Here is a 61,882-nt window from a genome sequence, read left to right as displayed (position 1 = left end):
GTGGTGGTCATGGTGGTGGTGGTAGCTGCCTCTCTGATAGATGGCTATCTCAAAATGCAATTCATTTTTTGAGTACAGAATGAGTTGCCTTGAGTGGGGTATTTAAACAGAGACAGAGTGAGACTACAATAGAAATTTAAGCCTCAGTTGGGGGGTTAGATTGGTTAAATGATATATTAAGGAATCTGGATTATATGATAGAATGAAAGGGAATTTTTATTTTTCTATGATGCATTGTTATTAAATTAATCATTTATATTAAGATATAAAAATCTAATGGCATTACTAGAACATTTAAACTAACCCAACAGAAGAATAACTCTAGTAGGAGTAAAAATTGGAAATACTGGTTTTTATTTTTAACATTTTTATTTTATTTTTATGTTTTTAAATTCATTTTTTATTTAAGTATAGTTGTTATACAATCTTATATTAGTTATATTAGTTTCAGGAATGCAATATAGTGATATTTTTATATCTTACAATGTGATCACCCCACTAATTCCAGCAATATCTGTCACTGTGTAAACCCATGTTAATATTATTGACTATCCTCACATTCCTTTTTTTCACCCATCCCCCAACCCTCCATTCTGGTAGCCATCCATTTGTTCTCTGTTTCTATGAGTCTGTTTTTATTTTGTTTCATTTGTTTGTTTTGTTTTGTCTTTAGATTCCACATATAAGTGAAATCATATGATATTTGTCTTTCTCTATTTGACTTATTTCACTTAGCTTAATACCCTCTAGGTCTATTCATGTTGTCTCAAATGGCAAGATTTCATTCTTTTTTATGGCTGAGTAATAGTCCACTGTATATATGTACCACATCTTTATCTGTTCACCTATTGGTGGACACATAGGTTGCTTCCATGTCTTAGCTATTGTAAATAATGCTGCAGTGAACATGGAGATGTATATGCCTTTTCAGGAGATAGTATTGTTGAATATAAAATGTACTGATAAAATAAGTGTAAATAAAAAATAATTAAAGTATCTTGGTTATATTGGGAATAAGAGTAATTGCTCTTACTAAAATATAAATAAGCAAAATTGAATTGGGAGTCAATTGTCCTTTGGCTGGGTAGCAGTGGTGTGTTGGGTAGAGAAAATGAAGAGATGATGGAAGAAAGAAGGTCAGAAAATAGGTGAGGATGGGCCTGACAGAGAATTTTCTCTTTTGTCCTTGACCTGTTGGTTTTTGTTGATTATGTTACCTCCTATTGTCAGAACAGGCAAATCAATGAGCTCTGGAACCATTTTTAGGCATTTTTTCCCTACTACTTCTTCTTTTTAATTTTTTAAAATTTTTTGTATTGAATATTTTCCTGAAGTGAGAACCAGGGAGGCAGAAAGACAGACTCCCGCATGTGCCCAACTGGGATCCACCCAGCATGCCCACTAGGGGGCGATGCTCTGCCCATCCGGGCAATCAGAGCCATTCTAGCACCTGAGGCAGAGGCCATGGAGCCATCCTCAGTGCCCAGGCCAATTTTGCTCCAGTGGAGCCTTGGCTGTGGGAGAAGAAGAGAGATAGAGAGAGAAAGGAGAGGGGGAAGGGTGGAAAAGCAGATGGGCACTTCTCCTGTGTGCCCTGACCAGGAATCAAACCCAGGGCATCCATACGCTGGGCTGATGCTCTACCACAGAGCCAACTATCCAGGGCTTCCTACTACTTTTTTGGCTTCTGTCTAGCTTGGAAGCCTATGGGAATCCATCTGGGTTCCTTCATTATGTACCAGTTAGAAAGATGTGCTCTGAGGTTGGAGTTAATGTCAGTAATTTATTTCTTTTTAAATGCTGATACATCTAATAACTTATGCTCAAAATATCATCTTTTGACCAGCAGCACCAGCAGCATGGACATTACCTGGGAGTTTGTTAGAGATACAGAATCTGCTCTACTGAATCATAATCTGCATTTTAACAAGATCTCCATGGGATTCACATAGACATTAACATTTGAGAAGTACTGATCTAACATATTTCTATAGGGTGTCATCTATCCCCTGGGTGTCAGTAGTCTCCTAGAATAAGTTTAATTGAGGTTGCTCTCTCTTAATTAATCCATTAATCCAATATCACATTTAATCCCAATAATAGACCTTGGAGGTACATTAATCCTTATATTGCAGATGAGGCAGTGAAATAATTTATCCAAGATCACACAACTAGTATATGGTGAAAAAGTTATACTTGAATCTGACTTATTTTTAAGTCTTTTTTCTTTCCCTACACTCTATTGCTTTTCCTTGAACTGAATCATGAGTGATGATTTATGCATGAGGATATTAATTACAAAATAAACATTGTAGAGGAGAGCCCTATTGAGTGTGTTAAAAGAAAGCAGTCTTTCATTTATTCAAAGATTATTTCAAATAGTGTTTCTCACGGTGGTAAAGCAAGTAAGACAGAATGAAGCATCACTGGTCCCTGGCTTTTGGAGTAGTAACTTGGGGAAATGAGAGGACTGCATCCTGTTATGCCCACACTTCATCCTGCTCATCAGCTGACTTGCATTTTGTTGCTGTTGCAGCAGGTCCCATCTGTTCAAGTCTGTGTCGAGCCAGGTGCTAAGAGCAGTACTGATTGTGTTATGTTGAGGCTGTCCATATGCCTCCCTGCAAACTGTAGCTCAAGAGATGTAAAACTCTTTGCATTTCCAATCTTTCAGATAGCTTTGAACAAAACCAGTGCTAATAAGGCTATGTGAATGCTTTATATTTTCCAAAAGAGTGTATAGCCACCAACCAAATTATTAAGAAATACTGTATTTTTAGACTTATCTATATTTTTTCCAGGAAGAAGGCAAGTGAAAAGACTCCATAAAACACTGCTAATGACCCTGATCATCTTCAGTTCTTATACTCCCTTCAACTGCAAAGATAGAGGATAAACTCAAAGCAACTGGCATCTACTTTGAGTCTGGAGGGTCCTTGTGCACTTTAGCTCTATGGTTGTAAGCCAGATGGACTTGTTTCAAGCTGGGTAGTATCTATTGTGAGCTGTTCACACTGCGAAAGCATTTCTTGGGGGGAATTAGTGCTTTAAAATGAGCAGTGGGTTAGAAGCATGAAATGAGTGTGAGGCATGTCCCACTATCTCAGAGTAGAACTGGGTGTATATATGGGGGGCACAGTTTTCAACTCAGTAAAGGCAGGGTAAGCAGTAATGTTTCTTAATGGGTTTCAGGGCTGTTCTCACACTTGAAAAGGACTCTTCTGGCTCATCCTTTAATCGAGTCTGTGAGTTTATCAGTGAAGGAGGCCAGCCTCACCGAAGTCTCGCATCTCCGCTCTGGGCCCTGCTTTCTCTAAAGTAATGACCTTGAGGGTTTCCAAGCTTAGGAGCTGTCTGACCCGGATTGGCTGCCTGGAAGAGGCCTCTGATAGCGGTTCCCTTCCCATGCTTCTGTAGTCACCCTGACCTTCCCTCCCGCTGTCTTTCTGACGTTAGCACAAGACTGGGGACTTGGGCGAGGGAGGAGTCCTGGACCCGGAGGACTGATTAACTTGGAAGTCCCACCCTTCTGTTCAGAACCAGCCCAACTCGGAGTACTCAGAGTCAGCCTCATGAGTAAAGCTTCTTGCTTTAAAAAGGGGGGCCAAACCCATTCTAAATGTCAGCTCAATATCCATGGGGACTAGCGACAGGAGGTAATTAGAAGCAATTAGCTGTCCCCCTGCCGGGAAGCAGGGCAATTACCTTTTTCTCTTTTCCTCTTCCGTCCTTCCTTTTCCCATGGAAGCGGTAGCAGTGCTTTGCTCTCTAAACAGCTATGTACGCTGAGCGGGCAGAGGCAAAAGGGATGAACTGAGCCGGGATTCCGTCTCCTCCTCCCGCCGCCGCGGTGGCCGCCGGCAGAGCAGTGCATTGTGGAGGCTGAGCGCGCCGCATTGGCTGGAGCTGCGGCGCCCGACTCCGCGCAGCGGGGAGCTGTCCGAGGTGCTGACCGCCCCGGCCCGAGGCCGGCCCGCGCCCTGCGCGCGTACCTGCACCGGACCCCTCCAAGTCCTGGCCTTACTCCCGCACTCCGTCTGTCTGTCTGTCTCTCTTTACCTAGGGGCGTAGCGGCTGGAGGAAATCATGGTATTCGCTCCAGGTACACCTGCACTTGTTTTCTCACCAGGTGTCCAAGCGGGGTAGCGGGAAAGAGAAGAGAGAGGGTGGGGAGGAAAGGCCTCCACCTTATGGTTCATCTACGCATTTTGGAGTACAGTCTGTAAGGCGCGGGAGAGTTACCCTGTGTGGAGTCTTCGCCCCTCTCCCCAGTCCTGCCCCATGTGTCCTCTAACAATCTCCAGCCACCGTCCCGCCGCTACTGCTCCTCGGCTTAGCTCCTCCACATCCCATCCGAGTTCAGGCACCTCGAAAACTGGCACCTTCCCCAGCCGCCTTCGTGGGCCAGGAGGGTGGGGAACACGGGGCAAAGAGTAGTGGGCTTTGGGCTACTTCGGTGAGAATCTCCTTCATTGCCCCTTCCTCCTCTACAGAAGTGACAAAGTGACCCGGTTCCTCCTGACCTCCAGAAGAGAGAAGTAAGTGAAACCCCAGGGGAGTGGGACGAAGGTCAGGCCAGCGATACTCCTTAAGGAATTAGACCTGAAACTGGCCGGCCGAAGGCTGCAGCACCGAGACTGCTCCTGCGGCGCTGCCTGAGGTTGCACAGTGTCTTTTTGGAGCTGGCGGTGAGAGACTTTGTTCTCTTTGCTGCTATCTGTGGCTACAAGTTGGGGAAGTCAGATTTGTCTGCGTTTGACTGCCTTACCAGCGTGTGCGTGTGTGTACGAAGACATGGATGTGTGTTTCAGGTGAGGTCAGGTGGAGTTAGGAAACAGCTGGGAAAACGTGGTCATTGTTAACACACGAAGTTGTATCTAGGGGTAGATACAAAGTCTTTCCACCCCCCCACCCCCCAATTCCAATCCCGGCTTTCATTAAAGATTGCTGAGGATAAAAGGGAGTAGGGGAAAGAGTAGAGGAACCTAGCACTCTTGGTTTGCATTTGATGTGGCTATGGACCTCCCATAGCTGGGGAGGAAAGGTATTTTTTAAAGGGAAGAATTGAGTCTGGGCTTCAAAAAATTCACTTAAGAAAACTTGAGCAGAGGAAGTTGCCCTCCGTCCTCCACAAATTAGGTTGCTAGCTGGGGAGGCAGGTATGATTTTCTGTCAGTTTTGACACTCAGCAGAGGGTGTGACTCTGAGGACTGAGTGCTCTGAGAAAGCCAGTACGTCCTTCTGCCCCCTGCTCCCATCCCAGGTAATTCAAGGGAAGAAATTGTTCTGCATAGTGAAGGACAGTCAATCAAAATAGGATCTGTGAAGTTGGGAACCAAAAGCTCTTTATTGTGGATATTAATTACTTAACACTTATAAAACATTTTCTTGCCCTTATTTATTCTTTAAATTACCCTCTGAGGTAAACAATATCATCCTTATTTTACTACCCCCAGGGAGGCTGATTCTAGATACTTCTGACAGCCTCAGCTGGAGTTTTCTGACCTCAGATTCTCTTTTTCCTGTACCTTAGAGCCTATTTCTGGGGGGTGGGGGAAAGCCTCATCAATTCCATGGAAAAAGCTGCTTTTTGGTTTAAAGTCAGAGGTAATCAAGGGGAAGTGTCCTTTCATTCCCAATGTGGGGGATGGCTGATGTTGTCCAGAGTTAGGGTTGTTGGGTGCTGTTAATACAGTATTTTCTAAAAGTATTATTGTGGGTGAAGGATTGTGTAAAGAGCAGTGGTGAATTTCTGGTGTTGACTGATTTGGCTTAAGAAGCCCACTATTTGGATAAGGCTTTGCTTATCTATTTTTCTTCTAAATCTTTTCTTAGCATCCCCCACCCCCTTGAGATGAAAGTAGAAGTTATTCATAATTGTCAGAGATGGCATAAATTAACCAGGGTAAGATATGTGAAACACATTTTGAGTCACTTTTTTTATTATTCAATTTCTTTTGAAAAAATTATAAGCATTCAGGGCCAATAGGAACAGGGTGCTAGAAATATGTCGGTTTATCTTCTTATCAACTAATCATATGTCTTCTAACTCATAGTGATCTTATTCTGAAAGAAAATGATAACAATGAATTGATTTTGAACTCTGCTAGCTTTTCCGAATTACAACCTCATTTCTAGAACTGTTGCTCTTCTAATTCTCCATAATCTGGGGATCCAGATGTTTTATACTAGTCAAGGGAAATACCCCTCACCTCTGCCTCCCAGCCAGCCAAATGTTCAGGAAGGGAGGGAACAGAGGAATGTTATGGTCACTCCAAAATTTAAAAAATGTGTTTGATAATCCAAGATGAATAAAAAAAATTAACAATGAGCTGATTGTAAAAATCAGGTCAGTGGGTACTGTGCCCTTTAAAACCCACTGTAGCTTTTTAAATTCTAGCATAGGGAAATAAGAGATCTAGTTCTGGCCTTGCCTTGGAAGATTGACCAACCTTTGAATGGTTCTGCTGTCTTTTTGCTTATATTAAAGGCAAAGGTGAAAAGTGACAGAGATTTATGGAGCAAGTTTCAGTCCAGATGTACAATGGAATGAGGGAGAGATGGAATGGGAGTTTATATTTAGCTAGGATTCGCTCTTATCATATGTTATAATATATTCTTACATTCTCTTATTTCATTAGTTTACAGATTGTAAGTGACAGTGCTGAAGTTGGGCAGGGTCTGTGAGTGGTTTCTCAGTTTACACAGGACAGACAATTCAATCCTATTCTTTATTCCTTTCTTATACCATTCATAAACTTTGTGATTTGTATTTTCATTTTGTGCACACAGATTTTTAAAACCCTTAATTATGAAGGGCCATGAATACTAATCATTTAAAAATTCAGTTACCGGAAACCTATCATTCATGTCTTCTTTCCTCTAAAGGAAAATTAACAAAATTAATAACCATTCACTGAGGAATAAAGTGTAAATATATTGAATTCTTTATAAGTATGATATATTCTAAAATACTGGTTAAATAAACTAAGCTGGGCCCATGGTTGAGGTAAAAAGACCAAAATAAGGCCCCTTGCTCACTTTTTCTTAGTCTTTTATCCACTCCTCCTCCTTCCTTCCTCTTCAAACTGAAGATGGAATATTTTTTTCTGGAGCAATGTGATAAGATTTAGAGACATATCACCACAGCCAAGTTAAAGCAGATGACACAGCCAATAGAGAAAAATAGTTTGGCTCCTGTGCATAGTACTAAACTGATGCAGGTTACTTAGTCTGTGGCTATACAAAAGCTTTCATTTGGGAGGAACAAAAAGTTCTAGGAGAAGATGTCTAGACTATCCATCCTGTGCAAAACCAACAGTTGGTTTTGTGGAGAATATCGAGACATTTTTAGCCATTTATGGAAAAGTCAAAGTGAAAAAAGGAGAATGACCACTGGACATTGGTTTTGGAAGTGAAGAGGTATACAAGAGCATGTTAGGGTATTTCTTGGCCTATGCAGGGATAGAAAGGATAGGCTAACGAATCAAAAGTCTTTTCAGTGCCATGTTCAACCCAAAGAATTCCAGACTGAGCAATCAGATTAGCAACTCTTCCTCCCCCGAGGAAGAGCTAATAAAAAAGAGTGTGTGATAGAGAGTGTGGACAGAAATTTCCTTATCCCGGGACCACTCCCCACTTTCCTCAGTGATTTGCATATACTTCAGGGGTTAATGCACTTCTCTGTGGATGAACCTAATGCATTTTGACTGGTTTGGATTGCCTTTAGGTATGATGTATTGTCAATAAAAAGGTTGTTAGTCTCTTGCAAAGGAATTAGGCAAGGTATTATAACAAGGATTTCATGGGGAACAAAAATGGTGTAATTGTAAGCAATTAGACAGCAGCACTTTGACTGCTAAGATTAAATTAAAAAAACACCTAGTAACCATAGTTTTAGAGAGCTCTATCAAAAATATTTAAGAAAATTTCATTTGTGACAAGGTAGTTATACCTTTTATTTTTTATATAAGCCAATTTCTGGCAAATCAATCAGTAAATTATAGCAGACATTTACCTCTAAGCTTTACAATCTTCCCACCCAATAAATTCTCTTCTGTTGATGTTTTTTAAAATTTTGTATTAATTTATTATTTAAAAAGTTTACATACACTTTTTGATGTATAATTCTATGGATATTAACATATGTATAGAGTTGTATAAAGAGTATAGAACAGTTACATTGCACCAAAAAAATCACCTCCAGCTACCTCTTTGTAGTCAAGCTGTTTTCTTCACTTCTAACTCCAAGTTACCACTGGTCTGTTTTCCATCCTATGTATTTGCCTTTTCCAGAATGTCATGTAAATGGAACCATGAAGTACATAACCTTTTGAGACTAGTTTATTTCACTCAATATAATGTCATTGAGATTCATCTATGTTGTTGTATGTATCAAAAATTCATTCCTTTTTATTGCTAAGTAGTATTTATTTTCAACTTCTGGTAATTATGAATAAAGCTGTGATAAATATTCCTGTATATGTATGTGTGAATGTAGGTTTTTATTAGTCTAGGTTAAATACCTAGACTTGGGAATACTGGACTTTGTTAGTGTCTGCCTCACTGTTCTTCAGAAGGACTATATCTTTTTGCATTACCATCAGCAATGTAGGAGAGTTCCAGGTGCTCTAAGTCCTTGTCCTTCTGATAAGTGTGTAATAGTATTCATTGTCATTTTAATTTGCATTTCTTTAATGACTAATTGTAATAATTTTATTTTAGGAGCTTATCTGCCATATGCACTTCTTATTTGGTAAAGTGCCTTTTCAAATTTTTTGCCCACTTCTTTTAGCAGGGGGAATGTTTATTTTCTTATTGTTGAGTTTTGAGAATTCTTTGTATATTCTGGATACAGATCTGTTATTGGATATGTGATTTTAAAATATTTTTCTACAGTTTGTGCCTTGATGTTTCATTCTTTTAATGATACCTTTTTCAGAGCAAAAGTTTTCATTTTAATGCAGTTAAATTTATTGTTTTTTTCTTATATAGACTTTGCTTTTGAAGTTATAACTAAGAACTCTTTGCACATCCCAAGGTCAGGGAGATTTTTCTCCTATGTTTTCTTCTAAAAGCTTTATAATTTTACTTTTGGATCTAGTTATGGGATTAGATACCAACTCTCAGGACTTCATATAAATGTTATTGTCTCCTTAATTCCCTACTTTCTAATACCCTTACATTGGAGGTTAGGGTTTCAACATAATAATTTTGGAGGGACATAAACATTCAGTGAATAATAAATGATTTTTGTGTATGGTGTGAATTATAGATCAAGTTTAACTTTTTTGTATGTCCAATTGTTCTAATACCATTTGTTGACAGATGTTATCCCAATTGAATATCCTTTGTGTTAAAAATCAATTGGCTATATTTGTGTGGTTCTATTGTGAAAATTTTGTTCTATTTTATTCACCTACATATCCATCCTTCCACTAATTCCAGATATTTTGTTTACTATATCTTTGTAACATCTTTTAAAATCAAGTAGTGGTAATCTCTCAACTTTGTTCTTCTCTTTCAAAATTCCTTCGCCTTTTCATATAAATTTCAGAATCAGCTTGCCTATTTCTACATAAAATTCTGCTGAAATTTTGATTGGAATTCCATGAAATCTATTGATTCGTTTGTGGGGAATTAATATCTTCTGTTGAATCTCCAGTTCATGAACATGCTATGTCTCTTTGTTTAGGTCTTCTTTGATTTCTTTCGTCAGTATTTTATAGTTGTTAACATATAGATCTTGCCTATGTTTGATAGATTTATGTCTTAATATTTTTCTGGGAGGAGCCACTACAAATGGCATTAAAATTATTCAATTTATAAGCATTTATTGCTATTATAGAAATATGATTGTTTTTTGAATATTGACTTTGTTTTTTATGAACTTGCTTAATTTTCACATTAGTTGTAGTAGTTATTTTATAGATTTCTTAGGAGTTTTAAATGTAGGCAAGCATGTTTTCTGAAAATACGGATCATTTTATTTCTTTTCAAGTTCATGCCTTTTTTTTTTTGTATTTTCTGAAGTTGGAAATGGGGAGGCAGTCAGACGGACTCCCACATGCGCCCGACCGGGATCACCCGCCATGCCTACTAGGGGGCAATGCTCTGCCCATCTGGGGTGTTACTCTGTTGCAACCAGAGCCATTCTAGCACCTGAGGCATGGAGCCATCCTAAGTGCCTGGGCCAACTTTTGCTTCAATGGAGCCTTGGCTGTGGAAGGGGAAGAGAAAGACAGAGAGGAAGGAGAGGGGGAGGGGTGGAGAAGCACATGGGTGCTTCTCCTGTGTGCCCTGGCCAGGAATCACAAGTTTATGCCTTTTTGCATTGACTAGAACTTCTAGTACAATATTAAACAGAAATAATGAGAGCAGGCAATCTTGTTTAGCTCTTAATCTTAGGGAAAAGTATGCAATCCTTCATCATTAGGTATAATGTTAGCTGTAAAATTTTTATAGCTAGATGATCTTTATAGGGCTGAGAAAGATTCTTTGTAGACCTAGTTTGCTACTAGTTTCTTTTTTTTTTTTATAAATCATCAGTAGATATTGAGTATTGTCAAATGTTTTTTCTTCCTGAAATAATATGATCATGTGGTTTTCTTCTTTAATGGTTGATGTGGTGAATTACATTTATTTATTTATTTATTTATTTATTTATTTATTTATTTATTTATTTATTTATATGACAGAGACAAGGGAGAGAGTCAGAGAGAGGTACAGATAGGGACAGACAGGAAGGGAGAGAAATGAGTAGCATCAATTCTTTGTTGCAGCACCTTAGTTGTTCATTGATTGCTTTCTCATATGCACCTTGACCAGCAGCTATAGCAGACTGTGTGTCCCCTTGCTGAAGCCAGCAACCTTGGGCTTCAAGCCAGCGGTGGCCTTAGGGCTTGAGCCAGTGACCATGGGGTCATGTCTATGATCCCACGCTCAAGCCAGTGATCTCGTGCTCAAGCTGGTGAGCCCACGCTCAAGCCAGTTATCTTGTGCTCAAGCTGGTGAGCCCACGCTCAAGCCAAATAAACCCGTGCTCAAGCTGGCAACCTCAGGTTTTAGAACTTGGGTCCTCCACATCCCAGTCCAATGCTCTATCCACTGTGCCACCACCTGGTCAGGCCATTGATTGATTTTTAAATATTAAATCAGATTTAAACTCTTGAGAAAACACTCACTTGGTCATGATATTCTTTTCATGTACTAAGCAGTGCTTTTCAAACTTTTTTTTGTTGTTTTTTTTTTCATTTTTCCAAAGCTGGAAACGGGGAGGCAGGCAGACAGACTCCCACATGCACCCGACCGGGATCCACCCAGCATGCCCACCAGGGGGCGATGTTCTGCCCCTCTGGGGCGTTGCTCTGTTGCATCCAGAGCCATTCTAGCGCCTGAGGCAGAGGCCACAGAGCCATCCCCAGCGCCCGGGCCATCTTTGCTCTAATGGAGCCTCGGCTGCGGGAGGGGAAGAGAGAGACAGAGAGGAACGAGAGGGGGAGGTGTGAAGAAGCAGATGGGCGCTTCTTCTGTGTGCCCTGGCCAGGAATCGAACCCGGGACTCCTGCATGCCAGGCCGACGCTCTACCACTGAGCCAACCGGCCAGGGCCCTTTTCAAACTTTTTACACTTGAGGACCAGTGACAATAAGATAATTATTTTTGGAACCCCTAAGACAAAAGTCACCCTAAGCATAAGTGAATTTAACTAAGTTCATTGGGTCTATAATCTTCATTCAACATGAAGGTGGTTAACTCTTTTGTGGACTGGCACAAAATTTCTGGTGGACCAGTCCGTAGACTGACAGTTGAAAAATGCTATACTAAGGATTTAATTAATTAAAAAAATTTTTAAATAATTTTATTTAGAAAATTAAATATACTGTGGTGACATTGGTCAATAAGAGTACATAGGTTTCAGGTAAACATTTTCATAGTATTTGAACTGTGGATTATATTGTGTACCCATCACCCAAAGTCAAACCATTTTCCCTTACCATATATCTGTCCCTCTTTACTCCCCTCCTGCCTACCTCAAAGCCTCTCCCACTGGTAACCACTTCATTTTTATCCATGTTCATAAGTCTCATTTTTATACCACCTATGTTTGAAATAATAAAATTTTTAGCTTTTATAAATTTACTTATTTCACTCAGTATAACATTCTCAAGGTCCATCCATGCTGTTGTAAATGGCAATATGTCATTTCTTATGGTTGAGTAGCATTCCATTGTATATATGTACCACATCTTCTTTATCCAATCCTCTATCAAGGGACACTCTGTTTCTATATCTTGGTCACCACAAATAATGCTACGATGAACATGGGGGTGCATGTGTCTTTGTGTACCAATGTTTTTGACTTTTTAAGGTAGATACCCAGTAGAGGCATTGCTGGGTCATATGGTAATTCTATTTACTTTTTTGAAGAACCACCATAATTTTTCCATAATGATTGTACCAGTTTACATTCCTATTAGCAGTTCCTTTTTCTCTACAGCCCTTTCAACATTTGTTGCCTGTCTTATTGATAACAGCCAATCTTGTAGGGCTGAGGTGGTATCTCATTGTAGTTTTGATGTGCATTTCTCTAATAGCTAGTGAAGATGAGCATCTTTTTATATATATGTTAGTCATTTGTATATCTTCTTGGGAGAAGTGTCTGTTGAGGTCCTCTTTTCATTTTTTTTTTTTTTTTCATTTTTCTGAAGCTGGAAACAGGGAGAGACAGTCAGACAGACTCCCGCATGCGCCCGACCGGGATCCACCCGGCACGCCCACCAGGGGCGATGCTCTGCCCACCAGGGGTCGATGCTTTGCCCATCCTGGGCGTCGCCATGTTGCGACCAGAGCCACTCCAGCGCCTGAGGCAGAGGCCACAGAGCCATCCCCAGCGCCCGGGCCATCTTTGCTCCAATGGAGCCTTGGCTGCGGGAGGGGAAGAGAGAGACAGAGAGGAAAGCGCGGCGGAGGGGTAGAGAAGCAAATGGGCGCCTCTCCCATGTGCCCTGGCCAGGAATCGAACCCAGGTCCTCCACACGCTAGGCCGACGCTCTACCGCTGAGCCAACCGGCCAGGGCCAGTTTCAGTCTTCTTAAGGAAGTACTCATTTTGTTCATTAATTTGTTTTTTGGATTCATTAAATTGCCTATCAGTGTTTCTTGCATCTTGTTGAGTATTTTCAGTACTTCAATTTTGAATTCTCTATCATTTAACAGCAAGGTTTTGATATGATTGAAATTGCTTTCTGGAGATATTTTACTTTCTTTCTGAGCTATGTCTCTTTCTTGTGTAGCCATGATATTCATTTCCTTCTTTCTTGATGGCATTTGAGAATGATATTTTTAAAAAATCAAACCAAAAAGTACTACAAAAAAATAAGAAAAAAAATAAATGAGAAATACTATAAAAATAATAGGAAAAATTTAAATAATAAATATTAAAAGAGTCCTGTCCTGTTGGTTCAGTGGTAGAGCATTGACCTGTTCTGTGGATGTCCTGGATTCAATTCCTAGTCAGGACACACAGGAGAAGTGATCATCTGCTTCTCCACTCCTCTCCCTTCCTCTTCTCTCTTTATCTCTCTCTCTTCCTTCTCCTCCCACAGCTATGGCTCCATTGGTTTGAGTGAGTTGACCTCGGGTGCTGAAGATAGCTCTGTGGCCTCTCTGTTAGGTGCTAAAAAATGGCTCAATTGCTGAGCAATGAAGCAATGGCCCCAAATGGACAGAGCATCACTCCCTAGTGGGCTTACTGGTGGGTCCTGCTTGGGGTGCATGTGGTAGTCTGTTTCTGTGATTTCCCTCCTCTCACGAAAAAAAAAATAGTAAAAGATAAAAACCACATAAAAGAACAAAAATGAAAAACCAATAATCAAAAACAAATTAAACACCCACAAAAAATTAAAAATTAGAGATTAAAGAAAAATAAAATTCAGAAGAAAAGTGGAAAACAATAAAAAAGAAATGTTTAGTTTTAAGAGGTTTTTTTTTCCAGTTGGTGGTGCTGGATGACAAGTTTTAGCTCAGTGAAATTCCTGATCTGACCTCTGCTGAAACGTTGCTGTTTTGATACTAGGTGGGGTATGGTGTGAGGTTTACGGTTTTAGCAATGGCAATCTTAGGCCTCCTGGTGCTCTTCCCACATCTCAACAGACCAGGGACTAGACGCAGACCACCTCTGTTCTTCAGGGGAGAGAGTGGCTCTGAAGAATTAGCTTTGGGGTCTTTCTCAGCCACTCTTCATACTCTGTGAGGTGAGGGAGGCAGGATCTGGGAGGCTGGGGGCTGCACTTTGGTTTTCTCTATCTCTGCACTGAATGTGGGCTGCTGGCAGCCCATGGGAACACTGGTGTTCTGCCATCACTTTAGTTTAGTACTCCCCCACTGCTCTTCAATCTCACCACTCTTTCTGGCAGAAGGTGACCCAGTCACTCTGTGTTCTCCTTTCTCCTGAGCCCTCACAGAGTAAAATCTGGACAGTCCAGGCTTCTCTTCTCTCTGAAGCCAACTGCAAGTGCATCTTATTTTCTGCCCTTCTTCTTAATCCTTCTCACCTTTAATCCATTTGGTGTGCAGATCCTTTAGGCACTCCTACGAGCCAAGGTGTGTTTCTTTCACTGCATTATAGCTGTTCAACTTGTTGAAATTTTGAGGGGAAAGATCAAGTGTATCTCTGATGTTGCCATTACTCTAATGTCATCTCAAATTATGAAGCATTTTAGAGGTAGTTTATGTTAGTTATTGAGCACCTAGATATCCTTCTTTTATAATTACTACATTTTCTATTTACCCATATTTATTTAAAATTAAATATTTCATCATTTGAAAATTTTTGTTGCTATAGTTTTAGAAATTTTAGTAAGCATAAATAATAAAAAGTAACAATATTATACAGCAGTAACTACTGTTAATATTTTATATATAACTTCTCAGACCTTGTCTTCATGAAATTTTTCCTACTTTTTTTACTATTAAAGGTTTTGTTTATTGATATTTTAGGGAGAGGAGAGAAAAAAGGGGAAAGGATTAGAAAGCATCAACTTGTAGTAGTTGCTTCTCATATGTGTCTTGACCAGGTAAGCTTGGGGTTTTGAACTGGTGACCTTAGCATTCTTTTTTTTTTTAAGAAATAAATTTTATTTTATTATTTTTATTTATTTATTTTTGAGAGGAGAGAGAGAGAGAGAGAGAAAGAGAGAAAGAGAGAGAAGGGGGAGGAGCAGGAAGCATCAACTCCCATATGTGCCTTGACTAGGCAAGCCCAGGGTTTTGAACCGGCGACCTCAGCATTCCAGGTTGACGCTTTATCCACTGCACCACCACAGGTCAGGCAGGTGACCTTAGCATTCTGGGTTGACACTTTATCTACTGTGGCACCACAGCCAAAAGATCCAACAAATTTACATCATTTATATGAACTAAATGCCATATATAAGAAATTTCTTGATTTGAGAACAAATGGCATTGCACTAAGTATAATTTCTCCTCTATAGAAGTGATGAAAACACTTCAGTTATTCCATAACAATTCAAATATTAGGCAAAGTTAGTTTCTTCAGGAGCATGGGTTTGGAGACAGATAGGCTTGGGTTCAAACAGCTCACCTCTGCCATGCCTATGCTTTGAGGAATTGAGTAGGTCATCTAGTATAGCTGATTTGCTCATGTGTAAAATAAAGATCATAATATCTATTTTCTAAAGTGATTATAAAGATAAAGATGGAGTACCTGGTCCATAGTACGCTCAATAGTAGCCATTACTGATGTTACTGTTTTAAAAAGGAATGACTAATGTGTTTTTAATATATATATATATATATATATATATATATATATATATATATATATATATATATATATGCATGTATATTATTTCAAGATTGGACCATCAGTTTTGGGAAATGTACAATTGATTCTTCCTGAGAAAGAAGACTGACTTACTGGTTCACTACAGTAAGTAATGAACTAGTTTTGGCAAAAGTAGGTTTACAGTTGTTTGTATGGAAAACAATACAATAATTAATAAATAATAATACAAGAAAAAACTCTTTTGAATACTCACAACTGTAAGCCTACTTTGGCCAACCTCTATATATTACCTGGGAAGAGATTATGGAACCTTAAAGCAAAACGCTGAATTTATGATAAAGCAGATGTCTGAGTGCATCCTGGGATGAATAAGTTATGAATCATGGAAAGTTGCTGTTTAAAGGCTAGCAGCTGCATGCTTGAAAGCAGATGGGCATCTTGCTGATTTGAATAATTCCGATCTTGTCTAAATTTAAAAGCTGAATGATTTTCTAGTGAGGGTATAATGCATTATGGTTTTAATATTTAATTATTTAATTAGGGAAAATTTGTATTTGGGGATTTGAGATATTGTTTCACAATCTCTATGTCTTTTTTTTTCTTTTCTTGGAGACATAAGTTCCAATTTTGTGACCTTATGTCATAGCCACACATACATTCTTAGACACTATTGTTGGACCATCATCTTTGGTCCTACATGAACCTTCTTAGGAAGAAAGCTTTTTTTTCTTCTTCTTATAAAGAAATTTGCCAGTGAAGCACCATACGGTCACTAACTGGAGATTGGGAGAGGGGCTGCAGGCTTTCTTCAAAAGTTTTTCTGACTCGCTATGTGGTATTGAGTTAATTGGCTTGTGTGCCTCTTTCCCAATCATTTTCTAGTCATCCTCATCTTCTTAGAGGTTTATTATCTTAGTTCTCAAGTTACAGACATTTTTTTGGAAAGAGGAGATAAATGTAAGAAAGGTCAAGGGAACTACCATTGTAGAAGACCTACTATATGCTAGGTATGTCACATGGATTTTTTTTTTGTATTTTTATTTATTAAAATTTTTTTAAATTTATTGGGGTGGTATTGGTTAATAAAATTATATTGGCTTCAGGGGTACAGTTATATAATACATGGTCTGTATATTGTATTGTGTGATCACTATCCCAAGTCAAGTCTCCTTCCATTACCCTCTTCTGCCTTCGCCTAACTTTTTCCCCGCCCCCCACCCCCTTTCCCTCTAACAATCTCCATACTGTTGTCCGTGTCTATGAGTTTTGTTTTTCTTTGCTTAACATATTTTTTTTTAGGGCATGGGACCACTTTATAAAAGTTAATTTAAAAAAAACCCTGTTTTTCTTTGACTTGTGGCTAAAATGCTGTTTCATGTTCCAAATAGTCACAAACGATCTATTTGCTGAAAGAAGTAGACAAAAATGAAACGCCTTCTCCCATTCCTTTAAAAAATTTTATTTTTATTTTTTAAGATGAGATAAACAGTGCTATGGTACTCAAAAAATATACTCAAATTATGAACGTAACATCTCTGCTCTGAACATCTCTCATAAACCACATATGATGGGTCTGTTTGGTATTTAGACAGGAGGCCCCATGGAATCTATATCTTGTGTTGTCTCACAGAAGTTGCTAGTTTTTTTATCTCCACAGAATTTATTTCTAACATTCTTGGGTACTTATTCTTGCCTTTCCATGTGAAGTTTATATTTTTGTGGCAATAAAGAATGAAATAATATGTTTATTGCAGAGCTGTAGATGAGATTTTGATCACCCCTAACCAGGGAATTTAAACTGAAGTTTCCCATAGCTTTAATTGCAATCTGACTCATGCTTCAGAATCGATTATTTTTACCACATCATATAGCCTGCAGTATAAGTAAAAAAAAATAATAGTTTTTTAATTCTAAAAATAGTTCATGTCAAGAAGGACAATCTTTAAAGCTTCATTTATCTTGTCATTCTTCCTTGTGCTTACAGGACAATGCTAACTGGGTGGAGCTGTTAACCATTAGACTGAAACTCTAAAATGAATGTGTATGACCACTCCTCCACCCAACACCCTTAGATAAGAGCAGACCTCTTATGAAGGTTTTACGCAGCCTGGCCTGGGGAAAGAGATGGTAGTAACCTTGGAGGGAATGGAGCTAGAGATATCAGAGAAGACTATAAGTAGGCGAGTAGAGATGAGATATAAACACTTTCGATATTTTCATCCTTTATACATATATGTACTCAGCTCATTTATTGCCTATCTTTTCTGAGCCAGATGCTCTGCTAGGTGGTGGGCACTAATAAAGTACACTAACAATTAGAAGTATGTTAGTAAAGGGGGATGAAGAGGATGGATGGGTATACGTTCAGGTGTGGAGGAAATGACTGTCTTGCCTGGGTCCAATTCCTACCCTGGGAATGGGTAAACCTCACTCCAGTAGAGAAACTCTATTTTAATGACCAAGACGCCATGCAAAAGGGCCTTGTTTGTGTGTGCTGGAATGTGGGACAGGGCGGCAGGCACTACTAAGGGAGAAATAAAGAGTCTCTTTTGTCTGTCCTTTTAGTTGCACTCAATGAAGAAGTGATCTTTAACAGGTGTAAGGTGATATCTCCTTGTGGTTTTGACTTGCATTTCCTAGTAGCTAGTGAACTTTTCCACTTTTCACAAGCCCGCAGCTGCCACTGAGCTAACTGAGGTCCCAAGTCCAATGGAGCCGGCCTTTGGGAATTGCTGCTTTTTGCTGCCTCCCTATGACCAACGCACCCCGAAGCCACAGTTGGTCTGTGGAGCTAGCTGTATGTTGAAAGTCCATGAAGACTTTCCAAGGGGTATGTAGATACAGGGAAACTTTTTAAGAAAATTGGTTTTTGTGTTGTTATTTTAAATACAGTTGAATCTTGAGCAACATGGGTTTAAACTGTACACAGATTTTTTTTTCAATAATTATATTGGAAAACATTTTGGAGATTTCCTTACTACCATGAAACAATCCCATCGATTGCACTAGGAGCAACCATAAAGCAATCATATCGCTGCTTCCTTATTATCAATGCATGAATCATTATAACTGTAAGTAAATGTGAATTTCTTGCCTGACCTGTGGTGGCGCAGTGGATAAAACATCGACCTGGAAATGCTGAGGTCGAAACCCTGGGCTTGCCTGGTCAAGGCACATATGGGAGTTGATGCTTCCAGCTCCTCCCTCCCTTCTTTCTCTCTGTCTCTCTCTCCTCTCTCTCTCTCCTCTCTAAAATGAATAAATAAAATAAAATTTAAATGTGAATTTCTTTTTTATATTATCCTCTCATTTTTGATGTCTAGTGTTAGTAATATGTATGAAATGCAGTGTTTGCATTATATAAGACCATATTTATGTAGGTACTGACAAGTGATTCATCACGTAAGCAGACAACAGAAACTTAGAATGTTGATAAAAACAGTATAGCACAGGAAGTGTATTTTCTTTTCCTTATGATTTTCTTAATAACATTTTCTTTTGTCTAGCTTACTTTATTGTAAGAATACAGTATATGATGCATATAACAGACAAAATAGGTGTTCGTCAGCTGTTTATGTTATCTGTAGGGCTTCCAGTCAGCAAGAAGCTGTTAGTAGTTAAGTTTTGGAGTCACAAGTTCTGCGTGGATTTTCAACTAGGGGGGCGGGGTTGGTGCCACCAGCCCCCACTTGTTCAAGGTCAACTCAATACTTGTTCTTTGAGTTGATTTGCTTGAGAAACCATGTGTGGTCTGCAGTTTCCACCGTCTAGCCTCCACTTTCCTACTTGCCCTTTTCCCTCTATACAGAAGAAAGAGCTATTACACCTCCCCCTTCCCTAATCTCAGTGTTCTAAAGGGGCGGTGCCAGACATTTAGGAAAGAGTCTGGAGTTTTAGCATCTTATCACAGCATCGGACCTTGCAGTCTACAGAATTGAAAGCCCCAGGCTCTCACAACACAGCCAGTCCTACTAACCACACACTGTCTATGGCCCTCATTCTCTGCCAGGGCGGATTTTGTCCCCCTCCCCCCTCTCCAGAGAAACATTTGCACTTGTGACTGAGGGAGGCTCCCGGTAGAGCCAGTTGCATAATTTGCAGGGCACAGTGCAAATGAAAATGTGGGACCCCTAGTTTTAAAAAGCAAAACAAAATGTCATGAAAAGTATTAAAATATAAAGCTTTTTCCTTTCTTCTTTGCTTTCTCTCCCTTTCTTTCTTTCTTCTTCTCCTGCTCTCTATACCCCTCCTCTCTCCTCAACTTGTTTTTGTTTTTTGTTTTTTTTACAGAGAGAGAGAGAGAGAGAGGATAGATAGGGACAGACAGACAGGAACAGAGAGAGATGAGAAGCATCAATCATTAGTTTTTCATTGTGACACCTTAGTTGTTCATTGATTGCTTTCTCATATGTGCCTTGACCGTGGGGCTACAGCAGAGTGAGTGACCCCTTTGCTCAAGTGAGCGACCTTGGGAACAAACTGGTGAGCTTTGCTCAAACCAGATGAGCCCGTGCTCAAGCTGGCGACCTTGAGGTCTCGAACCTGGGACCTCCATGTCCCAGTCTGATGCTCCATCCACTGCACCACCACCTGGTCAGGCTGTTGTAGTGGTTTTAATTTGCTATTTAATATTTACCTAAGTCAAGAAAAAATAAAAATTAATTATTAGTATAACTTTTACTATTTATCTTAATACCACACTAGTTTTAAATGCAAATATAACTGGTGTGCTGAATCAACAAAATACACAATTCAAATTTTGTACCTTGTACATGCATATGTGTTTCTTACTAGGAGCTAGGAAATGCTGCACACAACTCACTGAGCTGTTTTTATTTCACTCCTTGATATGCACATGTTCTACCAGCCTGCTCCATCTTTTGTTTATGGATGAGGCAGGAAGGACTGAAAGTGGAAGAACTAGGGATCATTTTATCTTTCCCTTTCCTTCTGTGTCATTGTTTTCAGCATAAGTAATGCAAAGAAGTAACCAGAACAAGAAAGAGTATAATAGCGTCCCTTGGTATTTTATATTTCTTAGAATACTGTTGCCTTCTTTATATATTCTGAGCAAGTTATGATTTTAATAGAAAACATGGCCTCCCCCAAACCTTCACTTAGTTGTAGACCTAACACACTTATCTTGTACTCGCTTTGAAGCTTTGAGCCTCAAACACACACACACATCATGAGTCCACTCTGTGCTCATGGGACATCATTAAAATTACATGCATATGCAAATGCAGTGCAACGAATGACAGGCATCTATCTCCCTTACACCGTGTATGTTCCACAGTCCCATTGAACTTCACTTACAAAACTCAAGTGGAAAGATACAATTATTAAGAATTACAAGATGGCAGAAGCAGAGCAAAACAAAAACAAACAAAACACCGAGCACAGGTACTTCTGGATGTGAGGTCACATGTGACTGCCCTGGCCCTGGCCACTGACATCGAGTCCCTAGGAGCTGGGGGGGGGGGTGTCTCTGAACATCCCAGGCACCAGCGCAGACCACTGTGTCAAAGGCACTGCTGGGAAGGTTGGTGTTCTGTCTCTGAAGAGCATCTGAGACCTGTACACAAGACAAGTTCTGTCCTTTTTTGAAGAGATGTTTCCATGGTGGGGCCTGCTCTGTGTTCCACAATCCCACGGTCACTCCACTTGAGACAAAAGCTTCTTGCAATTTGAGGCGCTGTTGACGCTACAATGGTCAGGCCCCTCACAGCTTCACCTGAGTGGGCAGTTTGGCTTACTGCTTTGTGCTGTCAATTTGCTGATGAGCCAGACAAAGTTTCCAAGGTGGATCTTGACCTCACTTGGATGTGTTACATAGACCTTAGGGTCTCTGTAGGCAGTGTCCCCTTGAAAGGTAATCCTCATGAGCACTGCCTCTCCCAAAGGGCAGGACATTAGGACAGACAGCCCCAAAGAGCTTGGACCTCCTTATGCGGTCGGTCGTTCCCAGGCTTGTCCTAGCCCGGCTGCGTTATCTCCAACGCCCAAGTCGCCAGCACTACTGCAACTGTCCTATGAGTCTGAGAGTCAAAAAAAAAAAAAAAAAAGGTTTGTGGGAGAAAACCTGGCTCGGTAGCCAGGAAGCCTAGAACAGAGAGTGAAGAGCAGGCGCGAATGACCGCGGCGGGGGGCGGGGGTGGGGGGTGGGGAGCTGCGCAAGTGCTCAGAGCGTCTTTCTTGTATTTTGGTCTGCACGTGCCGGAAACAGTGCTGGGGTGGGTGAGCAGAGATCCCAGGCAGTGCGGAATGAATCCCTCAGCCCCCTTTTCTGGCTGGAATTCCATTTCTGGGTCTCTAACCACTCACAGGAGATGGTGGTGGGGGTGGAGATCCTACCAAAAAAGGACCAGGCAGGACAGGTGCTCCCTGTAGCACTTGCTGTTGCTGCTTTCCGCCATCAATGTGCCCAATGACCCCACTACGATTCCGTACTCCTCGAGTTCAAGGGGATCCTTGGAAACTTATCCCTGAATTCCCAGGACCTATAACAGAGCTTGGTTCATATGGATTAAACATTCATTAGGCAAATGTTATGCGCCAGACCTGGACTAGTGCTAAACTGGCATGACCCCTGTCCTTAGGTTTAACGTGATTAGGTACAGAGGCTAGAAAAACAACACCTGCCATTTTCCTTTCTTTTTTAAAAAATTTTATTTATTCACATTAGAGAGGAAAGAGAAAGGGAGAGAGACAGAGAGGGAGAGAGAGAGAGGAGAGAGAGACAGAGAGAGAAAGTGGGGAGGAGCTGGAAGCATCAACTCCCATATGTGCCTTGACCAGGCAAGCCCAGGGTTTCGAACTGGCGACCTCAGCATTTCCAGGTTAACACTTTATCCACTGCGCCACCACAGGTCAGTCCATTTTTCTTGACTGTTTTTTTCTCCTCCATAAGAAAACATATTATTTTATTCCAACTAGAATATAATAAAAATCACCCCACGTTTTTTATTGGTTCATGGGCGCCAGTTGCCTTTGGTGAGCTTTCCCATCACTGATGTCTGTTTCTCTTTTTGGACCTGGGGGAAATGTCGGTAACTTGAATCAGTGATTTTGAAAACAAAATACATAAAGACATTGGGAAAGCTACAAAATATAACACAATGGACACAAATAAAAACCACCTACGCTGTCCCAAATTTGATATTTAATTTTTTTTTTTTGTTTAGTTCTGCAAAAGGCTTTCAGCAACTGTGTTTATTTAGAGTCCCCAGGAAATTCACATGCATTATTCATTAGTGTTACGGTCAGTAAAGGCAAGTTCTCTCCTGGGAAAGGGTCTGAGCACTGTCAGGATTAGTAATAATTAGAATGGTTTATTAAGCTCTTTATCTTGCATATAATAATATCAATTTGTAGGATTTTAATGATTAAACAATTTCTATCCAGTTATGAATTGAAACATTTCTCCGGCATTATAACTGAATGTTTAAATAAGACTTCCACCAAATCATTTATCTTGTTTTAAAATAGCTACTTAGGCTGTAAACTTTAAAACAGAAATTTTAAATGCCACCCCCATTGTCTTCCATTATAACTTTTTTCTTTCACTGGTAGGACTCTGATCTTTATAGTTTTACTATGTTCCTCAGAGGGAGTTTTATAGATATAGTAATAAATAAATTGATTTAGGCTCCTTAGAAATTGCTTCTCCCAGCAGTAAAAATTCAATTTCTTTATTCTTGGTAAGGAATAATAGAAGAGGCTAAGAAAAACTCTTTTCTGATGTGCAGTTTGCTTTTCCTAAAATGTTATTACCAATCATCTTAGACTTTGGTAACATGATTTCGTGGAGGAGAATACATATAATTATATATAAATTATATGAAATATCACAAAGAATAAGTAGGGCTATGAATCTAGGACTAATTATTCTTTCAATGATTACTTATTAAATGGAAATATGGTTTGGTGTCTAAGGAATAAGCCTCTGGAGTTAGACTGCTTGGGTTCCAATTCTGCTTATAAGCTGTGTGACCTTGGACAATTTACATAGTCTCTCTTTCCCTCAGTTTCCTCATGTGTAAAACGAGGATAAAATGCTACTTACCTTGTTCTAGTTATCTGTGATTACATAACACACCACCACAGAAGTTAGTGGCTTAACAACCGGATGCCATATATTTTGGGATGAGTTTGGGCTAGAACTGCCTGGCAGGGATGGCTTGTCTCTGTCCCCCTTGGCATCAGGGGGAATTACTTAAATGCAGGGGGCTAAAATCACCTGAAGGCGCATCTCTTTCATAAATGATGGTGAATTCTGGCTGTTAGACCAGGTCTTCACTGGGTGTGGTTGGTTGGAACACCGTTCAGAGCCTCTTTGTAGATGCCCTTACAGTATGCTGGCTGGGTTTGAGGATTGCAAAGGAGAAAGAGCCAGGTGGAATCTGTATGCCTATTCTTGGAAGTCATGTCATGTCTCTTCTACCATATTCTATTGATGTAGGCACTCACAAACGCTCACACAAATCAAGGGAAGAGAAAGAGACTCCATCTCTAGATGAGTGATGCAAGGTTCTGAAGACATGGGGGACAGGAGATACTGCTGTGACCATTTTTGAAAAATACAAGCTTCTACTTGACATGGTTTTCGTGAGGATTCAATGAGTCAATTTATACCTAAAATGTCTAAATATGAGTGTGCCATTGTTATTATTAAACATATAAAATGTGCTAGGGGATGGTATGGAATTTTTGATTAGCAGACTCAGAATTCTAGAGTTGCCGGCCCAACCTCTCATTTAAACATAAGGAAATTGAAGCTCAGAGGTTAACCTGCTCAGCCACCCAGTGAAAGAACTGGGGCCATGAAGCCAAACTTGTGAGTGCTTGTTACCTAAGGTCAGACTATGGAGTATGGAAACTTACAGAACTGGCAATCATGGAATAGACCTCTAAATTGTTAATTAAGTCAAGTAATGAATGCTCTGTCTCCAGAGATCCTTGGACTCTTATTCAAATATAGACCTGATTATAAAAGGAACAGGCCTTTTCTCTAACTTGTGGTGTATTTGTGTGCAGTTGTAAAGGTTGTTTTTTCCCCCACTGTAATTAATAGGATCAGATTAAATTCTGCTCAAATTGCTAATTCCACATGTGTGCCAACTAATACATAATAAGCACTATTTTTGTTAAAAATTATAATAGTTTTTAATATCCCAAATGCGTGAATTAGTGATACAGAAGGAGTACCAGTCTTATGTGCAAATGTAAATTGTACTCAATGTAAAATTTCAAATGGTGACAGTTAATAGAATAGTAGGTCAGTACAGGACTGAGAAGCAACAGGTGAAGAGTAGTTCTAATTGCTGGACATTGGCTATAATGGCATATGGTCAATTCAACAGATTTTAATGAGAGTGTATTCATTTCTTTCCTAGAGAATTATGTATGTAGATTATCATAAAGCTTTATATTTTGGTTGTCCCTGCTGTGAATTTTACCCAACCATCCTGTGATGGTTAAATTCTCTGTAATAACTTTCTCTAGGCAACAGTGACCAGATTTTGGTCAAACACCAGTCTACTATATGTTGCTGGAAAAGTATTTTTTAGATGTGATTAGCATTTAAAACAATATTCTTTGAATATAGCAAATAACCCTCTATAATGTAAGTGGGCCTCATCTAATCAGTAGAAGGCCTTAAAAGAAAAGACTGAGCTTCCCTGAGGAAGAAGGATTCCACATTCTTCTGTTATATGAGGATGTGATGCCTGGAGTTGTTGCAGCCATTTTGTAGACAAGAAGGAGAAAATAGCCATTTATTATTATTATTATTTTATTATTGTTGTTGGCTTAATTGTGCCTGTGGAGAAGGGTATACTATCATTAAAATTCTGGATGGGAATAGTTTTTATTCTGAAAAAGGAAGATCAATGCATATTACTGTTGCCTTTAAACATTGATTTGCCTGTGTTGAATCCTGCTTCTTACTTCTGCCTCTACAATATGTCAGATTCTGATCCCAGAGTCTTCCTGTTCCCTGACTGAGACCCCCTTTCCTGGAAGTTCTCTGATAGTATAGTCCAGGCTGTGGCTTTTTCTGACTATTTCCTATGTTTACTCAATCCTTTGTACTATCTTTTTTATAGACATTTGTAGAGCTCTCTCTTCACTGCTGTCCTGTGTTCCATTTTTTTTTTCTCACAATTCTGGCTTTCTTTATTCCTTTTTGTATTTTCTTTTACATTGAAATGTGCACAGGCTAATGCTTGTGTTCAGTTGATCATTACAACTATTTCTTTTGGAAATTGTTCATTATTATTAATTCATATTTACATTGGAGTTATTATCAAGTTGAAAGACCTATCTAGGCCCTGGCCAGTTGGCTTAGTGAATAGAGCATTGGCCTGGCTTATGGACATCCTGGGTTCAATTCTCAGTCAGGGCACACAGGAGAAGTGACCGTCTGCTTCCCCTGCCTCCCTCTCCCCCTTCTTTCCCTCTTCTCCTTCTGGAGCTAGTGGTTCGATTGGTTCAAGTGTGGCCCTGGGTGCTGAGAACAGCTCTGTTGGAACACATCAAGCTGAGGCACTAAAAATAGCTTGGTAGTTAAATATTGGCCTCAGATGGGATTAATAGGTGGATTCTGGTTGGGTACATGTGAGAGTCTGCCTCACTTAAAAAAAAAGGCCTATTTACATATTAAGATAACCCCTTTTCACATATATAGCAGATAGTTTCTCTAGGTTATTACCTTTTTATTATTTTATTTTTTTATTGTTTTATTTTTTTGTGTATTTTTCCAAAGTGAGAAGCGGGGGGGGGGGCATACAGACAGACTTCTGCATGCACCCGACTGGGATCCACCTGGCATGCCCACCAGGGGGCGATGCTCGGCCCCTCTGGGGCTTTGCTCCACTGCAATCGAAACCATTCTATGGTCTGAGGTGGAGGCCATGAAGCCATCCTCAGCACCCGGGCCAATTCTGCTTCAATGGAGCCTCAGCTGTGAGAGGGGAAGAGATAGAGACAAAGGAGAGGGGGAAGGGTGGAGAAGCAAATGGGCACTTCTCCTGTGTGCCCTGGCCAGAAATTGAACATGGGACTTCCACATGCTGGGCTAATGCTCTACTGCTGAGCCTGCTGGGCTAATGCTCTACCGCTGAGCCAACCAGCCAAGGCGGTTATTAACTTTTAAAAATTATTTGTGTTTGGCCCTGGCTGGTTGGCTCAGTGGTAGAGCGTCGGGCTGGTGTGCAGAAGTCCCGGGTTTGATTCCCAGCCAGGGCACACAGGAGAAGCGCCCATCTGCTTCTCCACCCCTCCCCCTCTCCTTCCTCTCTGTCTCTCTCTTCTCCTCCCGCAGCTGAGGCTCCATTGGAGCAAAGATGGCCCGGGCGCTGGGGGTGGCTCCTTGGCCTCTGTCCCAGGCGCTAGAGTGGCTCTGGTCGCAACAGAGCGATGCCCCGGAGGGGCAGAGAATCGTCCCCTGGTGGGCAGAGTGTTGCCCCTGGTGGGCGTGCCGGGTGGATCCCGGTCAGGCGCATGCGGGTGTCTGTCTGACTGTCTCTCCCCGTTTCCAGCTTCGGAAAAATACAAAAAAAATTAATTAATTAATTAATTAATTTAAAAAAACCACACTTGATAAAAATTATTTGTGTTTTACTTGATATGCTGAAGATTTTATTGCAGTGTAGTAAATTTTATCAATCTTCCTTGTGGACTTTTCTTATAATTGGTGCTATGTGATGGGCTTTTTTCTCCCTAAGATCATGTGCTGAATTTAACTAATAACATTCTTCAGTTCATGGCATGCCATCATCACTGGTCTGTGAAGAACCTCCGTTTGTTACTTTATTATTATTATTTTTTTAAATTCTTTAACCCTCTAGCTTCAGTGTCATTTCTCTCTCAGCCATTTACGTTTATTCTAGTGTATCTAGTGCATATTCTTTATTTAAAAAAAAAACATTTACCATTTTATTTCTCCATCTGGATTTAGAGATTTAAAAATTAAAAAATATCTAAATTTCTCAGTACCTTTCTCTGCTCATTTGAACTATCAGCTTTACCGAATGCAAGGTACCAGACTTTCTAACCTGTTCCACTTCTCCATCTGTTCTGTTTTTGTGCTAGGATCACATTGCCTTAATTATTATATAATTTAAAAAAGATTTTAGTATGCAGGAATAAAAATCACATATAATGTCCTTTCTGTGTCATTTAATTCTTTTCCTTTTTAAATACGATAGGCAAGGGGGGGCATTCTTTAATAATGAGCACATCTATGTATGTTAGCATAACAAATTGCTAGTCCCTATCCCCCAACTCAATCATGTGCTCTGCTTTTGCAGATGGTGAAAAACATTAGGGAAGATGTGACTTTGGGAACAGAAGCATAGTTAAAAGAAGTGCCTATAACTGATTCAAGGGAAACAGATGCTCATATGTTTTTGTAAACTCTGGTTTAGAATGATACAAGATGCCTACTGTCATTAACATTCTTGCAACTTTAAATTGTGCTTTGTCAACCTGTGAGAAAACAGTTTCAAGTGTCATTTTGAGCATTGCTGAAATAGAAACCAAGAACGGGATCAGGTTCTGACCCCCTTTCTCTTCATGTTGAGCAGACTCTTCTGTCTGGAACTGATTTCTATCAACAGCTTTTGTCTTTTTTACATGTGTATCTTGGGATGTAGTTGGAATATGATTCTGTTCCATGAAGTATGTGGAAATATTGTGCTGGTCCTGAGAATCGGGTTTTCTGTTTGGAACACAAAATGGTGCCTTGTTGTATGAACCAGCCCTGAACAGTGGTTCTGCGTGCTGGATGTGAGGGGAAAAAGAAAGTGAGAAAGAACATAGTAAAGACATTTTTCATGCCTCCTCTGGCAAAATGAAAGAGAAAAAAGAGTAAGTGGGCAACTCACTAGTGCCTGAAGAATCATATTTAGTAATTCAGAAAAATAAAAACTCTAATGTTGCATGTGGTGAAAAAGCAAAACCCAAATGTTTTGCTATAAGATGTGAGCATTTTAATTCCTATCAATAATAGCTAATACAATAATGAATTAAACGGGCACTTACACATAGATGACCCCATGCCATTTATGTAATGTTACTTAGTTCAGGCAACCTTCTCATTAGTGGATGCTTATTATACTTCTGGGTACTTTGTATGTTTTTTGTGTTTTTTTTTTTGTTTTTTGTTTTTTTTGTATTTTTCCGAAGCTGGAAATGGAGAGAGACAGTCAGACAGACTCCTGCATGCGCCCGACCGGGATCCACCCGGCACGCCCACCAGGGGCGACGCTCTGCCCACCAGGGGGCGATGCTCTGCCCCTCCAGGGCGTCGCTCTGCCGCAACCAGAGCCACTCTAGCGCCTGGGGCAGAGGCCAAGGAGCCATCCCCAGCGCCCGGGCCATCTTTGCTCCAATGGAGCCTTGGCTGTGGGAGGGGAAGAGAGAGACAGAGAGGAAGGAGGGGAGGGGTGGAGAAGCAAATGGGCGCTTCTCCTATGTGCCCTGGCTGGGAATCGAACCCGGGTCTCCCGCACGCCAGGCCGACGCTCTACCGCTGAGCCAACCGGCCAGGGCCTGTATGTTTTAATTAACATGCTAAAGTCAGATAGTTTAAAAGCTATGAAAACAACAGCTTATTACAATAATTATAAGCTCATTTCAGAATGTTGGATATTAGAGGAATTCTTCTTTTTAGAAAAGGTAGCTTAAGGCTGGACAGGTCAAGTGAATTGTCAAAGTTACTTAGAAGGTTAGGGTGCCGCTGGCTGCATATCCAGACCTTTCTCTAAAACCATGGTTCTGCCACCTAGGAACTGCAAACTGCCTTCTCAAGGACCCACTGGCAAAGGCCATGTGGAGCACGGAGTGGAGAATGTTTGCAGGGTTAGCCAAGTGCCATGGGAGGTAGACAGTGCTTGCCTCGGAAAGAAGAGTGGTGAGACATGAGGCCTGTATCTGCTCTTCCTGCCACCTAGGAACTGCAAACCGCCTTCTCAAGGACCCACTGGCAAAGGCCATGTGGAGCACGGAGTGGAGAAGGTTTGCAGGGTTAGCCAAGTGCCATGGGAGGTAGACAGTGCTTGCCTCGGAAAGAAGAGTGCTGAGACATGAGGCCTGTATCTGCTCTTCCTGCCACCTAGGAACTGCAAACTGCCTTCTCAAGGACCCACTGGCAAAGGCCATGTGGAGCACGGAGTGGAGAAGGTTTGCAGGGTTAGCCAAGTGCCATGGGAGGTAGACAGTGCTTGCCTCGGAAAGAAGAGTGGTGAGACATGAGGCCTGTATCTGCTCTTCCTGTGTCATAGCTTCCTTCTACTTAGACCAGTTTGTATATATTCTTTTTATTTTATATATTTTTAAAATTTTATATATAGAGATAAAGGGAGAAAGAGAGAGAGAGAAAGAGAGAGAGAAACATTGATTTGTTGTTTCATTTAGTTAAGCATTCCTTGGTTGATTTTTGTATGTGCCCTGACCAGGGATTGAACTTGCAAACTTGGCATATCAGGACGACACTCTAAACCTAGTTTGTATATATTCTGAACTTATCTTTGAAGGATTCCACTTAGGCCGTATTGTACATGTGGGTAAATCTTCCTTTCACCTGATTTAAGGACCGCATGAAGGTGTCACAAGTGCTCAGATCAGAACACTTAGCATTCTTCTGAGTGTCTTCAAACAGCTCACTTCCACTTTATTTGAAAACTGGGTGTGACCCAGAGAGTTGTTATTCTCAGACTGATTTTAGGGGTTTCAGTTCACACTACAATTACAGAGAGGAGACAGAGCACAGAGAGTGATGTGCTTTGTCGTGGCTGCTGTTATTTCTTGTACCTTCCTCATCATTCCTGCTGCCCTTCTGGTGTTGACAGGTGTCTGCCAAGCAGGCCTTGGCGCTTTCCACTTATGAGCTAAGCGTGGGATGGAAGCAGTAGCTGATGGCCGTTCTATTTGCTTTTACTAGGCTAGGCACCCGTTCAAGCCTTGGATGATAGCTGCCTTGGTAAGCAGGACACACATGTTGAAACATTTCAATAGAACGTTTTAATGTTTTGATGGGTTCATCATTCTTTTCCTAATGGGCATGTGTACTAATTCATATTTCCTCAGTTTTCATGTTCTACAACCTATTTGGCTGGCAGACTGGAGAAAACATAAGAAAGATACCAGCTGGGGCCTGATCTGTGGTGGCACAGCAGATAAAGAAAGTATTGACCTGGAATGCTGAGGTCGTGGTTCAAATCCCGACCTTGCTCGATCAAGGCACATATGGGAGTTGATGCTTCCTGCTCCTCTCTTGTTCTCTCTCTCTCTCTCTAAAAATCAATAAATAAAATCTAAAAAAGAAATTGAAAATATTCTTAGAAAAAGAAAGATATCTGTGTATACAGCCAGAAATGAAAATTATTCAACTAATAGGCTAGAAAAGTGAAATAGATTCAAATCATTTTATCTTTGGACATAATGGAATAAAAATTAGTGGTTTTACTCCAGCTCTTTAATATCCACCCAGAAGGACCAGTGGTGTGGCACTGGGGATGCGTATTATACTGAGTTATATGTTATATATGTGTGACATCAATGTTATGAGCTGTCCTTTATATAGAGGATGACACTAATGAACTATGTATTACTTGTAACGCAGGTACTGAAAAATATTTTCAAATGTTGTGATGAAATTTTGTTATGCTACTTACCTTCAGCTGCCCCTTTCCCTGTGACCACTGGGGGGAGACACTGAAGAACGCTTACATGACTGACAGATGTTATCTTCTCTATTCTTGGCAGGGAATGGAGCCTTCTACCTCCTCCCAGATTGTGTGACCTTGACCTTCTTAACTCTGTGCAAAACAGTTGAGTTTATTGTATTAGGAATAATGAAGTTGAAGTTAGATACATATTTTTTACTTGCTTTTTTTTCAGTGAATGTAAAATTCATTTGATAAAATAAATACAAAATTGTCATCTATCTGCAATCCACTGGTAACTCTAAATTGAGTTAGTGCTACCTCAGTTACAAGCAGTGAATGCTTAAAGCAAGTGAACTTTGTAATAATAGTGGGCACTAGTAAAGTATATTTTTCATCCTTTATCATCTTGCTATGAATTAATTTATTGCTCCCCTTAGGGTAACATGAGTTAATATCAAATTATTTCCATGTGCATTTAAAATTAAAATATAAATTGGGTTTTATTTTTACTGTCCTTATTTTCACCTTGCTCTAGGTTTTTTGCACACAGAGAATATTTTCCAAAAACAGGTACAGTATTTGCCTATGATATATTTTCACATGCATAACGATATATTCTGTTCATCAGATAGAATTACAACCCCTCAGTTTTCTAAAAAGGGACAGTTGTTGTACTATTGAAGTTTTAAAATCAGTTGTCCAGTACATTATGTGACTAACAAAAGTATAGCAGATGGATCCAAAACCATCCACTCATATTGTTCAGTCTTCTGAACAATTGAAAACATTGTCTGCAAACATTTCTTTTTCATCTTTGCAAATGTCCTACCTGTTAATGCTTCATGAGATTTCGAAGTGTAGCTCCTAATTTTACTTCCTGGAATCCACTTTAATTCATACTTACTAACTGCAATCAAGTATTGAAATAAATAGTTGAAGGCTGCCAAGAAGACAACATGACTTTAACAAAAAATCAAAGGCATATCTATGAGAGAAAAATTTTCCACAGATAAGAACTTCTAATTTGAGGATATTTCTGGCCATTAACACCTTTGGCTTAACAACAAAGTAGAATTTGAACATTTTCCACTTGATTTATTTCCATCTTCCCATGTTCTTTAATTTTTATTTATTTATTCATTTTTAGAGATGAGAGAGAGAGGGAGAGAAAGAGACAGAGAGAGAGAGAGAGAAGGGAGAGACAGAGAGAAAGAAGGAGGGAGGAGCTGGAAGCATCAACTCCCATATGTGCCTTGACCAGGCAAGCCCAGGGTTTTGAACCAGCGACCTCAGCATTTCCAGGTCGACGCTTTATCCACTGCGCCACCACAGGTCAGGCCATCTTCCTATGTTCTAAAACTTATAAGAAGCAGTTCCATTTCTCCTCAACACAAGTTTGTTTCTTACGTTGTCCATGAACCTGAGTCTTTGGACAGATTTAATTATCATGAAAGAGGAAAGCTCTGGAAATGATGCTAGTCTCCATAACCCTGGTTTGAGGTGTGGGGAGGGGTAGATGAAGTAACAATCAGAATTTTAAAATTAGTGGTTAAAACCTTGCTGAAGATTAATGGCTGATTAGGGATTCCCAAAGTACCATGCAGATTTGGCAATTAGCTAATTCAGTAAATGGAGAAGGCACGCCTTGCACTTTGAGCTCGAATCATTTGCTAATTTTCCCATTAATTCAATAAACTGTAAAATGGTCACTTAGCCACTGAATTTCCTAATACAGTACTCTATGGCTATAGACTGCAAATAAGTCTTAAATAACAGGCGCCTGCTCTGAAACTGCATCAGAACTACCTACAGTCATGGCTAAATGTGTCAATTCCCGAGACGCGTCCTGTACAGTCTTTATTATAACTATCGATCCTGGGTGGTTCTTATGATGCCGGATTTTGAGAACTACAAACCAACCAGATGCTCAATGACCTGCCTGAAGTCCTTCACTAAGATCTGACCTTTCCTGTAACAGACCATTCTCTTTGTCACTTTGCCCTTTGTCCTCTGCTTTCTACCACCTGTGCCATGATGGGGAGAGCCCGTTCCTCCTTATACTCCCAGTTAGGGATTTCTAAAGAGAAAGGTGTGTTCAAATTTCTAAGGAGAATTTTGAACTCATGGAATTATACAAAATCACATTGTATATACTACATATATCGCATTCAACTCTTCACAGCATATGACTATTTCTTATAAATTCTTTAAAATTATGAATTGTTATCCTCAGTATTTATCCGATGAAATATACTTCAGAAGGGCTTACTATTATGATTTGAAAAAGATGACTTAAAGTAGACTAGGGGGTTAAGAGGCTTGCCCATAGAACCAGATTATATTCTGTATTTTCGTGAACATGTTGAAGACTAGGAAATATGAACTATCTCCGTATCCCTGATGCCTAGCACTTTGCTGGGCATAGTAGATGCTCAGTCAATGTTTGAATGACTCCATGTATCACTTATCTTCTCTCGCAGGCCCAACCCTCCCGGCAAGGCCAGAGAGAGCACTCAGAGCTAGGGAGTTCCCTAGGTCGCTGCGAATCCTTACCCAGGGAATCAGGAGGGGACATCCACCTGTCACTTTAAAGAGTATATGATGGAAACTTTTGTATCTTAAACTGGTTATAACATATCTTGTAAAATTAAATTATATTTATTATAGTTTGCTTGCTAGAATTTTTTTAAGGCATTATCTACACTGTTAATTAGATGTATGTAATTAAATTTTAACTTGCATCCTCAGAGATACTGTTTCTTTTCCTCCCTGCATCCATTTCTCCTTCCCTCCCTTACTTCTTTTTCCATATCTGATTCTTAAAGCAAATGCTTGTACATTTGCTGAGCTCTGACTTGGAGCTTTGGTGCTGGCAGCCATGCTCCCTGAGACACAGAAATCACCCCGCCCCTCAACTCTAACGAAGTCTGGGTTTATTTTCCTTCGGCTCCTTTTTCTTTCTGAAATATCACTGGAAAAAAAAACCCCATAGAACATCTGACCTTGTTCTTTACTTCCTTTTCTATTTCCAGCCACCTGTTCTCTCTTTCTAATTAACCCCAACACGGTAAAGGGAGCCAAGATGCTCGTGGCCACATAAAAAAGGTGTCATAAAAGAAAAGCCATATATGCTAGAATTTTGCCCAAGGAAAGTCATGATTGAAGATGGAGTTTGGTATTTTTTTTCTCTAATTTGTAGGTGAAGCAATAGGACTTTTCTCATTCCGCTGCTTGAAAAAACTAGTCAGACGCTTTGCATGCGTGTGTGCGTGCGTGCGTGCGTGCGTGCGTGTGTGTGTGTGTGTGTGTGTCATGTGAGCTTGAGCAGGTGACCTCCCAAAGGCCGGGAGAGTCAAACGCGGGGCCCTCAGCACGGGGTCTCTCTCAGCCCAGGCGGTGGCATCTGACCGTCAGCGGGACTGATTATCGTTGCCGCGTGTACCGGGTTCAGCGAGTTTAGAAACCGTGGAGAGTGTTTTCGTGGCAAACGTTGGCCAATGGAACGAAACCGCCTGGGGCCTCAATAAAGGGGCTTGTTTTTATAGCACCTCGTTCTGAAGCTTTTTTTTTTTTTTTTTTTTGTATTTTTCTGAAGTTGGAAACAGGGAGGCAGTCAGACAGACTCCCGCAAGCGCCGGACCGGGATCCACCCGGCATGCCCACCAGGGGGCATTGCTCTGCCACAATCAGAGCCATTCTAGAGCCTGAGGCAGAGGCCACAGAGCCATCCCCAGCGCCCGGGCCATCTTTGCTCCAATGGAGCCTCCGCTGCAGGAGAGGAAGAGAGAGACAGAGAGGAAGGAGAGGGGGAGTGGTGGAGAAGCAGATGGTCGCTTCTCCTGTGTGCCCTGGCCAGATATTTGAACCTGAATGGAGAGAGCTAAGAACTGACCATCTCAGGGGCTGATAGGGATACAAAAAGAATGGAGACAACCAGGAAGATAGAAAATGAGAGATACAAACTTAGTGTAGCATTTCAAAAATGGTAATTGGCCTAGTTATATGTGGCCTAGATTTTGGAGCAGCCTTTCTAATATTCCGGCTCCAGGGTATTTTCTGGGCCGGTTTCCACACACACACAGTCTGAGCTAGTGCGGGAGAACCCCGCCTTGGCTGTTTCCTCCTGTGCTTGAACTCGGATTGCAGCGCGCGAAGCAGCAAAACGGCAAAGGAGGCGACAGGAAATTAATGGGAGCGGAGAGACGGGGAGACCGAGAGAGAATGCACGGAAAAATGGAGACTGGACCACCAGCAACAATTTGTCGAATAAATACTCAGTGTCCACTGGGAGCCAGTGCTGTGCTAGGTCCTGGGGACAGAGTGGTGACCAAAGCAGATAGGGGTCATGCCTCGGGAGCTGATGCTCTAAGGAAAGACGGACAATAAGCACAGGTCCCGCTGGGATGAGCGGATGGGATGTGTGAAATTCATTTCTGACAGCTGCACATTCATTCCCTCTGGATGAAACACTTTCAAAGAGGTGTTACGTTCTCAGCACTGAGTGCAGTGTGGCTACAAGTGGTGGAATGCCTCACAGAAAGGTTCTGAATTTTAGACAAAGATAGGTTTGGAATCCATGCAGACTCAAACTCTTTTATTCTTTATTTAATAGACATTGAGGTACTGCTTATTTCAAGTCACAGTTCTAAGCGCTTTACAAATATTCACATATTTAATCTTTATAACAATATTATGAGGGAGACACTATTATAGTGCCCACTCTATAGGTGCGAAAACTGGCTTGCCCAGGGTCCTATAGTGCTATGGTCTGAAAGTTTTTGTCCTTTCCAAATTCATACACTGAAATCCTAACCCCAAAGTGATGGTATGATGAGGTGGGGCTTTTGGAAGGTGAGTAGTTCATGAGGATGGAGCCTTCATAAATGAGGTTAGTACCCTTATGAAAGGACCCCAGTGAGATCTCTCAATGCGTCTACCATGTGTGAGACACAGTGAGAAGACAGTCATCTATGAATCAGAATTAAGGCCCTCACCAGACACCGAAACTGTCAGCACCTTGATAGTGGATTTCCAACTTCCAGAAGAATGAGAAATAAATATTTGATGCATAAGCCACTCAGCCTATATAGTAGCCCAAACAGACTGAGACATATAGTGAGTAGTACCATCAGGGTATCCATACGCTTAAAACTAGATCTTATCTGTGGTGAACTGAATACAAAGCAAGGTGAGAGAAGGAGAGAGGACATGAGATGAGGTCGGGCAAGAGACAAGCGCCTGGTCAGCACGGCCCTGAAGGCCATGGTGAGAGGCTCAGCTTTTGTTCCAAATGCAATAAGAGGCCAAGGAAGGGTTTGAGCCATTGAGTGACATATTGGATTTTCATTTAGAAAGGTTACTCTGGCTACTGTCAGGGGAACAAATGGAAGGGAGAATATAAGATGTAATAACCAGACAGTGATTTGATATGAAAAAACAATTAGGAAGCAAGTGAGGGCAAACATATACATGTTTTTCACCTTATGCAGAGAAGGAAATCATCTTTGGGCTCTATTGTGAGCTGCCAACTCCTTGCTGAAGACGAGGCAGCAGCAAGAGGGACTCCAGAGCATACAGCTCTGATCCCTGCTCGGGGCCTTGCAGAGTAGGACCCCCAAGTGAGTGACTCTGTGCAATATTTGGGCCTCCGCTTTTCCAGTTGAAAAATTAAGAGAACTGATTATCTCTGCTAATTGTTTAAAGCCTTAAATTACTTTTTTGGTACTTAAAATTATGAGAGCTCTTAGGCATCATATATTTCCTAAAGGTGAAAACTTGGCCTATCTTGTGCAAACTTAGTACATTTAAGCATTGAGTAAATGGTCCATGAGTGACTAGGAGTAGAGGGTAGAATTTGAAAATAGTTGGTGGGAGCCCTGGCCGGTTGGCTCAGTGGTAGAGCGTCAGCCTGGCGTGTGGGGGACCTGGGTTCGATTCCCGGCCAGGGCACATAGGAGAAGCGCCCATTTGCTTCTCCACCCCCCCTTCCTCTCTGTCTCTCTCTTCCCCTCCTGCAGCCAAGGCTCCATTGGAGCAAAGATGGCCCGGACGCTGGGGATGGCTCCTTGGCCTCTGCCCCAGGCGCTAGAGTGGCTCTGGTCGCGGCAGAGTGATGCCCTGGAGGGGCAGAGCATCGCCCCCTGGTGGGCAGAGCTTCGCCCCTGGTGGGCATGCCGGGTGGATCCCAGTCGGGCGCATGCGGGAGTCTGTCTGACTGTCTCTCCCCGTTTCCAGCTTCAGAAAAATACAAAAAAAATAAATTAAAAAAAAAAGAAAAAAAAAAGAGAATAGTTGGTGGGAAGCTTCTTGTTCCCTGTGTTCTATCATTAGGAATTAGTTTAAAACATCTGCCTGATTTTTACTGCTTCTGTATCTCCAGCCCGGTGTGGGAGCCATGGAGCTGTTTCAAGGGACAGGGATGCTACATTTCACCTCGCTCTGTGGTTGGAATGTACACTCTTCCCTAACTCCTGCAGTTTTCAAATGTATATGGAGGTTGTCATGATTAATACCATTCAAAGTTATCTAAGAGCATTACTGAATTCATAGCTTCTTTTTGTCATTTTGTCATGAGGGGTTAGGTGAAATATTTTGACATTACAAAGGAGTCATCTTCAAAAAGTGGGGAGATGCTCCTTCAAGGAGAGCAGGAAAGATTTTACTTTATGTCAGAGCATAATCTCCTGGGATTCTTGTGACATACATCCCTGGGAATGAAGACTTACATTTGAGACATTATTTAGTTAAATTCTAGACGTGTATTCTCTGATGACTTGTCACAGGTGGGATCTGATTTCTTCTTTAGCAGAAAAATGATGGCTGTGAAGATTATGATGTTCACTTTAGGGAGGGCATTGTGAAAGTGTTTTTGTTTTTTAAGCATTCCTTTAAAATCACTCAATAAGCTAATAGCAATTCCTTTCTCCCTCTTTCCCTTTCCAGGGTCAGTAGGAAAGGAGAGCATGAGGCTAGGTTTGCCTACGGACTCAGACTCTTTTGCTAAATATTTAAGAGAGCTTAAATATTTCTGTTAAGTAATTTTCATCTGAACCAAGACAGGAAACCTCTGGATTGTATTTCCGGCTGCTCCAGAACTCTTGGGAGGACATATCTATAAATGGCCTTGCATGAGTTTTTGTGGTCAGAACGTACCACGATGTGCTAGTTGTTCTAAGTGTGTTTGACATGATTAATCCATGTCCTTGTCTCAGGAGGATTCCAGGATTTCCCCTATACTAACACACCCATTCACACACACACACACACACACACACACACACACACGCCACCCTCCACCCACAGGAACCTGGGCAGCCGGCTTTCTGCCAAAGGATATCCTGTCCCTGAGTCTACGGCAACCCTAGGAGTGGCCACGAAGGGGCAGCAGAGGCTGGAGAATCAGTCAGTGGCACAGCTGGGGCGGTGGTGGACTGGCAAGGGGCCTCTGCGGGTGGAGGTTGTGTCTGGGGGTATAGACCTGGCTCTGATTGTGCGAAGACTGTACGTGATCCCCAGGGTTCCAAAATTCATTCTGAGCTCTATTCAGGTCACTTTCTTTAATACAGGCTCACACAGTGCTTACATACGTCTTCCGGATTTCCAGACTCTCCCTTTCTGGTATATCCCTGGGGCCAGAACCCAGAAGCCCGCAGTTTGGGCCAGCCAGGTTTGTTTGGTGGCTCCGGGAAGGTGGGTGGGCACTGGGTGACACAGCCACTCTGAAGAAGTGAGCTGGTTAGGGAAGTTGAGAAGATGTGTAATGGCTGTCACAGAGAGTGGCCAAGCCTCATTTCCATCACACATCTCTGTTGTTTGATAGGGGAAATGGGTATTTTATCAGTCCTGTGAAAAGTGTCACCACACCCTTGTTTCATGACAAACTCTTGGCTTTCCTTTTATTTTTTTTTGGATTGCCATTCCTAAACCCTTCCTTCATGGAAATTCTGGCGCTGCTACTGAGAGCAAGAAATGAGGAGCAGCTTGATTTATGGAGAGTCTAGGGAAAAAAGAAAAATCTAGCTGAATTTTGCAGAAATCTGTGTGATTGTCAAAACAGCCTTTTGGGTCTCTGAAGTCATAAGTCAGTCTTGACTGAGTTATTTGTTATGTAAGTGTTTGGAAAATTAAATACTTAAAGCATTTCCAAGATAGCATTTATCCCACCTCAATTTCCTTAAATGAAAAGCCTTGTTCCATGTGTACATGTGTGCGCATGAGCGTGTGTGTGTGTGGTGTTTTCATGACAAAATCCACTTAGTATAGCCTGATTTATCAAATTTTTTTTCTTGAGCTTTGTTGCTTTTTGTGTCCTGTTTAAGAAATCTTTGCTTACTCCAAGGTCATTAAGGTATTCTTTTATATTTTCTCCTTGATAGTCTTTTAAATAATATTTTCTTTTAGAGCAGTTTTAAGTTCACAGCAAATTGCGGGGAAGATACAGAGATTCCTCACATACCCCTTCCTCCACACATGAACGCCCTCCCCCTTTATCAGCACCCCCCCCCCCCAGAGTGGTGCATTTGTTACACACATTATCACCCAAAGTCCATAGTTTACACTAGGGCTCAGTCTTTTTTTTTTTGTATTTTTCCGAAGCTGGAAACGGGGAGAGACAGTCAGACAGACTCCCGCATGCGCCCAACCGGGATCCACCCGGCACGCCCACCAGGGGCGATGCTCTGCCCACCAGGGGGCGGTGCTCTGCCCCTCCGGGGTGTCGCTCTGTCGCGACCAGAGCCACTCTAGCGCCTGGGGCAGAGGCCAAGGAGCCAGCCCCAGCGCCTGGGCCATCTTTGCTCCAATGGAGCCTCGCTGCGGGAGGGGAAGAGAGAGACAGAGAGGAAGGAGAGGGGGAGAGGTGGAGAAGCAGATGGGCGCCTCTCCTGTGTGCCCTGGCCAGGAATCGATCCCGGGACCCCTGCACGCCAGGCCGATGCTCTACCACTGAGCCAACCGGCCAGGGCCTAGGGCTCAGTCTTGGTGGCGTACATTCTATGGGTTTGGGCAAATGTATAATGAGTTGTGTTCACCATTATATCAATAGTATCAGACAGTATTTGCACTGCCCTAAAAGTCCCCCATGATCCAGATTGTTCTACTTTTCAAATATAGATGTGCAATGCACCTGGACCTGATTTTTTTTTTATGTATAGTGTGAGTTAGTCAAAGTTTTTCTTATTTTTGTATGAAATACTACTTGGCCCACCTCCATTGCTTGAAAGTACTGTCCTTTCCCCACTGCATTACACTGTTCTGCTTTTCATAAACTAGGTGACCACATATGTCTAAGGCTGTTTGTGGACTCTTGATTTTATTTTATTGGTCAATTATCCTCTGTCAGTATTACACTTTATTAACTACAGTCATGTGCCACATAATGCTGTTACAAGCAATGATGGACCACATACAACGGTGGTCCTATAGGATTATAATGGATTGGAAAATTCCTATTACCTAATGACATCATCGTCAATATAACATAGTGTGCAACCCATTATTCATGTGTTTGTGGTGAGGCTGGTGTGAATAAACCTACTGCGCTGATAGTTGCATAAAAGTGTAGCACCTACAATTGTGTAAAGTGCATACATTGGTAATAAGTGACTATGTTACTGGTTTATGTATTTACTATCCTATCTTATTTTAGAGTGCGCATTTTCTACTTATTAAAAACAAAGCTTGCTGCCACACACCGCGCTGAGTGGCTGGCAGCAGTCTCATCCATCTCGTGTTTACTGCGTCTCTCAGCGGCAGCATTGTCTCTAACACTGAGTCAGTCTCCTGTGGTCTGCACAGGACACGCTGTGCAGGCTGAGGCAGGAGGCTGTGACAGTGAGGGAGGTGTGTAGTAGGCAATGTCATCTAGGCTTGTGTGAGTCACTCTACAGTGTTGGCACAGTGACAAAGTTACCTAATGCTGCTTTTCTCAAGTCATATACCATCATTAAGCAGCGCAAGGCGCGCTCACGGCGTTATACCTGGTATTGAAAGCTGCTAAATTAGACTCTCCCTCCCAGTTATACAGAATAAGTTAAATTCTTAAGTAATGTGATGGCTCCACTAGGTGAAAGTTTTCTAGGACATTGTGAATCAGGGTGTTACATGTCTGTCCTGCATCCCGAGGACAGGGATAGCACTTCCTTTCCTTTCCCACTGGCCTTTCCAAATTTCACCTCTCCTCAGACATGTCCAGTGACCCCGTGTGGCACCGATTTGCTGAGACTGCAGAAATGCTCTCGGGAACAAGACCCAGTGCCTCCCGGTCCCCTGCCCCCAGCCCTGCACCAGCTGGGCCGGCCGCTTTCCACAGCAGCTTCTCTGGCCTCCCCGTCTCCATCAGGCCCAGCCAGGCAGGCTGCCTCCACTCCCCACGGGTCCTGCTGCCAACTCACCTCAGGGCACGGGGTCTGATCTCCCTGCCTCACATGGCTGGGCTCTGAGGCCCTGACCCTCGTACGAGGTCAGCTCTTCTTTTTTTTTTCTTCTGAAGCTGGAAATGGGGAGAGACAGTCAGACAGACTCCCGCATGCTTCCGACCGGGATCCACCCGGCACGCCCACCAGGGGGCGATGCTCTGCCCCTCCGGGCATTGCTCTGTTGCGACCAGAGCCACTCTAGCGCCTGGGGCAGAGGCCAAGGAGCCATCCCCAGCGCCTGGGCCATCTTTGCTCCAATGGAGCCTTGGCTGCGGGAGGGGAAGAGAGAGACAGAGAGGAAGGAGAGGGGGAGGGGTGGAGAAGCAGATGGGCGCCTCCCCATGTGCCCTGGCCGGGAATTGAACCCGGGACTTCTGCACGCCAGGCCGACGCTCTACCACTGAGCCAACCGGCCAGGGCCGAGGTCAGCTCTTCTTGAAGAGTGCTCCCTGTACCCCCTTCATAGTATGTGTCACAGCTCAAAGTTATAAACTTGTTTGCTTATTTGATTAACACCTGACTCTTCCATTAGATTGTAAACTCTAGTAAAGCAGGTTCCATGATGGTTTTGCTCAATATTTTCATCTCTAACACCCAGCCTCGTGTTTGTTATATAGCAAGTGCTCTGTAAATCCTTTATGAGTGAATGCATGAATGAATGAAGCATTTTTGTCTGGTGGTCTATGTAACTCTCCACTGTATCCTACTTATGGATTCTTAGTGAATATCTTTCTGGTTTATCTTAACTTATTCTATAAGACATTTTAATGAAGACCCTGTAGAGGTTATGAGAGGGTCTGGGTGCTTTCCTCCTTCTAAGTAGCTGTGTTCTTACCTCTCGATCCAACCACTCAGGCCACAGCTGACTGGGCCAGAATGAACCACAGGCATTCAATGCATGGCTGGTCCGAGAGATGGCCGGGCATGACAATGCTGTTTTCCAGGGATAATGGTGGTGCGCTGAGTCTTCCAAGTTTGCTTTTAGGAATTTCAACTGAAGTGATGGGCCTGGTGGTTCTTAATGCCCTGCACCTGACCTGGTAGGGTGGTTGTGGTCACAGCGGGGCATCACTGAAGTATAAGTTAGAAGTGTCTGACTCGTCTTCTGGGTCTCAAGTCTACCTTTTGGAAACCCTAACATGCTGCTCTGCTTTGGTTATGGCACAGGGGAATGCAGCGTGGCTTGGTGGGTGTAGCAGCAAGCTGGAAACTCAAAGGCTGTGGCCTTCTGTCACTGGGAAGTCACATAACTGTCGCTTGCTCAGTGGCAGAGCAGGACAGCCGGGATGGCTTCGTTTGCTATTGGTATAGATGAATGAGATCTAACGTTTGGTCCTTCATGAAAAATTCCTGTAGTTGCAGAGCTAGAAAAGAGACTATCATTTCCTAATTAAGGAACCAGAATTAGTTCTTGTCCTCTGTGTTCCACTGGCTAGTCATTGATGAATAACAGTACTGCCTGCATAGTCCCAGGCAATCAGCGGGGAAGATAAAATATACGCTCATGGTCACTGTCAGCAGTGCTGTGTGTTGGAGAGTGTGGGCAGGCAGTGGGGGAGAACTCACCCTGCCCTGATAGGGGCTTCTGTAATTTGCATATTTAGTGACCCAGTGCTGAGAGACAAGTGGTAGAGACAGTGTTTATGACAAAACCTCTGCCACATTCTCTGCGTGACTGAGAGAAAAGCACTGACTGGACTCGGCCTCACAGTGGGAACACTGACCTTTCCTAAAACCCACCTCACTGGAATCTAATAGGGTGGTTGTAATAGCGCCACAACGATGCTTAGGTTCTTAGGGGAACAAACAGTGTAACATTTTATCGGGAGGATCTTCCTATGGTAGATAGAAGCACGAGGTTAATGGATCTAAATAAGGAATTAAGGCCAATTATCAACCACATTGCAACTGAGTTCCTCGGGCACCTTCCATGGGGGCAGGTGGGAAGGACATGTGGAACAGCAGGCTGAGGGGGGCGAAGAGAGCACAGAGCTCAGGGAGTGTGTGGATGGCCGGCCCCCGGCTGAGCTGGGTGTCACCGGGCAGCCAGCGTGGCCACTGGGAGGCCTGAACGTGTGTGGTGTCGGGAGGGGGAAGGAGGGTAATCAGTCAAGGTGGAAAGGCACTGAATGCAAATGTAGTTACATCATGTTCTTGACTTCAGTGTATTTATATTGGGCATTTAGAGTTTAAAGCTAATTAAATCAATTCATCATCTTTGTGAAATACCAAAATGATTTTACAAATGCTAATTAGGCTGGGGGACATTTGCATCATTTAAAACTAGGCAATTGGCCACCTACAGCATGCCAATGATTTATAAATTTAAAATAAATGTAGTGCATGTAAGTCAATGGCAAAACTCAGAGTTTCTGTGGCTGGCTCTGTGTTGGGCTGTAATGCACTTTCGTGCCCTGCACTCGTATTAAGGGTCTCCACCAGGGTGTTCTCAAATACCCTTTCCTTTCAAGGGGATGCCAAAGGAGCACCTGTCGGTTTCACAGTGGATGAAGGCATCCTGTGAATGCCTGGTCTGTCCACAGTGCCTTGCCAACGCAGGGCCTGGGTGCTGGTGTTTTCTTCCTCCTAAATAGCTGTGTTCTTACCTCTTGATCCAACCTCTCAGGCCACAGCTGACTGACCCAGAATGAGCCACAGGCATTTAATCCGTGGCTGGCCCAAGAGGTAGCCTGGCATGACAATGCTGTTTTTCAGGGATAATGGTGGTATGCTGAATTTTCCGGGTTCTCTCTCAGGAATTTTAAATATGGCAAGAGTCTGGCAGTGGCAAGCAGAACCTTAGCTGAGATGGCCCTCAGAGAGAAGGCAGTAGATAAATGAAGCCATACAGGTCATGAGTAACAAGAGTAAATGTGTGCCATGAAGTCGGGAGACTCCGGAAGAAAGGGAGCGGTTAGATGGTAGCGGCTGTTGGCAGAGAAGAGTCCCGATAATCTAATCACTAGAGTTATATTGGATTATTCCAATTACTGAACTGTAATGCAAGACCCAGCCAGGTATTTCTATACCTGTATTCCCATAGTAGCTGCCCCACTTAACAAGAGTATCTTTTTTTGCATGCCAAACAGCCTAACATACAGTAGGTGTCTGTGGTTTACATAACATTTTTCTTTCAGTTTTATTGAGATTTAATTGGCATACATCACTGTAAAAGTTCAAGGTATACAGCATAATGATACATACGTTGTGACACGATTACCACAAGTTTAGTTAATATCCATCATCTCATATAGATACAAGAAAAACAAATTTTTTTATACAGCAGTGTTAGCTATAGTCATCATGTTGTATTTTAAGTCCCCTACTACTTATTTATCTTACAACTGGAAGTTTGTATCTTTTGATCACCTCCATCCACCCTGTTCTGTATCACCCACGGAACACTGGTAACCACAGATCTTCTCGCTTTTTCTAGGGGGGTTTGTTTACATTTCACATTTAAGTAAGATCATACTGTATTTGTGTCTTTTCTGTCTGACTTATTTCATTTAGCATAATGTCCTTAAAGTATATCCATTTGTCAAAAATGGCAGGATCCCTTTCTTTTAATGGCTGGACAGTATTTCTATGTATATTATGTACCACATTTTTTTATCCATTCACCTATTGATGGGCATTTAGGTTTTCCCATGTCTTGGCTGTTATAAATAATGCTTCAATGAACATGGGGAGTGGGGTATAGGTACCTGTTCAAGATATTTTGTTTCTTTCAGAGAAACACCCAGAATGCAATTGCCAAATCATATGGTATTTCTAATTTTAATATTTGGAGGAACCTCCACACTATTTTCCATAGTGGCAAGACCAATTTGTAATTCCACCAATAGTGTACAGGGTTCCCTTTTCTGTACATCCTTGCCAGCATTTATCTCTGATCTTTCTGGTGATCTCAATTCTAACAGGCGTGAGGGGGTATCTCACCGTGGTATTATTAATTTTCTTAATGATTAATGATGCTGAGCACCTTTTCATGTATCTATTGGCCATTTATATGCCCTCTAAAAAATGTCTACTCACGGCCTTTGCCCAATTTTATTTAGATTATTTATTTTCCTGTTATTGAGTTTTATAAGTTCTTTATATATTTTGGATATTATTTTCACTCATTCTATAGGTTTTATTTTGCTGATAATTCCTTTTGCTGTGCAGAAGTGTTTCTGTTTTATGTAGTCCCACTTGTTTAGCTTTGATTTTGTTGTTTGTACTTTACATGTCATCTCTAAAACATTGTTGCCAAGAGTTAGGTCAGGGAGCCTTTCTCCTGTTCTTTTTTGTTTTGGAGTTTTAATGGTTTCAGGTCCTATATTAATTCTTCAATCCATTTTGAGTTAATTTTTGTGAGTGATGTAAAATATGGGTTCGGTTTCATTCTTTTACATGTGCATATTCAATTTTCCCAGCACCATTTATCAAAGAGACTGTCTTTTCTCCATTGAGTATTCTTGGCTCCCTTGTCAAATAGTTACTGACTGTATACACTTTGGTTTATTTCTGGGCTCGCATCTGTTTCTTTGCTCTATGTGTCTGTTTTTATGTCTGTGTCATACTGTTTAGATTACTGTAACTATAGCTTAAAATCAGCAAGTGTGATGCTTTCTCAGGATTGCTTTGGCTATTCAGGGTCTTTTGTGGTTCTATATGTATGTAACTTTTAGTTTTGCTTTTATTGTGTAAATGCTCTGGGTGACGTTTACTGTCAGCTTCACTCCTCCCTTTCTCTGTTCCAATTAGTTGCCACTCTTTTTGTTCTCCTCTGCACCCTCCACTGCGGATAATTATCTGTGGCCCAGAGTAAAGCGGTAATGAGAACAGGGAGAGTTAAACTAAACTTGCAAGTCACCAGAGAGATCCTCCTGACACAGCTTGGCACAGAATACCAATGACTTTTTAATCAATTTCTTTTCATACTGGATGGATAAGGACATGACAATTTAACTCAAATATTAGGCCACAGCTAAATTTAGAGTAGATTTTCTTCCTCTATTATTAAGGAATTGGCTTACTCCTATCCTTACATTCTTCCTTTCTTCATCCAAAGACAAAATAATAGCTGTACTGCAGAGACTTTGGGAGTTAAAACATATTGGGTGTGGCAAAGGCTCTTTCCAAGAGCATGCATGAACATTTTGGACTTGGTTTGTTTGCACACACACTCATGCTGTGCAGTGGTGCACGGAGCTCTCTGGAGACTAGGTCTGACTTGCTACAAGTCCATACCCTCCTTTTCTAATTGAGCCTTGGCCCTGGCATGTTTCAGCATTAGACCTTGCCCAAGCTGTAGCAGGGCACATGGCTGCCCAGCTTGAGATTACGTTTCCTAGCTCCCATGTGGCCAGGTGTGACCAGCCCATGAGTCGGTTCCCCCCAATAGAATGTGAGTAGAGTGATGTTTACAGTCACTCTGTGGCAATTCCTTAAAAGAAAATAGCTTGCCCTCCATTTTCTCTTTGGCTACCTTCCAGCCCCAAATGACATCTTAGTTCAACAGCTCCACTCATGCAGTTGAGGGCAATGTAGTAGGAAATGGCAGAGCAATAAGATGGAAGGAAGTAGAGTCCTTAGATAACCTGGTGAAGCACAGCCGCCTACACACTGGGGCACTTCTGAGCTTTATGTGAGAGAGCACTAAATATCTCTCCCTTGTGTGAGTTGCCCTGGTTTTGAGTTTCTCCATTATAACATCCTAAGCTGTACCCCAACTGATACACAATGGCGGACACTAAGTGCTCAGGAACTATACTAAGTGTCGAACAGTTATGTCACTTGATTCTCTAGCAGCCATCCTAAAATAGGTACTATGTGCCCATTTTACAGATGTGCAAACAGGCTTAGAGAGGTGCCCAAGATCACATGGCTGTTAGTAGCAGAAAGAATTTGAACTCAGCTCTGAAGTACTTGAAAATACACATTCTTAACTGCTCTGTCCTCATGTCTCTTAGTATTACCGGCCACTCTTTTTCTACAGAGAATATGTAAAGTATTCTTCTCTGTTGCTTTAAAGTTTCAGTCTGTTACACATCCTAGCCCTGGATTCTTTTTCTGCTCAGTTTGGTGTAGATTGCTGATTTTATCCTGCTTTTTACTGGCGGGGGTGGGGGGAAGAATGAGTATTATTCTCTAGTTTTGAATAGATTCATTTTGCCTTATTTATTAGATTGTAAATCCCTTAGGAGATGGTGCCAGTGACACCAATGCTGAATAAATGGCAATTATATGTCTAAAGGGATAAGAGCTGTCTGGTCTTCCAAATGACTCAATATTCTCTTATGTGATGTCATTCTCATGGGTGTATAAATTCTGTTGGTTATCAATAAATCTTAGTGAAAACAACCCTTCCACCATTTAAAATAGATTTTCATGGTAGCAGTGTAGTTAAATAGAGGATATATCTGGAAAGATGATTTTGAACAAGAAATGATGCCATTTTATTTGTCACTATAAATATAAGCAGGTGGAATTTAAAATTTTCACGATTGCTCTTTAATCAAATGTTAGATTCATGATTGTTCTGCTCTCGGTGGGTTAGTAATAAGTTTGCTGCATAGTAAAAGAAAATCCAAAATAACACGACCTTAAATAAAATATATTATTTTTTCTAACATGGAAGAGGCCTATTGGTGAGCAGCCAAGGACTAATATGGTCTAATATGGTCATTGAGATCTCAGGCTCCTTCTAACTTTTTCCTTCCAAATCCATGAAACTGGTTTTTATTCTAAAGGTTCCCTGTGGTGAGCAAAAGCCTCTGTAATGACAACCATGTGTCAGAGCAGCAGGCAGCAGGCTGGGCGAGGGTAAAGGCCCTTTACCTGCCTATTCCTTTTTGGAGTCCTTTTACAGAATTTTCACTAAACAAACTTATACCTATGAGTTAGAATTTACCCGCACCTAGTTACATAGCTGGCCAAATAAAATTAATATTCTGTTTTGTTTTTAAGTAAGGAAGGAGAAGAATCAGTGTTGGGTAGATTGCCTTACCCTTTTTAAATTATTATTTTTTAATTTTTTAGTGTGAGGAAGGGAAGCAGAGAGACAGACTCCCACTTGTGCCCCGACTGGGATCCATCTGGCAAGCCCACTAGGGGGTGATGCTCTGCCCATTTGGGGCCATTGCTCTGTTGCAACCTGAACCATTTTTTAGCACCTGACACGAGACCATGGAGCCATCCTCAGTGCCCAAAACCAAGTTGCTTGAGCCAAATAAGCCATGGCTATGGGAAGGGAATAGAGAGGGGGGGGAGGGGTAGAGAAGAAAATGATCACTTCTCCTGTGTGCCCTGTCTGGAAATCAAACCTGGGACTTCCACACACCAAGCCAACATTCTACCTCTGAGCCAACCGGCCAAGTTCTGCTCTACCTTTTAATTAGAAAATTCCCACTATCCTAGATCAGAGGTTGTCAAGCTATGGTCCATGGACCAAATCTGGCCTGTAACATTTTTTAAAAATAAAGACTTATTGGAACAAAGCCAGTTGCATTCACTGGTATATTGTCTATAGCTGAGGATACAAGAGCACAGTTGAGTGATTTTTATAGAGGTGATATGGTGCACAGCCCAAAATATTCCTATCTAGCCCTCTGTAGAAAAGTTTTGCCACTCCTGTTCTAGATCACAGAGGACAGATTCTGATGAGTAGATGGCTTCATTTCTTAGGATGCTATTATGGCAGTAGGGTTGAGTTTAATGTGAATTCAGTAATAAGCTATTCTTCAGCCCCAGTGGGCTCATATGTATTAGGCATATGTTTGGGTGCTAGCAACACACACTGCTCACAAAAATTAGGGGATATTTCAAAATGCATATAAAGCAATAAAAAAAGAAGCATTTGATTATTTTTATTAAACAAAATCAGAAAAGCAAACAACAAGTCAAAGATAGTTGTTCGAATATGCAAATGCGATGCAAAACCAACTTTTATTTTATTGGTGAAAATGCTCTATTCAAAAGCTGAAAGTACTGGAGTATCTGCAACTTCCTTGATCCCCTAATTTTTGTGAGTGGTGTAAAACTTGACTAATGGTGAACTAAAAAAGGGAGCTTATTTATCTCACACGTAAAGGTGTCCAAAAGTCCATGGTCCAAGGCTGGTGCTGATGCTCAATAATGCCTTCAAAACTGGACTCCTTTCTTCTCCTCACCTATGCCCGGAATCTTGGCCTCATTGCCATGCATATTATCACACAGCTCCAGCACCTAAAAGCATTATGTCTGCATCACACATGAGAAGAAGAGGAAGGTGCCAAAGGCCAAAGGGGGCGTAAGCCTATCACTTTCCAAAGACTTTCAGAGAGGTCTTCATTGGCTAAGACCATGTCTCCTGACCACGGCTAGCAGCAGAGAATTCTGGGATGGTGAGAATATAAATTGGGCAGACTCCTGGGGCCAACAACTGCAGATGCTGTTGGAAAGGGAGAAAAGGAGGTAAGAGCGGTGTGTGCTGCAGGGGCTCCTCACGGTTAACGGGCCGCCCTCTCATATTCTTATAGTCTCCCCTTCCCTAGCCTTTCTCTTTCCTAGCTGCCCCTCCCTGTCATAGTTTCTGCAATTAATTTTACTGTTTTCACCTCTTTCATATTTTTTCTAGGTGAGAAATCTGGAAATGAGCCTGAGGAAGTGAAGCTGCAGAATGCCAGCAAACAGATTGTGCAGAACGCCATCCTGCAGGCTGTGCGGCAAGTCTCCCAGGAAAGTCGGCAGAGGGAAGAGAGGGACAGAGACAACCGGGGCAGCTTCCAGCTGGGCACAGGGGAGCTAACCAAGAAGCATGGAAAGAAGTAACACAATGGATCTGGCGCTTGTCATACGCTTTTCTTCCAGCCTTCCTCTTAGTATAGGACGTGTCACCAAAATGTTGCCAGTAAAGCCAACCAGTGTCATTGGCACCTAGCAGTAGAATGAATCCATACTAGCCCCTGGCCATGGGGTACTGTTGTGAACAAGTGTGTTAGATGATTCTGTGTACCTTTGTGTAGTGCCTCTGAGACGCTGCGGGGCCAAACATGACACTGTAATTGCACAATTTATTTTTGAAGTTCTCTTTAAAAACTAATTTTGTCTTATTTATTTAATTCTTCCTTTAATGCATTCTTTTTGTGAATTTAAACAGCAGTCTTTTTTTTTCCCCCTGTAATACTGAGTACAGTACTGTGTTTATTATATTTTTCAAAGACTTGCTGGAAAGGATGGAAAAATGGAGTTTCAGTCACCTTCAAATATGGAATTGAAGGTCAAATAAAGCAAAGGCAAATTCTAAGTCTGAGTCCCTCAGGATCTTATCAAGACATATGTTTATATGACTTTTAAAGGGGAGGAGTTTAGTTTATCAAGAACAGTCTTTCCGTTTCAGTTGTTCGATAGTTGGTGTTTACCCGCTGTGCAGAAATCCTTTGGAAATATTATGAATTTCTTTTTTTCATCTCAAAATTAAAATAAGACAAGTACTTCTATATGCATAATTTGTCCATGACTCAATTTTTTTTCTTTAAATTTAGAACTTAAATTTACTGGGGTGACATTGATCAACAAGAGTACATTGGTTTCAGGTGAACATCTCTATAGCATTTGAACTGTTGATTGTGTTGCGTGCCCACCAGTCAAAATCAAATCGTCCTGCATCACTATATATTTGTCCTTCTTTACTCCCCTCCCTCAAGCCCCTCCCCCTGGTAACCACTTCACTTTTATCTATGTTCAGGAGTCTCAGTTCTATATCCCACCTCTGTGGGATACATATTTGTCCCTTTTTACTCCACCCCCCTCATAAGCACTTGACTCAGTTCTTTAGCAGCTCCATAAATAGCAACTAGAGCTGTAGACTCCATCCTGGGGACACACTGGGATCTGATTCTGGAGAGCAGGGTCCTTGGAAAGGTCTCTGGGGCCTGTAAATGCAGTGTTGCCATCAGCCTATACATGTACCTTGCTAATAAGAACTTTGCTTTCCCATCTACAAATTAGAATTATTTTCTAGAGATTATGAAAATCATACATATCAAGAATGAGTAACACTTAAAATGGGAAAACTATTTGTTTTAGAAAAGCTCTCTGAAGCATGAAAACACAGTGGAAACAATAAAGAGACAGTGTTGGGAATGTAGTTACAGAGATGCGTGTGTGTTTGTGAATGAGCTCTTTGTTGCAATAGTATGACTGCTGCTTCATTCCCGTGGGGATAATGCAGATCTTTCTGGAGTTTTTACAGTTCCATTTCCTGGGCTTCACCACAGTTATTGAGTTGGTGTTAGTGAGGAAAGAGGAAGAATTTGACCTGTCTGAAAAACCTTTTGGCTTCAGAGTATCAATGGCTACATTTGATAGTTTTTTTAAGCCAAGTGTTTGCATATACAGTATGACTGATATTAAGACATATTTGTAAAATTCCAGTGTTACATTTTCCAGAATGGATACTATTGATAATAGTACACAAACAAAAACAATCTCTTAACAGCTCTGCTAAACTATCTCACATAAGGCACAGACCGAATAAATCCACAGGGAAAATGGCTATAGAAGAAAGTAGAGGACTTAAAATTTAAATATGGTTTATTACAAAATTTTTTTAACAGAACTCATGACATTTAAAGAATGAGTTTGAGTTGAGCTGAAGTCATATCACTGATGTGATATAATTGCACAGTGTAGATATTCAGGATTATTAATAAATAAAATATAAACCCAATGCTTGTGGTTTGCAAGTAAGATGGCACTATGTCTACTAAGCCTTCTGGATATAACCAGCCTTGGCTCCTGCTCCCACAATGCAGAGACACATAAACATGCTCTCTTTGCTCCCTGGCGTGCCTGTGCTAATATATTGGGGAACTTGGGAAACATCGGATTAACCTCGGTATCTAAATGTTATCTATACAGAAAATATATCTAATATATCCAACTTTGAAATATGTTGTCATTTTAAGCAAAAGCTCTTTATATGCTATTGTTCAGTTCATTCCATATGTGGATCTGACATCCCTGTGGCACCACAAGGTGTCCAAGGCTGCTTTCCAAATTTCTAGAGATTGTGACCTGGAAAAGCAATCGATTCATGGCACTCACTGTAATGGTCTGAGGACAGCTGGGGAATGAGGGTTCCTGACGCCTGTATAGAAAAGGATGTTTGCTCAGAAGTGGCCTTTTGATCTCAGAAAGTAAAAATAAGTGCATCTGGAAAGCTGAGTGTCTTTCATGACCTTTCTGAGATGGAAAGTCTAAAGCAAGAATCAGAAAAGAGCAAGTTCTTGGGAGAAGAAAGAAAGTTAAGCAACCTTCTTAGGGTGCCATATTGGTAGAACCCTAAGAAGCTTGGCCAAAATGATAAACACATCTGTTAAAGTTCTTCTTGTATTTCAGTATAAAGTTATTGGCTTCCAAAGAGGCCAACAGAATGTCATGTGACATAGGATTAAGGTGGGCTTCCCCTGATTATGACCATAAACCAGCATACAGCTTTTGGTCCTAGGAATGAGTGGGAACATTTACTTAATGTCCTGTTTCTTCCTGGCTTACATGGTAAGGCAGGCCCAGCTGGCCTGCTCTGTGCTCTGCCGGCCATTTTTCACTTGCCACGGGCCTGGGGTAGAGCTGCAGAAAGGAATCCTTTTCTACTACTTTGCTTTTCAGTAATCATCTATCTACTGTGAACATATTGTAAACAGATACAGAATAATGTACTGCTTTCTGGGCTTCATCTTTTTTCTTCTCTCTCTCTTTCTCTCTTGAGCTACTTAGTCTTCCTTTATGGTGGGATTCCACGTTACAGATAAATTAACCATTTTAAAATAACTGAGTTTATGCTATTCAGGGTATTTTAAAGGTTTTAGGTCTCTATGCAAAACCAACACACAAAAAAAGAGGAAATTTTAGATTTACCCACTGTAATAACTACTCTAGTAAAATACAGTAGAGAATGAAATCTCTGAAAAATCCGGGAGCTAGTTTTGCCATTATATTACCCAAACAGTACAGACTAAATATTTGAACACATGGTTCAGTTTATGTATGGAGAAAGTGGCAACTACGATATTAATATTTCTCTTGAGGATGAGAAAGTTTTCTGAAATATATTAATGCACATTATCTCATTTGTCTTATTGCTACTACCTTATCATAAGGTACAGCCAGAAAGACCTGATTCTCTTGTTGCAGACGAGTGACAGTCACAGAGATAATAAGTTCAGGGTGAAGCAAAAGTAGGATTACAGTTGTTCACATGGAAAATAATACAACAATAAATAAATAATAACATAGAAATAAACTCTGTTTCATGTACTCACAACTGTAAACTTACTTTTGCCAACCCTGTATATCTTAGGTGGTGAGAAGTGAGTACTGTTGGGCATAAGAATCTACGAATTATTGATCTTGAACTTTGTGAGTATGTTGGGCAGATAAAATGTATTATGCTCACTTTGTTAAAGATAACACGAGGAAGCCGTCGCCCAGGTGATATTAATGTGTGTTGGGGTGGGCTAAAGGCAGGCAGAATCCTTGTAGCCTGGGGCTTGGTTTTGGGATTAAGCCTTTCCTACCCTTTTTGATGTAGGGTGGTGCAATCCAATCATGCCTCAGAAGGTGACTTTGGGTTGGAGACTTCCCTACTTTGTATATTGGATTAGAGGTTGTGAAGCTACAGTATAAAGTGGGGGCAAAACGGGATTTTGGGCTCTTGGTTCCTGAGATTAGCATGAGAGAGCAGGGAAAGTAGAGCCAGCAGCAGAAGGAGGCCACGTGGAGGAGGCCAGGAGAAGCAGCCAAGATGGTGGAGTGCTGAGTGAGATGCCAGTTTGTGTAGAGTTTGTATCTGGGATAAGGAAGGAGATGGGGAACTGAGGAGAATAAGGCTGGTGAGCTAGAAACCTTTGATTCTAGGAAACTCGGATAAGTCAGTGGCTTTGTGAGCACTGAGTGTGACTGGGTTTTGGAGCCCAGTGTGTATTTTTACTTGCCCGCCGGGTGCAAGCTAGGATTAAAGACTATGGCCCACCAGTTTTTGGCTCCATGGTTTCTTTACCGACTGTCCGAATCCAATGCGAACCTGCATGGGCCAGGCGGCTGCTGTGATAGTGGCCCTGGCCCTAGCTCCTGGCTTTACAGAGTATATGAATTATTAAGGGAGCTTAAGAATATCAGTTCAGGCCCTGGCCTATTAGCTCAGTAGTAGAGCATTGACCTAGAATGTAGATGTCCTGGGTTTGATTCTCAGTCAGGGCACACAGGAGAAGTGACCATCTGCTTCTCCCTTTCTATGCCTCCCCTTCTGCCTTCTCTGTCTCTTCCCCTCTTGCAGCCATGGCTTGATTGGTTGGAGTGCACCAGCCCCGGGCACTGAGGATGGCTCTGTAGAGCATCCACCTCAGGTGCTAAAAATAGTTTGGTTGCGATGGCCTCAGATGGGGGTTACTGGGTAGATCCTGGTTGGGGCACATATGGGAGACTCTATCTCTGTATCTCCCCTCTTCTCATTTGGAAAAGAAGAAAAGAAAAAAGAATATCAGTTCTAAGAATATTCATATTAAGCTGGAAGAATAAAATTGCCTTACAAAGTACCTTTCTGTGTAAGAAAGGTAACAAAAGCAGAAAGAGCCAACAAAAATAATCAATAGAAAAGGCTCAATCTATTACCTGAAAAAAGGATGCTAAGGAGAGAAACAGAAAACTCCAGAGGAACAATTTGAGAGATCACAAGAGTTCATGGCCATCACTTCTCTTTTTTCCACTCCTCTGAAGCCACAGAGGTAAGTCCACAGAGTCCTGAGCCAGGTGTGGAGAAATCGAATGTGCGACATTATCATTTGTCTTCTGGATGCAGTGCAGTGGAAATGGCTGTTGAGAAGAAATAGATGAAACAGGAAGAGCTTCCTCTCAGAAATGAAGTAAAGATGGGGTGAAAGGGAAAAAAAGCATATTTAAAAATCCTCTCATCATATTTTAGGAAAATGGATACAGAATGCTCAACAGTGATACTTCCAGAATAAAAGAAAAGTTCTTTAAATTTCTAGGCTGAGAGTGAATCATGGACAAAAGTGAACTTCAGGCTGGCATCAGACCACTTCAGGCAACACCCAATTCTCTAAGGAGGAAAAGGCTACAAAGTAGCTCTGAAGGAAGCAAAGTGTGAAGTAAGGGCATTATGCCCAGCCAACATGTTACTCAAGAGCAAAGGCAAGCATTACAAAAAGTTCTTAAGGGTTACCAGTACTCAGGGCTTTTCTTCAAAAAACTGCTTGACCTTGAACTTCAGCCCACTTAAATCACAATAGAGCAGGGGTTGGGAACCTATTGCTCACGAGCCAGATGTGGCTCTTTTGATGGCTGCATCTGGCTCGCAGACAAATCTTTAATAAAAAAAAAAATAACGTTAAAAATATAAAACATTCTCATGCATTACAATCCATTCATTTCCTACCGCTCATGTTCATGGTTGTGGGTGGCTGGAGCCAATCACAGGTGTCCTCCGGGACAATACCGAATTTTTATTGGATAATGCGTAAACGTACACGGGTCGTTGTATGGCTCTCACAGAATTGTTTTAAATTATGTAGCATTCATGGCTCTCTCAGCCAAAAAGTTTCCCGACCCCTGCAATAGAGAATCTGGGAATGAGAGAGATGTAGCAAAGTGACTGACAAGGAGCAGTGCCTTCACTTACAAAGTCAATATTACTTAAGCTTGAATGTAACTTGTTATATCTTGGCAATATAATGAACAAGAATCAGAAGGTGGGGCAAAGAAAATGACATTATGCAAATGACTTCATCTGTTAGAAAAGGGAGAAATGATCTTAAGTTGAATGACCTAGTTAAAAAGCCCCAAGGATACTAACCTCTTAAACGATTTTATAGTTTCTTTTTCTTAACCTTAGAGCAATGTATTAGAAAATAATGTCTTATAATAAAGATTTATTAAAAGGTGAGCCATTCCTTTAGTTTCCGTTAAAATTTTTTTCATTAAGTTAAAAATAACTTCAGTGGCATATCTGGATAGAGCTTTTATGTATAATCCCTGATACCACACATGACACTGTGCACTTAGTCTTCTGATAAAGCTGACTAGAAACACTTGACCAAGTGAAGACCCAGGACAGTCCTCCACTGAGAAAAGTGATTCCTTTGATCATTAGGTTTAGTCCACAGATGACCCACAGTCTAAGTAGTAAGTGAGGACAAAAAGCTTTCTTCCTGTAGTGTTGTAAGGCCAGTGGCCTCCACCATCGTGGCCATGCAGATTCACATTGGATTCGGGCAGATGGTAAAGAAACAGTAGAGCTAAAAAATGGTGGGCCATTTCTAATTAAAGTCTCGCACTGGCCAAAGAGCAAACAGGTAGGGAAAACACTTCCCCTTCATTCAGGGCTCCCAAAGCCCTGATGCATTCTCTGGTTCCACAATGAGGAGAATCTTCTCCCATTCCTCCTGGAATCAAAGGCCCCACCAGTCTCAGCGGAGCTTGCAAAGTCCCCTCAGCTCTGGTTCCCCATCTACACTCCTTCTCTCTCTGCAAAAACTGGCTTCTTCCTCCTCACTCTGCATTCTTTCCACTCTCCCTGAAAAACAATGGCCCCTCCCAAGCAGGAATGCAATCCACAATTTGCAGTCAACTGCCCTGCTCTGAGTGCAATCACACTCCTCGCTGACCAGTGCCATTGTTTTTTAACAATAAAAGTGAGCAAACTCAAAAATTACAAATTTTACAAACTCAATTGCCCAACACGGGTCTTTCAGTTTTGAAAGAAAGTGACTAGTGTACAGCAGATTCTCTCCGCACTGATTCCTACGTAACCAGTTAACCTGCGCTTTCCCCACATGCCTGACCCTGGTGTCTAAGAGTCCATTCCCTAGCATGCCCTTGCCCTGATGCTCCACTGAATTACCTGGGTAGCCACTGTTGCTGGCCCTCCGTGTGCCCTCAGCATTTGCCATTTCCCCCGTGCGCAAACGGCTTTTTTTACCTTATGTACCTGTCACTTTGGGGCTGCAGGCTGTTTCTAGCTAGAGCTGTGTGCTCAGACCACATACAGGGCAGGCTGAAAGCACCTGCTCAGGCCCCAGGTGCAAACCTCTAACGATGATGAATGGAAATTGGTGCTTAAGTACCGCAGCCTCCCGGCCTCCCAGGTGGGCTACCCCACCACAAGCTCCCCACTCGCCCAGCGGGAGCCAGCCTGCTGAGTCCCGCGTGAGCACACACCCCTTCCCTTCTCTCCTTCACTCCGCCCACTCCCCACTGGTGCTTCCGAAGGTCAGCTCTCAAATGAACTATTTTACCCCTATCTTTGTCTCGGGGTCTACTACTTCTCAGCGAACCAAACTTAAAGATAGTGTGGTTGTTTTTTTTACCAAAGAAATCTGAGGTTACTCGGACGGTTTTGTTGCAGGAACGTTGGAGCAGCCTTTCTACGAAGGCAGTAGGCCCGGGCTGGAGACGGAGCAGTAGTGACATCTTGCCAAACACATCCCCAAAGCTGCAGACTGTAAGTTGGTTAAAAATCAGATGTGTTGGCTGTTTAATTTTGTTACGGGTACGTTGGTTGCCTTGAGATCGATTTATCTCAGTTCTGTTTCCCGCGTGGGCTGATTTATAACCGCTGGATCCGCATGGAAGTCAAACAGGCACCGGAGTTTGCTCCGTGAACGGAAAGCAGCCGAGAAAGACTGCCCGGTCCTACAATTTATGAATCTAAAGCACTGATATTTAACAAACAGGAACCAAAATTTAAGTCCAATAATTCTAACAGTATCGTTCTTGCTGAAATTAATTTTTGGGGGGGCACGTCTTGGGGGAGAGTATCATCATTTTAAATTTATAGTTTTGCTTATGCTTCATAAATAAGGTTGCCCTTTGAAAACTGGGGAAATAAATTCATGAAGGGCTATGATTTGTTTCTAGTTTTTTAAAAAGTTCAAAGTTTATGGGGAATGGCAGTATTTTCGAATCCAGAGGGTACTACTCTCTCTCTCAGCCAGGTGTGCTGTTTCAACTCCAGGTGCAACTGCTAAAAACACCCTGGGCCGGCCCTTCTCATTGGTCACAAAATGGGATCATATGTTTAATTTACAGGTTATTTAACTTCTTCTGCTGCTACTTACGAAAGCAGGCAATGAGTCTGTCTTTTTGACCTGTAAATGAATGAAATCGGGTAATGTATCTGTCTTGTTTGATTTGTAAACAAATACGCTATCGGCAAAGAGCAAGCGCCCAATCATGTACTTGCTGAACCAATGAATAAATTACCTGCGTGACATTAACAAGCTTCTTCATTTTTATAAGCCTTGGTTTCCTCACCTCACCTAAAACAGGAGTTGGCTAAGGTGATCACTCAGGTTCTTTCTAAATAGTTCTAACATTAAATAATTCTTTGTATTTTGTATTTTTTATTGAGGTTTCACATAAGGGTACAGCTTGATAAGTTTTGGTGTATATATGTAGTCAAGTAAGGACCACCAGTTCGATAGAGAATGTTTCCAGGACCTCCATGTGTTTCCTTATGCCCCTGCCAGTGATATGCCTCCCCAACTAATCAGTTTGACCTTTGTAATCATAGATTTATTTGCTTATTTTTGAAATACATACAAATGGAATCATGCAATTACACTTTCTTTCGGTCTTTTTTCCCTCAACATGTTGTTTATGAGATTTGCTCATGTTGGTGCAAACAGTAAGAACTTGTTCTTTTATTTTCTGTGTATTATACTTTATTAATATTCCACTACTTACCAGTTCTGCTCGAGTGTCTCTTCAGTGTTGGCTAAAACAAGTAAAGCTGCTAGAAATATTCTTGTACATGCTTTTAGGTAGATAGATGATGTCTCCCTTGGGTAAACAGCCAGGAGTGGAATTCCTGGGTCACAGTGTACACATATTTACTTGACTGGATTCTGCCAAAAAAGGTTTCCGACGTGCTAGCAGTGATTTATCCTCCTACCAGGAATGTATTGAGCATTCCAGCGGCCTCATGTGTTTGAGGCAGTCTCTAGTTTTCTACAAGGAGTCCGTAAAGTCATGGTGCACTTTTGACTGGTCTCAGGAAAGCAAAAAAAGATGATAGAAATGTGAAAACTGCACCAAATAAAAGGAAAACTCTCCCAGTTTCATACCTATTCAGTGCAGTTCAATGTGGGCTCACACACAGATTTTTTAGGGCTCCTTAGGTAGCTATCCCGTATAGCCTCTACAGACTCATCACTGACTGATGGCCTACCAGAACGGGGTTTCTCCACCAAACTGCCGGTTTCCTTCAACTGCTTATCCCACCGAGTAATGTTATTCCTATGTGGTGGCGCTTCATTATAAACGCGCCGATATTCACGTTGCACTTTAGTCACAGATTCGAATTTAGTGAGCCACAGAACACACTGAACTTTCCTCTGTACCGTCCACATCTCAACTGGCATGGCCGTGGGCTGCTCCACTGTATATAGGATGTTACGTCATCATCTGCGCATGCGCACATGCTGTCACATCCTACAGAAACTGGGAGGGTTTTCCTTTTATTTGATGCAGATTTCACATTTCTATCGTCTTTTGTTGCTTTCCTGTGACTGGTCAAAAGTGCACCATGACTTACGGACACACTGTAAATGACTTTGTTTCCTAAGCATGAAATTATGGGAAATTTCACTGTCTTTCAAACATTTAGGTTCCCCAACCTCCTACTTGCACAATCTGAATTCAGCAAGAGTCCTATGGGGGAAACTGCCCTCATTTTTGGGTACTTTCTATTAGTTTTCATTTAGTCCATCTGAGTGCCAAAGTCCTTGCTGATCTCATTTTCCTCCAGTCCTCACCCCAAATTGGCCACAACACCCTCTACTTTCTCTCATAGGAAATGGCTGGTAATAGGAGCTCACCCTGGAAAGTCTTCCCCTAATCTGGAATTCCAGTTAATTTAGTTCCCATTGCAAGCATCCACTCTGCTTTATTTAAAGTATGCTTTATGTAATTTATACACTTTTTGCTTTTGTGTGTTTTTAATTTACTTTTTATTAAAGTATAATTGACGTACAATATTTATTAGTTTCAGGTATACAACATAGTTGTTTTACATTTATATTCCTTATGATGTGATTACCACAATAAGTTTAGTAACCATCTGTCACCATACAAAATTATTACTATACTATTGACTATATTACCTATGCTGTACATTAATTATACCCCTGTGACCTTTTTTTAAAAAAAATAAATGAAGGGTTGTACTTCTTATTCCCCTTCACTTTTTTTTATCCGTTCCTGTCCCCTCTGGTAACCATCAATTTGTTCTTTGTATCTATGAGTTTGTTTCTGTTTTATTTGTTGTTGGTTTTTTTTTTTTTTAGATTTTACATATAAGTGAAATCATGTGGTATTTGTCTTTTATATTTCATTTAGCATCTTACCTTCTAGGTCTATTCATGTTGTTGCAGATGGTGAGATTTCATTCCTTTTTATGTCTGAATAATATGTTATTGTATGTATGTTATATATACACATACAGACATAAAATCATATCTTCTTTATCCATTCATTTATTGATGAACACCTAGGTTGCTTCCACACCTTGGCTATGGTAAATAATGCTGTAATGAACATGGGATGCATATATGTTTTGAATTAGTGGTTTTGTTTTCTTTGGATAACTATGCAGAAGTGGGATTGCTGGGTCACATGGTAGTTCTATTTTTACTTGTTTTAGGGTCCTCCATACTGACTTAATTTTTGAGGGTTTTCCATAGCAACTGCACCAATTGATTATTCCACCAATAGTGCATAAGGGTTCCCGTTTCTCCACATCCTCTCCAACACTTGTTACTTGTTGACTTTTTGATAATAACCTTTTTGGCAGATGTGACGTGATATTTCATTGTGGTTTTGATTTGTTTGTATTTCCCTGATGATTAGTGATGTTGAGCATCTTTTCTATATGTTTGTTGGCCCTCTGTACGTCTTCTTTGAAGAAATGTCTGTTCAGGTCCTCTCCCCTTTTTAATTAGAT

At 41.4% G+C, this 61,882-nt stretch overlaps 1 protein-coding gene across 2 annotated transcripts; it reads left to right on the top strand.

Moving 5' to 3' along the window:
- The first annotated feature begins 3,946 nt into the window (after window positions 1-3,946).
- AKAIN1 (A-kinase anchor inhibitor 1) lies at window positions 3,947-51,340 on the top strand. 2 transcript variants are annotated; one of them, XR_010747411.1, is made up of 3 exons: window positions 3,947-4,102; window positions 4,494-4,538; window positions 50,498-50,541. XR_010747411.1 is itself a non-coding variant. In XM_066353298.1 (2 exons), exons 1-2 carry the CDS (start codon window positions 4,087-4,089, stop codon window positions 50,689-50,691), a joined length of 210 nt encoding a protein of 69 aa, XP_066209395.1. In that variant the 5' UTR covers window positions 3,947-4,086; the 3' UTR covers window positions 50,692-51,340. The 2 variants fall into 2 exon arrangements, 1 of the variants encoding a protein (XP_066209395.1); XM_066353298.1 differs by lacking the exon at window positions 4,494-4,538 and having other exon boundaries at window positions 50,498-51,340.
- The last annotated feature ends 10,542 nt before the right edge of the window (window positions 51,341-61,882 follow it).

This window comes from Saccopteryx leptura, chromosome 11, assembly GCF_036850995.1.
Source record: "Saccopteryx leptura isolate mSacLep1 chromosome 11, mSacLep1_pri_phased_curated, whole genome shotgun sequence".
NCBI lineage: Eukaryota > Metazoa > Chordata > Mammalia > Chiroptera > Emballonuridae > Saccopteryx > Saccopteryx leptura.
This window is presented reverse-complemented; position numbering and strand designations above follow the sequence as displayed.